Below are 71,743 nucleotides of genomic sequence, written 5' to 3'. Positions count from 1 at the left end.
TCCTGTCTCAGCTTCCCAAATGCAAAGAAACAGGCGTGTGCTCTCATGCCTGGCTGATAACTATTTTTAGTATTATCCCTTTATAGGGTCTGCCATTTTGGCTAAACATATAGGAATGCCTCATGGGCATATAGGTATGCCAGACAGGTAGAAAGAAGAGAGAAAGAGTGAAGTTAAACTGCAATAACAAAAGAAACCAAGAAGGAAGAAGAGGAAATGTGTTCGTAACACGCCTTATCAGCTGCCATGTGCTACAGCTACAGCTCAGACTTAGCACATTGAGAGCAGTCCTTCTGCTATTATTTGAGGGTGAAACAATAAATGACTAGGTGAGTCATATAAAAGTGTCTTATAAATTATACACATTTTTGGCTAGGGATGTAACTTAGTAGGGAACTGCTTGCCTCACTTGTACAAGACAGAAAGAGAGAGACAGACAGAGACAGAAACAGAGAAAGAGTTTCATTCTTTTTCCTCTTTTTCACTTACAGAAGATGGAAAAATCTATAAGAAGAGATTACTGAACAGTGTAGCACAGATCAAAGGTAAGAACTCCAAGGACAGGGACTTTGCATTTGCTTTATTTAGGTCTCACTGGTTAGAATATTGCTGTTCCATGACTGCTGGTTTGTTGATTCTGAATCTGTCCTCGGAACTCACCGTGGCTCTCAGCACAACCTTCGTCTTTCAATTGACTGCATCCAAGGACAGTGGTGCTAATTCTGTGTCACTGTAACAAACTTGAGGTTGTCTTCATTTATGAGGTTATCTCTATTATAGTTTATCTTCATCTGTGATCTCTTCAATTGAAGCTTGTAACTCAGTGAGAAGGGAGCATTTTCTCTTCCCAACTCTAACAGAGACCAATGTGGGTCATAAAACAGCCAACATTTCTCAGTTGTCCTGGGATTGAATCTATAATCTTTAATATCCATAGTCTTTCTTGAGGATTTGTTTTATTTTTTAAATTATTCACCTTGTATGTGAGTATGTGAATGTGTGTGCAGGTGCCCATAGAGTGCAGAAGAGAGTCAGCTCCTCTGGAGCTAGAGTTCCAAGTAGCTGTGAGTTGCAGGATGTGTGTGCTATCTTCTGAAGATCAGGGGGGAGTGCTGCTAAGCAGTGACCCAACCTTCTGGACCCCCTCTCCAGAGTCTTAAAGCTGTCATCTTTCACGGTGGGAATCACTTGTGAAATTGGGAATTTACTCCCATCTCTTTATTTCCTAAGGGAAGAAAGTTCAAGTCTCTAATATACCACTGATTTTGAAGAATGCAGGATTCGAACTTGAGAAGGAGGACTATGATGACCTGATGCAGCTTCTATACTCTGATGGTGAGTGTTTCAGATAGCACTGTCCTAGGAAGAAAGTTTGATACTCCTGTGTAAGGCCTTGTCTCAGCGAGGGTTTCCATTGCTGTGAAGAGACACTATGACAAAAGTAACTCTTATAAAATGAAACATTTAATTGGAGCTGGCTAACAGGTCCAGAAGGTCAGTCCATTCTCATCAAGGAGGGAAATATGGCAGTGTTCAGCCAGGCATGGTGCTGGAGGAGCTGAGTGTTCTATATCTTGTTCCAAATACAACCAGAAGACTGGCTTCCAGGCAGCTAGGAGGAGGGTCTCTTCCACAATGGGTAGAGTCTAAGCATAGAAAGAGACCTTAAAAGCTCACCTCCACAGTGACACACTTCCTCCAACAAGGCCAACAAGGCCATACCTCCTAACATTACCACTCCCTATAGGCCAAGCATATTCAAACCACCAAAGGCCTTATAAGAGTTTGTTTTTAAAGAGGGCATCAGATTTCTTTACAGATGGTTGTGAGCCACCATGTGGGTGCTAGGATTTGAACTCATGACCTTTGGAAGACCAGTCAGTGCTCTTACACACTTAGCCATCTCTCCAGCCCAAGAGTTTTTTAAGTCTCTTAGAAAAGCAACATTTCACTATGTCCGCATATTCTATATAGCCAGTTAACAAAATATGTGTCACTCATATGTCTTCCTTCTCACGTCTACCTTTTTTGTTCATTTTGTCTTATGTTATAGTCCAAGGTCCTCCAAACTCATAACAATCCTCCTGTGTCAACCTCCTGAATGCTGTGATTAAAGGCATAAACTTACATACCCACTTTTAATGAAATAGTTCATTAATGATTTTATAAGATCAATTTAGCTGGACAAAAATGTCAAAAAGGCAAAGCCAGTATAATCTCTTAGGAAAAAAATAAGAGATGAGTCTCAGCTCAGGATCTTCATGAAAGCAATCTGGAATTCAGACCTAGAATGTGGCTAAAGTAGAGGAATGAAATTATACTACCCTTATCTCAGAATGATATTAGACGGAGAGTGATGTCTTTAAATTTCCATCTTCTTTTTTCTTTCTTCATGAGCTAAAATAGTTAAAATAGAAATCATGAAAGATGGATGAATCCCAGCACTTTACAAGTATTTTTTGTGACTTTTCCAAATCTAACTTGGTCTCTATGCCTGGATTGTCTTCTTCTTTCAGAGAACAACATGGTTGAATTAAGTATGTTATTGGATAAAGCAAAAAATTTTACTGGTAAGTAGTATGGTTAAAATGGCATTCATTCTTAACTAAGGCCATAAGATTTTATAGAAAAAATTGTATATTTAAGCATTAGTTTTCTTTCAAGGCTACATCTGTTATACTACATTTACTCTCCTACAAAATTAAGAGTTGGCTATTTGTTCCACAATCTTACTATTAGATTTTAGTTTTGCTTGTATAGGATTATGGTGTGTATGTGTGAGTCTGTGTCTGTGTGTGTGTGTGTGTGAGTCTGTGTGTGTCTATGTGTATGTCTGTGTGTATGTCATTGTGTGTCTGTGTGTATCTGTGTGTGTCTGTGTGTGTCTATATGTGTATGTCAGTGTGTGTATGTCAGTGTGTGTCTGTGTGTATCTGTGTGTGTCTGTGTGTGTCTATATGTGTATGTCAGTGTGTGTATGTCAGTGTGTGTGTATGTGTCTGTGTGTGTGTCTGTGTGTGTGCATGAATTCAGGAAGGAACTAACTGAGGATTAGATCTGCTATCTAAACAGCAAAAGCTTAGTACTGTTTAGTCTCAAGGTGAAGCTTCTGTAGAGCTGTTGCTTTATAACATCCTGAGATTCTGATAATATGCTAGTGTCTGATATGTATCTGGGATGTGCACTTTTTCTCATGAATTAAAGTATAAATTCTCCTTCTGTAACAAATGACACATTCACATGCCCTTTGAATGTATGTAGCTTAACAATTTTCTTTGAAATTTTGTGACACATAAGCAATTTAAATACCTTTCCATGATCTAAAATCATCCATGCTCGGGGCTGGGGAGAGACCTCAGTCAAGAGAACCCTTGAAAGAAGAACTGAGCTTTAACCCCAGTACCCACAGAAAAAGGTAGGCATGGTGGCATAAATTTGCAGTCCAAGTGCTAGGGGTACAGACCCAGGCAAATCTCTAAAATTCATTGACAGTGTTGCCTCCTGAGCAAGCCCCACTTCCTAGTGAGAAACCATGTCTCAAAAAAAAAAAAAAAAAAAAAAAAAAAAGACAGACAGCTGAGGATCAAAGGCACAAGCATTCAGAAATGCTTGCATGGCCATACACACAATGAATAAATAAAATGGTTCATCCATTGCCAAAATTCTTACCTGTTAAAAATCTGCATCTTTCTAAAGGGGAAAGGGTTGATATTGGTGATCTGAAAAACGTGCTGAGGAAAATGGGCCTGGTAATCACTGATGACGTGTACAAGGAGCTGCAGAAAGCTCTGTCAGTTTACAGTAAGTACTAACGCCACTCCTTCAGACTTGGATGTAGGGGCATTGAGGGGAATACTTCTAGAATGATACATTTGAAACCCATTAAGAAAAAGGATTCTCACAGTAAGAGAAATCTTATAGACTGACCTTGTCACTCACACTAATCTTGAAGGTTGACAATACCATTCACTAACCTCTAATGTCAAAGTTAAATGTTCCTGCTGCCTTGGGCATATGCTGCCAGCAACAAATGATGACCAAGAGATGGCTCAGCGATTATAACTTGTTGCTCTCGCAGAGGATGAGAGTTTGGTTTTCAGAACCCATACAACTCAAACTTGTCTGTAATTCCAGTTCCAGTAGGTCTGACATCCTCTTCTACATGCATTGCTTGCACGTAGTGCGCAAACATTAGTGCAGGTAAAGCACTCACACTTCTTTGTATTTGGTTTCATTCTTACATTATGGTAAAAGTAAATTTCCAAACAAATTAGAAGGTTGATTAGGGTATTTTCCTAAAATTACAGATGTTGTTCTGTGTTTATGCTGTCTTATTAACCTTCCCGGTGATTAATTTATATTCCGAATGGTATCTTACCTTACAGCTGGCGGGAAGATATATAAAAGCAGATTGCTAAAATGCGTGAAGGAGCTCAAAGGTGAGTGAGACGCATGTGGAAGAGCAAGTAAAAAAGAATACTCTTGTCTAGGTGTAGTGGCATGTGCCTATAGTCCTACATCTGGGGAAGCTGAGACAGGAGGATTGTGAATTCCAGTCCTGTGTGCAGTATGTAGCAAGGCCCTGTCTCTAGGGGGGAAAGGGTTATGTTTAGTGTTGACTCTTAAAGTGTTCCAGCTTTGCTTTCTGCCAATGTATTGACCTATCAATATGATTTACAACTTGCCTCTCTTGTTTGTATAAACTCTGAGAGACATAGGTTAAGTGTTCTATTTCTGTAGACATTATCCTTTTAATTTGTATATGTGTGGTTACTGTTATTTGCTTGTTCTTTTTGTTTATTGAGAAAGGACCTTATTGTGTAGCCCAGGCTGGCCTCAAATTCATATTGTAGTCCAGACTGACCTCCAATTTGCAGCAATCCTCTTATCTCAGCCAATTAAGTAATGGGACTATAAGTATGGGCCACCATACCAAGTGTGTTCTTTTTTTAGTATTTTTGTTGTTAGAAGATTATGCTTTAGCTTAGGTGGGAGGATCTCAAGTTTGAAGTCATTCTGTACAACTTAGCCATGCTTTTTCCAAGATCACCTTTGACCCAGGGTTAAGCTAAGGTGGGACATAGAGTTGGGAGGTCAAGATCTGGTAGCTCCTGGCAAGTCAGCTCTCTCACACTCACACACACGTGGAATGGATGAATCAGAGGGGGCTCCAACCAACCTTTATTTTTGCTCTCAGGATTTTATACCTTCTCAGACAAAAGTTCTCTATGTAAGAAAAGAAATATCACCTCCCAGTTAAAATGTTACACAAGAGGGAGTTACAGCAGAATAATTAGGATCACATGGCTTTCTAAGCACTTTTAGATTCGATAAGTTCCATAAGTTCAAAGCAGTAGTTTATGTTGTAGGTCAATTAGGTTTAAGGAATTGATTACATGTCTTTCCATTAAGACTCCCATCTAACTAAACAGTCCCTATGTATTTTTTTTAGCTTCACAGTTCAATTTAAGTTTAAAGCAATAGTTTTTATGTTGTAGCTTACCAAGATTTTTACCAAGACACCGGTTATTTATCATATATCTTATTTTTAAAGTTTTGTATAGCTATATTAGCTAATTATCTATTTTCTGTTTGTGTCTTATTTATAATCTGGACCTGACCAAGAGCGAATGTTTTTCATCTATCATAAATCTGTCCCAAGCCTATTTCTCTTCCTAGTGCAATTTACCACCTGCTTGTGACACATGAAGGTTCACAGAACTCTCTTTGCAGCTTTCTTCTGCATGGGAACTTAAAATTACTTGACTCAATTCAGGAATTCTATAAAAATCAGGAATTACAAAAGCATAGTTTGTCTAAAAAGCACTATTATATGAAAGTACATCTTCATATTGATTCTGCAGGAAATCTGCCCAACAGAGTGAGTTAAAACTCAGGAAACAGTAGGCAATGTTAGTTATGTGAGGGATCCACAGTGGCATGGAAAAACATATCTGGAGCAAGGAGCAATCCTGGATTGAAGGCTCCAGGGTCCATGCTGCTTCACCCATCACAGCCATGCAGAACAGTGGCCGCACACATGCTTGCCATAGCCTTTCCTGAATGGCTTCTGACAATACGCTGTCTCAAAAAAAAAAAAGTGTAAGGACTTGATGGAGATGTAACTCAGTGGTAGAGTACTTGCCTAGAATGTGTGAGTCCTGGATTTAACTCCCAAGTTCTGAAAAGAAAAGAAAAACTACCAGAAAATTCTCCAGCTTGGACAGTAACCACTTCTGAAGAAAAATAACTACTTGAAAAGTAAAGTAAGACAAGGACTGGAGGGATGGCTCAAGGTTAACAACACTCATTGCTCTTGAAGAAGAAACATGTTCAGTTCCCAGCATCCACATGGTGGCTTACAACCATCCTTAACTCCAGCTTGAGGGGATCTGGTGCCCTCTTCTAACCTCAGTGGCACAAGGCATGCACATGGTGTAAATAAATACAAACATATAAAATATTCATACACATAATATAAAGGAAATAAATTCAATTGACCTGTCAGTGTGAATGAGGGAAACAAGATGAAAAGCTACAATTAATGACTACTGAGAGAAAGAAACTTAGTCTTCCCTAGGAATGAGCCCCCTAATAGACTCTCTAATACCAAGTGGTCAGCCCTCAAAACACACACATGCATATGCACATACACATGCACTCATACATGCAATAATAAACTCCATAGGTTGTATTTGCATATTTATTCATATGTGTGTATGTGTGTGTGTGTATATGTGTGTGTCTGTGTGTATCAATAATTAAAGAATGTGTGGCATGAGGGGTTATGGGAGGGTCTAAAGGGAGAAGGAGAATGAAGGAATTTATGTAACAGTATTTTAATTTTAAAATATTCTCAGCCGAGCAGTGGTGGTGCACACCTATAATCCCAGCACTCTGGGAGGCAGAGGCAGGCGGATTTCTGAGTTCAAGGCCAGCCTGGTCTACAGAGTGAGTTCCAGGACAGTCAGGGCTATACAGAGAAACCCTGTCTCCAAAAAAACCAAATCAAACCCCCCCCCCAAAAAAATATTCTCAAGGCTTATAAAATGTCAGGCAAAGCAATGCCTATATTTCATTCCCAGCATCCACACTCAAACAAGGTAAAAGTCTCCTTGTCTTCCATAAATGTAATCCTTCCAACGAAGACACAAACTTGTTAAGAAGTGAATGTTTATTTTCCCTCAGGTTTTTTTTTCTGCTGTTGAGAGATATACCTAAATCTTGGGGCATGCATTAACAGTTTCCTGACATACCAGTGGGGATTATGATGTGTGGCCATGATCACCCTTAAGAATCAAGGCTCACATTCTCACCCCATTCCCTTCTTTCCTAAGGGCCACGAGTCAAGGTAAGAAAGGTGGAATCTCTCTTGGAAAACCTGGGAATTAAGGTCAAAGGTGAAGAATTTGAAGAACTAATAGCCCAACTTCCACCTGAGGGTGAGTATCACCAACATCACCCTGATTGTTGGGAAAATACAGCCCTTCTGTGAACACTCACTGACTCTCTGTCTCTCTGACTCCCATTCCTCTTAGCCACTTGGTTGTCTTCATATAGATCAGCGGTTTTAACTTTACAATGCTGTGGACCCAGTTCTACATCTGCCATAATGATCCCCTTCTGAGTAAAATTTAAAATGCACAGGATTACAAAGAAACAAATCATAATTAAATATAGTTTATCAAAACATTCAACATGCTAATAGTTTTAAAGTACTTCAGTTCATCTAGCAGGTCAAATTGTTGTCATTTAAAACAGAGATGAGCATAAGCAACATTTCAAAATATTTGCAACAACAACACTGACATGAACTTTGGGAGATTTTTATTGATAACAAAGTTATAGATTCTGCTTCTATTGCCATGGCTGACTGCCTAAAGTAATAATTTTAAGATGCTGTCTTAATTTTAAGATTACTAAAATTAAGAATATACTCTTCCCACTCAAGCTCAAGAAATCCCTGCATTCTATCAGTACATGAACACCAGGTCAAGAATCCCTGATAGTCACCCTGACTTTTTTGTAAGAAGTGCTCTAACAAAGCAATAATGGAGGTTTGGTTGTGTAAAGTATATGAGGCAAGTCGAACAACTCAGTGAAATAACTTCATGGCTAGAGTGATGGTTCAGCAGTTAAGAACACACACTATTCTTGTGGAGGAACCAAGTTTGAATCCTATCACCCATGCAGGGCAGCTTACAACTGTCTGTAATTCCAACTCCAGGTCAATTCAACACCTCTCACGTCCATGGGCACCAGCTCATGTACACACACCCACACAGACAGAGAACACATAAGATCAACAAAATGTAGACACATGCAGACCCATATGCAATGAGATGAAAATCTGCCATGTCTCTCTGAAATTATGTAGATGAAAGCAGAGCTCAGAGCTGGTAATTGATACTGTTAACTAGGGAAAATTATGTGTAGACTAGCACACCCTATTGTGCCATCATCCTGTATAAAAGCTGACTATGATTTCCTAATGCCACTGAAACATATACTGTGGCAGAACAGAGCCTAGAAGGCCAACTCCAGTTCTCGGCAGCCATGAAGACCTTCATGCCTCTCTCCCTCCAACTCTTCATTCATTCACCAACACACTCATCAATTCCCTCATTAGATCCCATGCTTAACATCATGTGACAAAACATTACAAACTCTCCTTGCTTAATACCACCTAACATTACAAACTCTCAGAACTCCTATCAAACATATTCGCCAAACACCACACCTTCTCCTTACTCTGTGATCACCCCTGAATACTGCAAGAGGCTGGAGAATCCTAAAACCATGCTAACAAAACTCACTGCAGATATGTCACAGATTTCCACATTGGTCTATAATACAACCAACAGAGTCTCAGCCACATTTTCCGAGGGCTGTTATCTTACTCTCAGAGACAATTTCACACATTATTCAAATTTCTAGTACCTTCTCTCCTCAGCTCTTAGATGATGACCTCACCTCAAGGTGAAGAAGATAGACACTATTAGGCAAGAAGATCCTTGGTTTTATAGCTTCCTGTTTATGAGCTATCTGCACCCAGGGCCTTTTGCACTCCCTTTTTACCTTGCTATAAAGGGAAAAGAATCACTTGCACCGTATGTGGGTTCTATTCCTCTTGCTGCCTTGGAGACCTGGATCCTGCAGTGCTCCTAGTTTATCTTCCATATCATGAAGGTCTTCCTTTCTGTTCTTTCTCTCTGAACACTGTCATTGATACTGATGTGTCATTACATCACACTTGTGTCCTGTCACCACTCTGCTCTTAGTTCCTCTTGACAACAGAGATGCCTCAGAGATCTACCACAGAGTGATCCACTCCTACAGTAGCCGCACTTGAAAGGTAGAAGTAGGAAGAGCAGGAGACCAAGGTCATCCTTAGTCGCATTCTGATTCTGAAGCCAGCCTGTCTCTGCCTCCTCAGCACCTTAACACTCTCTCACCAGGTTTTCATCCCTAGCATCACATTCACCGGCTCTCAGCCCAGTTATCAATGACCTACCTTTGTCACATTTACCCAGCTCTCTCTCAGCCCGGTCATCAATGACCTACCTTTGTCACATTTACCCAGCTCGCTATCATCCCGGTTATCAATGATCTACCTTTGTCACATTTACCCAGCTCTCTCTCTCAGCCTGGTCATCAATGACCTACCTTTGTCAAGGCTCATGGTCAAGACTGTCCTTACTTCACTTGCTGGCTTCCTAGCACTCGACAAGTGACTACAACTTTTTGGAAACCATTTTCTCCAGACTTCTGAGGCCCATTCTCACATGGCGTGTTCTGTCAAGAGCTAGCTAAAGTTGGGAGGTCCAGATAAACTGAGGAAGGTATAGAGGTGTGGCATCAACAGGGGGCCAAAAGTTGAGATGACTTTTAGTGATTTGACTCTCTAGCTTTTCTGGAGCCAAAAGCTGAGGGCAATTAACTCCTGCTGGGCTCTTTACCCTGACTCAGCTGGCTGGGGGGCGGGGGGGGGGGGGGGGGGGGGGGAGGAGGAGGCTGAGAGTTAGTTAACTCTGTGAGCCAGAGAGGGAGGGGAGAAAGGAAGAGAGAAAGAGAAAAAGAAAGGAAGGAAGGAAGGAAGGAAGGAAGGAAGGAAGGAAGGAAGGAAGGAAGGAAGGAAGGAAGAAGGAAGGGAAGCAGGGAGGGAGGGAGGAAGGAAAGAAGGAAAAATGGAAAAAAGAGAGGGAAGGAGAGAGAGAGGGAGGAAAAGAGCGAGGGAGGGAGGGAGGAAAAGAGGGAGGGAGGGAAGAAAAGAGGGAGGGAAGGAGGAAAAGAGGGAGGGAAGGAGGAAAAGAGGGAGGGAGGGAGGAAAAGAGGGAGGGAAGGAGGAAAAGAGGGAGGGAAGGAGGAAAAGAGGGAGGGAGGGAAAGAGGGAGGGAAGGAGGAAAAGAGGGAGGGAAGGAAGGGGGAAAAGAGGGAGGGAGGGAGGGAGAGAGGGAGGAAGGAAGGAAAAGAAAGTCAGTCACTCACACAGACATAGGCACACTTGAAGCAGAAAAGGGTTACATCACCATTTTGTTGTTGTTAGTTTTTATACCTTGTCGAACATTACCTCATACAATTATCAGGTAGAATCACTCCAGCAGGATAATTTATTACATGTTTTCCTAAGCACTTTTATGTTCCATAAGTTCATAGTAAGTTTAAAGCAATAGTCCATGTCATAGGCAGATAAGGTTTAAGGAGTTACAGCAGAATTGCTTGCATATCTTTCCATTAAGATTAATACCTGACTAAACATTCATTATCTTCTTTTCTAGCTCCACAAATTCATTATAAGTTTAAAGCAATAGTTTTTATGTCACAAGTTAGCATGGTTTTGTCAAGAGACAAATCATCTGCCTTGTATATTATTATCTTGAAGTCTTGTATAGATAAATTAGTCAATCATTTATTTTCTGTCCTTGCACCCCCAATAAATTGTCCATTCCCAGTGTATGGCCTTTAGTTACCACATGGTGGCTTCATTTCTAACCTAGAAGGAATGTTTTCCTTGATTGTAAATTTGTTCCAAGCCTGTTTTCTTTCTCTAGTGAAATTTGCCTGTGACACATAAAGGTTTACAGAGCTCTAGTTGCAGCTTTTAGTCTATAGGAAGTTGAGATGACTTGTATCAAGTTAGGAGTTCTATAAAATCATTACCAGGAATTATGAAATCACCAATTCATCTATACTGCACTACTACATGAAAGTACAACTTCATATTGATTCTGCAGGAAATCTTCCCAACATAAGAGGTAAATACCCAGGAAATCATTAAGCTATATTATAGTGGCAGGAAAGGTATATCAGCAGAGAGACGCAATCCTGGGATGAAGTCTCTGGGGTCCATGCCTCTCAGAGCTCACCCATTGCAGACATGCAAAATGGTGGGCCATCTCCAGAAAACTCACATGCTTATCATAGTCTTTCCTAAAATGGCTTCCGTCAAACTCCATTTCCCTTTCTGACTCTTCCTCTCATACAATCTCTCCAAATAATGCAGTGCCAGGACTGGATCCACGAGTGCTTTTTCACCTACACCCTCTTCTTAGGCAATCACATTCAGGGCCATTGGGTCATATGCTATCTGCAAGCTGATAAGGTAAATGTATTTCTCTCTGCTTGGTGTTTCCATTTAGATTTCTGCATGATATTACCAATTCAATAAAAGTATTAGTTAATTCTTCCAGCTTTCAGCCTCCCCACTTACCCTGATGATTAGAGAGCAGAGAAGATGAGGTTCCATTCTTGTGTCCTCTCTTTCCTCACCCAGAAGCAGACTTGGCTAGGGCCTGGAGGCAGGACTGCAAAGCAGTTAAGGTTACTGGGAACTGGACATTCCCAACTTAAAGGGATGTGTTCATCAGTCCCAAAGCTGTTGTGTGCTTGGTCTGTGGTGCACTTGAGATGTAGTGTGTTCCCTTTGTATAACAGTTGGTGTGCTTTGTGCTGAGTTCATTCCAGTTATCTCCTTCAAACGGTATATAAGATGCCGTTCCTCTTGATTAACTTGGTGGGATGAATTATCAGTTCATGTATACCTCCTGTCCCAGCTTTGTCTAATTTTCTCATCTCTGGTTCTTTCCCTCAGTGCCTCACGGTTTGGGACCCTTATTCCTGTGGGTTTGAGTCAGAGGCCTATCATACTGTCCTTCCTTCTCATGTCACACTTATTGCCATCATGGTTCAACTGTATGTCATAATCTTCTATTGGGATATCTTCCCGCCAATCTTCTATTGGGATATCACCCCCCAGTTCTTCACATGACTAACCCTTTTTATTGTTCAGGCCAAAACCCAGCAGACTTTCCTCAGAGAGGCCTTTCCTGCCTTCCTTGTCTAGGGCATTCCCATGTTCTACTACCTTTATTACAGGGTCCTGAGTTGTTTATTGATAGTCATGCCAAGTCTCAAGTTGTCCCTTTTGTTTGAATGCTCATTGCTTGTCTTCCTCACAAGATCATATACTTGGAATTCATCCTCTTTCTTGAGGATGCTTCCTTTAGCACCCTCAAGTCCTCACAAGGACCCGGCACAAGGAAGGTACTCGGTAGTTGCTAATTAACTGACAAAATAAAAGCCTATAAGGTCAGATTCTCCCTATACATAATTATGCTAAATCATTTCTTAACTCATATGATTCTAGTGGTCCCTAAAGCAATGAAAAATAGAAGATACAATAATTGCTCATTTCACAGTATAAGATTTATTTATTTCCAAGATAGCACTGTTAACTCTATGGATAAATCCATAAAATTCTAAGGGAAATTTTTAAAAAAGCATTGAATTCTTAGGGTCTTCATAATTTCAAAAGGTAATGGAGCATAACTTTTACGAGTCTTAGAAACATGAAATCATCTGCCCTTAACTTACAGGTAACAAAACAGTGGATCTGAATGAACTGTTAGATGTCGTCAGTTACATCAAGGGTGAGTTTCAAATTATGATAGGAAATACTTATAAATAGTGTCTTAAACACATAGCTATTAATACTGGACAGTATCTTTCCCATTCATAAATGTTGCTCTATGTATGTATGTATGTATGTATGTATGTATGTGGTTGGTTGGTTGGTTCATTGGTTGAATTGTTGGTTGGTTGGTTCATGGGTTGGTTGGTTGGATGGATAGTTGGTTGGATGATTGGTTGGCTGTTTAATTAGCTGGTTATATGGGTGGATGGGTGGTTGATTGGTTAACAAGTGAATGGTTAGTTGGCTGATTGGTTGGTTAGATGTTTGGTTAGATTGTTGGTTGGTTGGTTGGTTGGTTGGTTGGTGGATAGTTGGTTGGATGGTTGGGGTGGATGGTTGGGGAATTCTTTAGTTTGATATGGTTTGCTTTTTTGAAACAGGGTCTCATGAATACCAGGCTACTGAAACCCACTATGTAGTTAAAAATGACCTTGAAATCCCAATCTTCCTTCCTCTATCTCCCAAGACTATAGTCATGTCTCACTATGGGTAAAGTTTACATTCTTTTATATGGCATATTTCCATTTCTGTGGATGCCCTGAATGTAGATAACCCATGCTGTGTGTTTACACTGATAGTACAGCCTAAATTTTTCCTCAGAAATTTTTAATACAGATCAGAAATCAAAACCCATAGAACTAGTCACACCCTTTATCCCAAACTACCCCCATCTAGAAATGAATCCTACAGGATTAACTATACTGAGTAAAACTTTAAAGCAGGCTTCAAGATTTATTCTCATAGTAAGTACTAAGAAAACTATAGTAGGATGGAAATATGTAAGTGTATTATCTTAGTGAGGGTTTCTATTCCTGCACAAACATCATGACCAGGAAACAAGTTGGGGAGGAAAGGGTTTATTCAGCTTATAATTCTGCATTGCTGTTCATCACAAAAGGAAGTCAGGACTGGAACTCAAGCAGGTTAGGAAGCAGGAGCTGAGTCAGAGGCCATGGAGAGATGTTCCTTACTGGCTTGCTTCCCCTGGCTTGCTCAGCCTGCTCTCTTATAGAACCCAAGACTACCAGCCCAGGGGTGGCACCACCCACAAGGGGCCCTCCTCCCTTGATCACTAATTGAGAAAATGCCCCACAGCTGGATCTCATGGAGGCACTTCCCCAAGTGAAATTCCTTTCTCTGTGATAACTTCAGCCTGTGTCAAGTTGACACACAAAACCAGCCAGTACATGTATATATTAGAATCACTATACAAATTATTATATAGAAGACAGTCACCAAACTTGAGATTGGCCTCAGCTACATATCAAGACTTTTGTCTAAAAATATAAATGCAATGTTAGTCAAGTGGGATAGCATTGATTAAAATACTAACTGTGAAGATTATACAGAGTATTCACTTGACTGCACTTATACTAAAATTGGAAGACTACACAGAAGGGTAGCATGGCCCCTGCACAATGACAACACATAAATCCATGAAGTAACCCACATTTTTCAAGATATATAAAGAACCGCAAAAAGAAACAGATGAACCAGGTGTGATGGTACACATCTTTAATTCCAGCACTGGAGAGGCAGAGGCAGGAGGATCTCTGAGTTCAAACCCAGCGCCAGCCTGGTCTACAGAAAAAGTTCCAGGAAAGCAGGGTCTATACAGAAAAACACCACCTCAAAATAACAATAAATAAATAAATAAGTAAATAAATAAATAAATAAATACCTAAAGCATAAACTTATGTAGGTAATAAATAATCTTTCACAAGGTGAAACCATAAAATTTTCAGAAAAGTAGAAACTACAGATCATTATGCTAAATGAATTAAGCCAGACTCAGAAAGACATTGTCTTTCATTTGTGAAACCTGAATTTAATACTGTGTGTGTGTGTGTGTGTGTCTGTGTGTCATCTCTGTGTGTGTGTTTGCAGCTCACAAAACTAGAAAGGAGATCATCAGAAGAGAGGAAGAGATCTTAAGGGAGGTGGAACAGCGTGGATAATAGAATGCACGTGATAGGAAAACGGAGGATACTAACTATGGGGAAAGGAGACCAGCTGGAAATAGGGAGGAAAGACAGACCAAAGTAAACAGCACGTGCATGAAGACACCATAATGAAATCCATTATGTTGCACACTAACCTAAAAATCTAATTTTAAAAAGTGTTAATATTTTTAAAGATTACACAGTAGTTTTTAAAATACGTATAAAGAAATTACTTTGGGTGAAAAAAGCAAAACACAAGCCAAGCACACACCTGTAATTCCAGGAAGCTGAGGCAGGAGAATCACAAATTTGAGATCAGCCTAGTCTTCAAAGCAGAACAAAATACAAAATTATATTTATATAAGATTTTCACATTATATAAATACAGTCGTTATCAAAGACTAGGAAAAAAAAACTGAGAACTGTTTTGTTTTGCTTTTTCTCGAGACAGGGTTTCTCTGTGTAGCTCTGGCTGTCCTGGAACTCGCTCTGTAAACCAGGCTGGCCTCGAACTCAGAAATCTGCCTGCCTCTGCCTCCCAAGTGCTGGGATTAAAGGCGTGCGCCACCACCGCCCAGCTGAGAACTGTTTTTATGATAGATGAGGTATTTCTTCCCCCTACCACCCCTTTATAGTAACAGTGACCTTTAGTGTGATTAAATCTCTTACAATGAATAAGAAAAACTTTAGCCGGGTGGTGGTGGCGCACACCTGTAATCCCAGCACTCTGGGAGGCAGAGGCAGGTGGATTTCTGAGTTCAAGGCCAGCCTGGTCTACAGAGTGAGTTCCAGAACAGCCAGAGCTATACAAAGAAACCCTGTCTCGACAAAACCAAATCCAAGAAACAACAACAACAACAAAAAAAAAAAAAAAAAACCAGGAAAACTTTATTCTTTGTGTTGAGATGCATTGCTGATCACATAGTGACCAAAGAAATCAATTGAAGGCAACTATAATTTTTAAAAAATTAAAGTTTTCACTGGTGTTTATTTCCAGGTTCAGTGATATATACCTGTAGTCCCAGACTACTTAAGAGACTGAGGCAGAAAAATTCCGTGTTTGATGACAGCCTGGGCAACAGAGCCAACTAGAGCAATGCAGGGAGACCTTGTCAAAAGGAAGGGAGGGCGGTCTGTAGAAAACAATGAGTATTCAGTGGGCCAGAAAAAGAGGGATAGGAAAAGCAAAGGCTTGCTTGCAGCTTCTTCTGACGCAGGTTCAGCACAGCCCACAGGGCTTCAAATCCTGGAGCACTGTCTTTGTGGCGTCCTGCTAATCCACAAAGCAGAACTGTAGACGCGGGTCTTGCCAGCGCTCCTTTTAATTAGAGATGCACAGGGCAGTGGTCTGCATAAGGACAGACAGCACTCGTCATTCTGTACGCATTGCTTCTGTGATAAATCCACACCTGTTTCTCACCCTTTCTAAGGAGAGGCGATTGAGCTGCAGCACTTGTACAAGTTTCTGGCAAACGACGGGATCGAGCTCACGGAGGAAGAGCTACAAGAACTGATTCCTTACCTGGCGCTGAACGGTGAGGGTTTCTGCTTGGAAGGTGGGACCTTCCTAAAAGTGAAGTTTGCTACCTACCAGCAAAGAAGATCCTCAGAAATGATTTCTGTGTCGCTTAAAGCATGTGAATTACCTCCATCTTAATCAGGGTTACTTAATCATGGTATGTGGTAAATACCACGACCAAAAAGCAATTTGGGAAGGAAAGGGTTTATTTGGCTTATGCTGTTTATTGTCAGGGCAGAAACTTGGAGCTGGAAGCTGAGGCAGAGGCCATGAAGGACTGCTACTTGCTCCTCGTGGCTTGCTCAGCCTGCTTTCTTATAGAACCCTGGGCCAGCAGCCCAGAGCGGCCCCACCCACAATGGGCCCAGCCCTCCCACATTAATCACTAAGAAAATGCCTTATCTTGTGGAGGCATTTTCTCAATTGAGGGTCCCTCCTTTCAGATGACTCTAGCTTGGGTCAAGTTGACATAAGATCCGCCAACACACTTTCACATCTGGTTACAGAACAAGCTGGCATCCAGGTCCAGGGTGGAGCCTTGCATTTATAACAAGCTCCAATGTGGCACCAATGATCCTGGTCCAGGGGCCACATTTTGACTACTAAGAATCTCAAAAATGAAGAGAAGAGTTGGCATGTTACAATTATGCCTGTAAATTCCTTTTTAAAATCCCAAGAACAACCAATAAGCTAACGTGTGTGAGTGCATGACTCTAATGAGAAAAATAAAGTAAAAAAAAAAAAAAAAGAGTGCTCGAAATCAGGAAGTAAAGTGAGCGGTAGGGAGAGACTCAGGAGAAGTCGTGGTCTGGAGCTGACGGATCATGCTCCACATTTACCGGGATGTATCATGCTGTGCAGTGATGAGTCCGTTATCCCCTGGTCCTTGTGTTCTATAATTAAGTTTTTAAATTTTTCTACTACTGTTTCTGTTGTTTATACATACAAAAAAATGTAAGCACATGGCAGGATAGCGTCTCTACCCATCGTGCCTCAGTGACGTTGCCGGATAGTCTGTGTGTACCTCTGTCCTTGAACACAGGAACCCTGGATGGCGCACTGGCCTGGCATCACCGTGGGCAAGCACCATAAAAATAGACACACTGAAAACCTGCAGCGCAGCCCACATGCACTCCTCAGCCTTCTCCACCGCTTCCAGCCTGTTACGCTGCGAACCACTGAGCCATCATGCCCTAAGACTGCCTCCATCCCATTTTGTCCTTTAGTTACTATCACTTCATCTAGAACGTCCCCCTCTACTCCATCCCCATCCCACAGCAACATCCTGTTTGACTGCCCAACACTCCTGTCACATTCCAGGAATCCTAGTCCACCATTCACCCCGTCAACCAAAACACACTGGTGGTTCTTTGAATTCTGAAAGGATTTTGTTGGAGACAGTATACACACCTCATGCTTTTATACACACACACACACACACACACACACACACACACACACACACGGATCTCCCAACAGACTTTAAAGTTCTTTAAAAAAAAAAAAATCCCATGTCAGATGCTAAGGGCTCAGAAAGGGATGAATGGCAGGCCTTGTCCTCCAAGGAAGAAGCTTACAAGACAGTGGGAGCTGATGTGATACAAACAGGCAGGGGAGCACACGGGAGAGGCTGAAGCCCTCTGGGAAAGCCTGGTAGACAGGGGCGGGGCATCTTTCCAGCCAGAGACAGACTGTGTCCTCACTGCAGCATAGCACATCTCTGGTGGCTTTCACAAAAGGTTTCTGGGTCATTCACCTACAAATGAATAAAGACTTGGGAGAGGAAGTGCTAGCTGAGAAGAGCAGGAGGGAGAGGGAGAAAAGGCTGTAAGAGGTGAAGATCCAAACACATTACACACGTGTGTATGAAGAAGATCTAATGAAACCCACTGTTGTGTATACTAATATACGCTAATGAAGAACTTTTAAAAAAGACCTGTCAGAACAAGAGCCAGCCCTGCCCTCCCTCTTCTAATAGCTGAGAACATGCCAACATTATTACTTTTACATATTTATAGGTAATATATCATATGCATATTATATATTATATATAACATAATGGATACGTAGATACATGCATGCATGCATGCACTTGCTGTCAAGCTTGACAACCTGAGTTTGATCCCCAGCGCCCACATGGTAGAAGGAGAGAACCAAGTCCTACCTTGTAGGAGGTTGTCCCCTGACCTCCACATGCATGTGTGCATGCACACACACAAATAAATGAATATAATAAGAATTAAATATATATTGTCATCTGTTGGGAAAAGATCCTTCTAGACTTGAGGCCAGATTCTGTTGGCAATACCACTTTCCTGCTTGTAACCTGTGACTGTCGACCACATTCTTTGGACTATATAAAAGAGAGAGAACCCTGTAGGTGTAGAGATATTTGTCTCCCTGCAGAAGCCATCCTTTGTCCTGTCACACACAGCTGAGAGGAAAGCTCATCTGAACTCCAAAGCAAGCGCATACAAGTTTCATCCCTGTGCTTTCTGTGGGGGGGTCAGGGGAGGATTGAGGCAGAAGTCATCAAATATGTTTTTAATAATTTCACAACTTTTATTAACCTCACTAAGCTTTCGTGTGGCTGCTGCCTCTGTCTCTGAATCAAATATTTTACAGGAAGCGGGAAGGTTATCGTACAGACAATAATAGAAGGCCTGAAGAAGATTAAACGTGAGTGAAAACTTAGAGTAGAATTTAAAGTTGACGATTTGATGCCATATGTTTATTTTCGTTCTTTGTTTCTTGGTTGTAAAGGTAATGTGTGGAGGACTACGGAGACAGTTGAGCTGTTAAAAGCTCTAACTGCTCTTGCAGAGGACCCAACTCCGGTTCCCAGCACCCGACATGGTGGCTCACAATCACCTTCAACTCCAGTCCCATGGGATTCAATGCCCTCTTCCAGCCCCCAACGTCACTGCACACACGATTCCCACATATGCAGGAAAACCACTTATACACATAAAAATAAAAAAAAAGGAAAACAATTTTAGCTTTTGAAATATACTACCATCGTTTTTTAAAATAGTGCATGGGCCTGGGAGTGTAGTCAGCGGTAAAGCACTTGATCGGCAGGCACAAGAGCCTAGATTTGAACACCAGCATTGAAAAGTCAAGGCAATGTATGGTCATTACAGAAAATGTATATATTCAGGAAATACAATAACTCAAAAGGAAAGCATAATTGGTTCTGGCCTCTGGTAATAATCCATAATTTTATCAGCACATTCTCTCTTATGCATACATAATTGTATTCATCTATGTTCTATATTCATATAGAAAAGAATGGATAGGTTTGAATATTATGATGAGAAACTGTCTCCTAGCCTCATCTCCCAACCACAGAACTCAAGCTTGTACTTCGTGAGGAACTCAGATTTTGTGTCTGTACCTGTGTCCCCACTTTTGATGTGTCTCTACAAGTCTGGTTGAAAGGATTTAAGAAAAACTTAGGACTTTATACAAATATGCACAAGATCTACTTTAATTTTTTTTAAAAGTACATTTAAATTCTTGGTATTTATGCTCCATGTTTCCAAGTTGAAAAAAATAAAGATATAGAAAAATAGTTGGAGCCAGAAAGATGGCTTGGTGGGTAAAAGGTACTTGCCACCAAACCTGCCAACCTGAGTTGGTCCCCAACATCAGAATGTGGGTATCAGAGGATTAACACCCCTCAGAAGGAAGATCTTTCTACCTACGTTGGCTTCTGAGTAACAGGGCACCTTGTGCGTGGCACCTCTACATTGACAAAGAGCCACCATCAGTTTGCAGGCTTCTATAACTTGCCACGGATCTTTCTTGGCATTAGAAGAGTACACAATTGGCTTATCCAGCCATGGCAAACTCAGTTAAATACAGGAAACTAAGCCATTAGCTCCACTTTCTCTTGAGAGTTTGTCTCTCCCCTTGCTTAAGAAATAAAACCAACCCACATTTTTATGAGAAAAAAATAAATGATATGTAGCCAACCTTGATGTCAGTTCTGACCCAAGTCTTAGACTTGGGGGTTTAATCCATACAAGACATCAAAAGCAGTGTGTTAGTCAATGTCCTTTTGCTGCGAAGAGGCACTATGAACACAGCAACTCTTATAAAAGAAAACGTTAGGCTGGGGCTGGCTGACAGCTCAGAGGCTTAGCCCATTATGGTCATGACAGGAAGCACAGTGTCTTGCAGGCAGACATGGTGCTGGAGAGGAAGCTGAGAGTTCTGCATCTAGACTGACAGGCAGCAGAAAGAGACAGTGGAACTGGCTTGGGCAATGGAAACCTCTAAGCCCACACTCCCAGTGACATACTTCCCCCAAGAAGGCCCCGCCTCCAAATCCCTGTCAAAGCAGTGGCACTGACTAATGACCAAGCATTCAAAATCTATGAGCCTATGGGGCAGGGGGGGGGGGGGGGCATTCTTAGTCAAACCATCACAAGAAGCCACATGAATTCAGACAGAAATCCCATAAAACTTGGATGTTCTCTCCAGTTTTCTGCCCCTAGGCAGCGTCAGAAATGGAGATGGCCTTGACTCTTAGTCTTGTTTTTCAGCCAAAGAAATGGCGAGACTGTACAAGCAGATTACAAGTGCCCGCTTCAGAAAAGGTGGGTGACAGCTTTTAACCCCGCAGACATTTGTCACAGCCATCTCGTCTGTTTCTGCTCCAGGTCTGCTGATCAATAGGATGAGCATCCATTGTCCCGCTGACGACTTCTCTAAATTCATTTTGCCTTTCTAGTCTATAGGAGACTTTATAATGTATGTCACATTGTTTATCAGATGTTTCATATTGTTTTCTAATGTCTTCACTAATATTTTTAATTATAAAAATAATTATAATTTGGCATAATTCCCTTTGGCATCACTATGTAGTTTATAAAGTAGCTGTTCCTGCCTCTAGTCTTAAAGAAAGCAATTCAGTTCGTTGGGCTTTTATGTTCATATCAATAAAGAAAAAGGGGTGAATATAGGCGATGATTTGTTAGTTCTCTTTCAGCATCAAAGTTTTAATTTTAACATATAAGGTTGAAAGGACACTGTTAAGGTGAAAAGATCCAGAATAAGAGAAAATATCTGTAAATGATATACTAAAGGATATCCAAAATATATAAAGAGACTTTATAATTTCCTAATGAAGTGTGTCAGTATGGGACTTGGTGATAGAGCACTTCTCTGGCATGTGTGAGAGCCCACATTCAATTCCCAGCATCACTCACACATAAAGGCAAACACGGTCATTTTCTCTGATAGACACTTTATTCCTTGTGGACAGGACCTTAGAAACATTTGGGCGTGGGTTGGGATCTAGAAGCAGATGCTCTCTATTGGCTCTGTCTGAGATGTCAGGGATGCCTCATCTGCCTGTGGAAGGACTTCAGGAGTTATCCCTATGTGACTGATTGTCACAGTCCTCTCCTTGGGGTGTCATGGTCACACATTCCAGAACAGGTACCTGGTTAGGAGTAGATTTAAATGCCTACAGTTCCCAATTATGAGAATTGTCAAGGTTCTTTATTCTGTTCAACCTTAGTGTTGATCCCCAGAATACACATAGTGGCTCAAAACCATCTGTATCTCCAGTTCCAGAGAGGTGAATACCCCCTTTTAGCTTTTATGAGTACCAAATACACATCTGATATGCAGACACACATGTAGGCAAAACACCTATACATCACAAATGATTTTTTTATTATTTAAAAATAATAAAATAGGGGATGAACAGTTGGCTCGACAGTTAAGAGTGCTCATCTGTTGTAAAGGACCCAGGTTCAATTCCCAGCACCCACATTGAGGCTCACCAAGTCCTCAAGCACTAGGCACACATGTGGAACACAGACATATCTGCAGGCAGAACACACACACACACACACACACACACACACACAAATATGAAAATAAATCTTTAGAAAGAAACCAAAGTTTTACTTCTCGACAGCCCCACTCAATAGGAACTGAGATTATGTCCCATCTTAACATAGGAAGCCCTTAATGCGTATTTATTGAATTCATTTAGAAATTAAACCTTCCTCCACTTTTACTTTGTGTTCCTGACCTGAAAGGGAGAGCAGTGTGAGAAACTTGAAGTTACTGCAATCATCTAGGTCTGAATGTTTCAGACCTAGAATAGGAACCATTTAGAGCCACTGCCACTGAGGAGCCTTTTTAGAAGGCAGTCTGTGTATCCACAGCAGATTACAGACCCTCCCAACCCCGTGCTAGAGCAGTTTTTCTTGCTGTTTGTTTATTGGAAGGGTTTTGTTCTTTGGAAATGAAGTTTTACTTTGTAGCCCTTACTGGCCTACAACTTCCTAGGTTAACCAGGCTGACTTTGAACTAACAGAGATCTGCCTACCTCTGCCTCCCAAGTGCTGAAACCAAAGGTGTGCACCACGGGTAGCTTTGAATGTTTAAATGCTACAAGAAAAGTCAAAACATGAATATTATGGTTCCTGCCTAATTGTCAATGTTTGTCCTTTTGTTGTTGTTTTGAGACAGAATCTTAAATTCACAATCCTCCTGCCTCAGCCTTCCAAGTACTAAGATTATAGGCATATAGCACCACACATGACAATTTAATTACTCTTTTTAACTCACTTTTCCCACTGTTGAAGAATGTGTGCTGTGTGCTGGAGAGATGGCTCAGCAGGTAAGAGCACTCAGTGCTCTTCCAGAGAACCTGAGTTCAATTCCCAGCACCCACAGCAACTGATTCTCAAGCGCCTGTGACTCCAGTTCCCTGAGGATCCCATGCCTCTGGCCACTGTCAGCAACAGCACACACATGCAGAGACACACACAAACACACATAGGTTTAAATATATTTTTTGATTTTAAAAATAATATAAACGAATGAGATTTGGGGTGTTTTTTTCTCTCTCCATTTCTAGACTTAAAGCCCTAATGAAATGTTTTTTAAGTACTCTTCAACCAAGGGACCTAGGTAAAATTCTCTACTTCAAGTTTCAACACACTAAAGAAAACATACCGACATATAATTTGAAGCAAAAAAAAAAAAAAAAAAAAAAAAAAAAACCAAAGACTTCCTCTCTAAAGTTTTACCAGGCTCGAGTTGATGTGATTCTATATTTATTTCCTCGTGTGCTGCTAGGGTGCCAAGTGAACCCCAATGAGTTCACATTTACTGTAACCCTGGGAGGAGCCGACAGTCATCTTCTCCCTGAGCCCAGGGCTGAGCAGGGAATGAGGTCACAGCTGTATGATGAAACAAACCACTGGATTCTTGATCTGAAGCCCCAGATGGTTGGTTACTAATGGTTGGTTAGAAGTGCAGCTCAAAAGGAGGTAAATCTCAGAATTTTGTATAAATCTATGCTGAGTTTTTACAATTAAAAAATTGTTAACTGTATAAGAGATTGAAGGTATTTATAAGTAATGGTTATTTTGAGCCATGGGGACAATTTCACAGTACCTTTCAAGTGCCTAAATTGTTGAGCATCTCTGGGGTTCCCAGCTTTATGGTAGGTTCTAGATTCTGAACACTGTGGAATGGAGTTGTTTAGAAACAGCTACTTTCTAGGTTCTGAAGCAATGACCTGGAAGGAAGGAATTCTAACCAAGCATTCTAAACACTGTCTTCCTGGTTTAACATTATCCATTATTCCCAAGCTAGCAGCCCAATCTGCTTGTCAGTGAACCTCCAGATAAACTCTATAGTTTGGAAAGCTAACAGCCCCTGGTCTGCAGACTGTGTTTCTTAGACTATGCAGAAGGAGAAAGGGGGGACTAGAGAAACTGTATCTGCAAAAAAAGTCTGTTCAAGAGGCTACCCACTCTGCTTTTATGGGAAAACAGTGAACTCATAATTGTCAGAGCAGGGACGTGTGTTCCTGAAGGAAATCCTCAGAAAACATACTTACTACATGGTAGGTGTCTAAGACTGAAACAAGTTAAGCAAATATTTCAGGAATTCTGTAACACTTTCTTCTTTGCCGATTGTGACATGAAATGTCTCAGAATAAATATCGTCTTTAATTTTTCCTATCTATTTCTACATGCTTTGTCTGTATTGTGATGCTATTTTTTAATCCGTTAAGGTGTACAGTTTGATGGTTTGCTATATGTATACACTGTAAAATAATCACTGCAATCCAACTAACATACCAATCTCCTGACATAGCTACTATGGGTCAGGGGCATCTAGGAGAATTTTGAGTACACTGTGGAGTGGTCCTACCTAGCCATGCTGTTAGGTGCTAGAACTTTACAAGTTGCTCATCTTGCATAACTGAAGGTTTGTGCTCCTTACCCAACCTCTTCTTACCCCACTCCCATTCTCTGCTTCTGTGGGCTCCACACGCAAGTGAGGAAATATTCCTCTTTGTGTGCCTGACGTATTTTACTTAGCATTTATTTAGTTTTGTTTTAAGAGATAGAATTTTGTACTCATGTGTGTATATTCGTGCGGTGTCTGTGGAGGCCCAGAGAAGGGAGCTGGATCCTCTGGGACTGAACTGTCCAGATAGTTGTGAGCAGCCATGTGGGTGCTGGGAAACAGAGTCGTCCGCAAGAGCAGTAGGATCTCTTAGCCATCTCTCCAGCCACAGCATTTATTTTTATCTAAGATCAAAGTGACATTATTGGAAAGATGTAGCTGTGACAAGAAATTGGGTTTCACTGTGATCTTCACAGTGAAAGACCCTTTCCAGGAAGCCTCCAATTTAGCATATAATCCTAGCTTGGATTTGCATGCAATGCCATTCTTTGAAATCCTAGGCTTTTTAGTTCCCAGGCCTTGAGCTGGGAAGAGCTAGGAAAGAATGCAAAGAAATGAAAGTATAAATGGATGTGCAGTTCTAGTACTGGGAAGGTTCAGGTGGGAAGGACTGAGTTCTAGGCCAGCTGAACTACAACTAGATAGTGACACCGTATCTAAAGAAAAAAAAAAAGGAATAAATTAACGGAGGTATGAATGAATGAATTTGTGAACTGGTCCTTTATTTATCTTCTGAATTCCAGACAGAGTTTCTGACCCCATGGCAGTTTCAGGAATTAAAGCCACGATGAAGCTGAAGCCCTTAAAAACACCTGTCTTTCACCAGAGGTAGGTGATAAAGTATGGACAGTTATACAAAGAAGTGTTCAGATAATGAATATTATAGATTACACTACCGAAGCTATGATGAGACAAGTTAGCATAATCCGTTCTGTGGCTAAACTTACTTAAACCATCTGAATTAAAGGGTTCGTTACATTTTATTTTGTACATCTGCTCACATTCATGCACCACAGCACACATGCGGGCCATTAGAGGGCAGCTCATAGGAGTCCATTCTAGTAGTCCGTTCTCCTGTTCCACTCTGGGGGTCCCCAGGAATCCAACCCACATCCTCAGGCTTGGCAGCCAGGCCCTTCCCATTGAGCCATTCCATCATCTTTGTGGGAAGTTTTTAAAATAAATAAATAAATAAATAAATAAATAAATAAATAAATAAATAAATAAATAAAAAGGGAAAAAATGAACATTCTTGGTTGGCTGGAAAAACAGAATTCTCCTTCCCATTCTCCCAAAAGAAATCCAGAAAGTTAGCCATGCGTACCCCACTGTGAGACACACAGGAGATTTGCCTGTTAGGAGCAATGCTTTCTCTCAGTTGCTGCCAACAAATGCTAACAAGCACTAATGGCAGGAGGGGGAAGGGGGTGAGAACCCACAATCTATTTATCACATAGTAAAAGGGAAACATGCACCCCTCTCCTGGCTACACACTCTCTTCACCGCTTGGAGTATGGAAACCGCTCTCAGCTTTACCACTGCCAAAGCAATATATTTCTGACATTTTGAAAGAAAGAAGGAAAAAAATAACCTCATAGCAACCAAACCACAGGGAGCTCTACAGGAGATGAGAGGCTGGACTGGGTTTAAATAGGCAGTCCCATGATCCCCTGAAACATTATAAAATGGGCATTCTCCAGGGTTTAGTCCAAGGTGAGGTTTAAAAATGGTTCCACGGATGCTTTGTGTTGTTGTAATTAACAAAAATCTTTCTCCACCTGGCCTTCTGCCTTCTTTTGGTTTTGAGAACACCATATGTGTGTGTCTGCTTACATATTTTTTCTGCTTACACCTTTTATTTCATGCAAAAATAAACTATTTTTTATTCAGAAATGCGATGGATACATAGTAGCCTGTCTCTGAAGTCTGAAGAAGGTCAAGTTGGGTGACAAGGAAAAGAAGAAATTACTAACACAAAAAGAAGAATTTGTATTAGTAAAAGCTGAGAAAAAGAAACGTTAGGTGCAATTTCATGCCAAAAAGTTGAGGCCAGTACATCTTAAGACCCCATCACATCCTCTCCCAGGCTACTCTGAAGATTTGAATCTAATACTCCAGAGAGTAATGAAGTAGACCCTGGTGATTATATTGCTCAACCACAACATTTAGTATTCCTTCTAGTTTTGCTTTATTAGGGACTTCCTGTAAAACCACAGAACCTGGGGCTGGAAAGCTGCCTCAGCAGTTGTGAACACTTGCTGCTCTTCCAAAGGCCCCTTCCAAAGACTCCCAGCACCACATGCAGGCTCACAACCCTCTGTACCCCTCAGATACAGGAAGTCTGATGTCCCTCTGACCTCCTTGAGTACCAAGCATGCACATGGTACATTCATGCAGACTAGACACTCATATACATAGAGTTATAAAATAGATCATCTTAAATGTTTTAATAAAAAAAAGAGTCCATATTTTTTAAACTTTTGTTATTAGTATCAAAACTAAAGACACAAAATAAATGTATTAAGAGCTAGGTATGGTGATACATGCCTATAATCCCAGCATTCAAGGAAGATGGAGATTAGGAGTTTAAAGTCATCCTTGGCTACATAGAGACTCTGAGATCATCCTCGGCTTCATAGGACCCTGTTTCAAAAACATTTTTGATTATTTAAGTTAATTTGCTATTAAATTATACTTAATTAGAAGTAATTACATTCCACTTGTCACATGATAAGCAAAGCTAGGTGTGTGTGTGTGTGTGTGTTCTTAATTTATTGCAAATTTATACAAAGCATCCTGGAAGTATTAATATTTTTCCTCCTTTTCCACATTTTACTTAAGTGAATATGTGTAAGTTTTCCAGAGTTCCAAACTTTCCAGAACTATAGAGCAGGCTGTGGTTTCCCTCATCATCTTCTCTGGCCATCAGGCAGATGTTAGCAGGTGACAGGCTCTGCTTAAGAGCACTGTGACTCTGGGCACATATCCTGCGATGCTTGTCCCCACTGTAGTCAGCAGAGCTCAAAGGTCTCATGCCTGTGTTAATCTGTCTCTTTCTTGTCTCTTCTTAGAGATAAAGATCTTCGAGGATCTTTCTCAGGCCATTTACAACACAAAGAATCAAAACTGAGTCCTGCACAACTTGAAGGTAATGACAATCACCCTACCTGTTGAAACCTGAAACAGCCCTCCTTACATCTGTGGGCTTCTGTTTTGTTTATTTTTGAGACAGGATCTCATTATTAGAACAAAGGCTAGCCTGGAACTCACGGCCTAGCCCTGGCTGGTCTAGAGCACAAAGCAGTCCTGTCTTAGCCTCCCAAGAGCTAGAACTGAAGGCAGGTGGTATTGCTTCCAGCTGGCTCCCATACTGATCTTTCTCCGGTGTACACCCTACCATTTAAGGACGGAGAAATAAACTTTTTAAAAATAATTTATTTAGTTTTATGTGCATTGATGTGAAGGTGTCAGATCCCCTGTAACTAAGTGTAAGCTGCCATGTGGGTGCTGGGAATTGAACCTGGGTCCTCTGGAAGAGTAGCCAATGCTCTTAACTGCTGGGCCATCTCTGCAACCCAGAAATAAGCTTATAACCAGGCATGATGATACTTATCTATAACTAGGGAAGCTGATGCTTAGTTCAAAGCCAGCCTAGCCTATATATCAAGAACCTATCTATAAATTAAAAAATAAACTATTTGCTAGATTAAAGAGGGATTACTTTCAAATTGACATCTCAAAAATTTAAGTCAGCCAAGCAGTGGTGGCACACACTTTTAATTCCAGCACTCAGGAGGCAGAGGCAGGATGATCTCTGAGTTCAAGGCCAGCCTGCTCTACAGAGTGAGTTTCAGGACAGCCAAAGCTACAGAAACAACAACAACAAAGTTAAACAGTGTTGGCTAAATACTCTTATCCAGATAACTGTGAGAATGGTAAACAGCAAATCCAAGGTCACATATTAATCAACTAATTAAGATGTATAAATGCAAAGTGCCAGATTCACCAGGGTGAGAACAGGTGTCTGTAATCTCAACATTAGGGAGGCAGGGGTAAGAGGATCACAAGTTTGAAGACAGCCTGGTCTACAAAATGTTTGACAAGCCAAGTCAGTTTCGTTCTCAAAAGACAAAAATAAAATAAAAGAGGAATAAAATAAAAGAGAAATAAAATTCCAGGATTGCTTGGTGACAGGAAAGAATAATGATGAAATTTGGTACATTCTCTCTAGGTCACTGGTCCAGATAGCAAACATCTACTTAAGCCAACAATGTTCCAGGCATAAGAACATTAGACATGCTCCTGTCCTGGAAGGAAATATACAAGGAAAATACATAGTTACGCTACAGAATTATTTAGTCATTCAAATTAAATTATAAATGACACAAGATATGAGAGAAGTATAGAAGTTACAGGACCATAACATAATATCCCGATCTGGGTGCTATAGGACTGTAACAGAGTATCCTGGTTTGGTCTTGTGAGGCAAAGAAGGGAGTCAAGAGAAAGCTGAATGATCAGCAAATTAGGGGAAAACGCAGGAGAGTGTTTCAGGGGGAAAAACAGAATCCTATCCAAAAGAAAGGAAAAGTATTATTCACCAGAAAACCTAGAAGGCTGGGTCAGGAGGTAGGAGCATTTACTATGCATGAGAATTCAGATCTTGGCATGTGCATGCCTGCCACACCAGTGCAGGGGTGAGGGAAATGAGGTGGCACTTACTAGACGCCGGGCTAGCTCCAAATCCAATGAAAGAACTGTCTCAAAGGATAATGTGGAAAGTACTAGAACAGGATGCCTGGCCTCCATGCTTGAAAGTGAGCATTCCCACAAATACACATGTGCATTACCCACACTCACATACGAAAAGAGAGAAGGAGGAAGAAGAGGAAGAAGAGGAGAAGAGCCAACAAATATGTCTTTGCCTGCTGACCTGAACTCTGTCCCCAAATCCTACATAGTTGAAGGAGAAAACTGACTCCTGAAAGTTCATCTCTTAACTCTATATTCATGCCACGTCAATTACACACACACACACATACATACACGTACATACACACACACATAGACAACATGTACATACATACACATACACATATATATACACACATACACACATATATATACACACACATACCCACACATACACACATATACATACATGCACATTCATATAACACACATATACAGATATACATGCATGTTCATATTCTCTCTCTCTGTCTCCCATCATAGGAGTAACCCTGTTACTTACAATTACTGGGAGCTAACCAGTCCCATGAGGAATAGTCCCTGTAGGATGCAGATATCAAAGTATCATATATAAACACTAGAAAATTTGGTAATTTCAGTATTTTTACAACTTTCCTATGAGGAGTTAATTTGTTCATGCTGCTTGATTTAAAAATACCTCAGAATCTCCAGCATCTTTGCTCCCAGGTGACTTTGCTTCCTACTTCCATGCACAAAATTGAATGGAATTTCCAAAGTCGTCCCCCTCTGTGTCTCTCACAGTCAAAGTCACACACTTACTCTATAGCCCAGGCTGACCTAGACATTGCTTTTCTCTTGCCTAAGTGGGCCCCAAATTCCAAGATAATCTTCCCAGCAGCTTCCAAGTACTGGTATTATAAACAGAAGTTACGGATCTGACTGTGTTTCTTCTTAAGTAACTGTCCTAACTAGTATAATTCCATTTCCTCAGCTTTCCGTAATGCTTACAACTTCTTCACCAAGGATAGAACTGGCTGTATTGATTCACACGGGTTGATGAGCACCATAGCAAAACTGGGAATGAATCTGAACACGTACGATATCTACAACGAATTAAAATGTGCTGATCTTGACAGTGAGTATTTTCACTTATTATCATCTTCTCATAAAACGCTTTTATGAATATCTAGTTTATCATATATCCTATAAGTACAAGAAATAACTCTCCTTCATTTTCCAAAATACAGCTCTAAACAAAAATAAGGATCTCTCCCCTAATTTTACCTTCCATGGTTTCAATTAACTGGGTCAACTGTGGTCCAAAATTATTAGTATTTGTCTAAACTCTTTCAAGTGAAAAAAAAAATTCTCAAGTTCTATTGTTGAAGCTAGATATGGTGGTACACACCTTTAATCCCAGCACTCAAGAGGCAGAGGCAGGCAGATCTCTGTGAGTTCCAGGCCAGCCTGGGCTGCACAGAGAGACCATTCTCAAACACACACACACACACAGTATATTGTTATAATTGTTTTGTTGTTGCAGCTGCTGCTAGTCTCTCATTATACTTAATTTATCAGATAAAGTTTATCACAGATATGTAAATATGAAAAGACACAGTAGATGCAGGATCAGTACTGTCTAGGGTGTATAGGAGGGTTTGGTTTGCTTTTGGCTGTTTGGGGGTTGTTCTAACTTGTTTGTTTACCAGCACAGGTTCTCATTCTGAGGCTCAGGCTGTCCAGGAATTCATCATTTAACTCACAGCCTATCCTCCTGCCAAAATCTAGCACTGTAGGCATGAGCCAGCACACTCAGATCTGGCCAAGGGTTTAAGGCTTGGAGGTCTTGGGGTGTAACTTCTATATCCCCCATGGATGAGGAAACTACTGTATTTGTGTGTGTTTCTCTTTAAGGATATCAGTGGGGTATATGCATGAGTAAAAAAAAATAACTTCTTGAGACATTTTCTGGGTGGAAACCAAGAGTGACCATCTCTTCTCAATACCAAATTCAAGCTATTTGTTATGATGCTCCTTATAGAGGATGCCTTGAAGTAACTGAGAGATAAAAAGGCATCAATAGCTTCACAGAGAGCAGAACACCAAGAAAACTCTAGCCCACTGCTTCTCTGGGATGGTAGCAATACGAATCTCCCTTCTATCCCAAGCCCAGACACCAGAGAAATTTTGTTAGTATTTTAAAGCATACAGGTCATGGAATTTGTCTTCATGTTTTGGGAGCTTTTTATTAGTAGTATTTGATTTGTTTCTCTAAAGCAGGCTCTTAATTCATCTGAGGCTAGCCTCTAACTTTCTGTGTAGCCTAGGCTGCCCTCTAACTTGCTGTGTAGCTGAGGTTAGCCTTGAATGGTTGATACTTGCCCTACATCTCAAGTGCCATGACATATGCCTGGAGTCCAAACTAATATGTTGTATGGGAAATATTTTCAGCATATTATTTTCTCTTGCCCTTCATCACCCAACTACCAGTGAATCAAGATCACCAGATAATTAAAGTTATCACTTGTTTGATTAAAGTTATCACATGTTTCCATTAACTCTGTCCAATTGTTTTATTCTTTCATAGCACATACGCACATAACTCAAGCAGTGCTTACTGTCTTTTTGGGGAAGGGGAGTTGGTTTCTCTGAGTAGCTCTGGCTGCCCTGGTGCTCACATTGTAAGCCAGGCTGGGCTCGAAACCAAGAGTTGACTCTGCTTCTGCAGACCATCATGGCTACGTAGGGAGACACTACCAATATAATCTCTAAGGAGAACAGAAAGGAAACTAAAGTTTACCTAAGCATCTTTCCATCCCAAAATATGCTATTTTTTAAGTGTTCGATGGCTCTGGGTACTTCAGCTTTTATACTTAACATATGTTAAATAATTAAAATACATCCTAGCTCAGGATGGTAGCAGACACCTGGAATCTCAACAAACTAGAAGCTGAGGCAGAAGGATTATATGTTTGCAGTACATCTAAGCTAAATATAACAAGCTCTTGCCCTTTCTCCCTCCTTTAGATCTAAGTTATGTATTTAATATAACATATAAAGTTTAGAGATATTCTTGTTCTGAGCTCATATTCCTGTTGCAGGGGACGGTAAGATCAACTTCTCAGATTTTATAAATGTGCTGACAGATAAGAAACTCTTCCTCAAGGCTGTGGGTGAGTAGATGTCACTTGGAGGACAGATGTCACTTAGAAGATAGATGATGTCAGAGAGGTTGGGCAGCCAGCCCTTCCCACTGCACAGAAAATGCTATCCCTTAGCCCTGCAGTCAGACAAATCAAGAAGGTAGAGCCCAGAATATGTTTTTTACTTGCATAGCTCCTAAAAAAAAAAAAATCAAACAAACTGAGAGTATTAAGATTGCAGCTTATTAAATATGTCAAGCAGCCTCCACCCTCCAGCAGAGACATTGCTCTGTCTTCAGTGAGAACAAACAAACAAAAGCAACAGATACAGAAAATTTAGCTTTCTTTACTATTTTAAATTTATTTTTATTTTCTTTGTATGGGTAGCTTGCCTTGTATGTCTGAGTCAGATCACCCTGAACTATTATTGCAGATGGTTGTTAGTATATATGAGTGCTGGGAATCGAACCCAGGTCCTCTGGAACAATAACCAGACTCTTAACCACTGAGCCATCGCTATAGCCCCTTGTCTTCTTTTCATGGTGTTTTAGTTCTTAGCCAAGCACATGTGCTACTTCCAAAAGCATTCTTTTTACAAGGAAAGAAAGAAAGAAAGAAAGAAAGAAAGAAAGAAAGAAAGAAAGAAAGAAAGAAAGAAAGAAAGAAAGAAAGAAAGAAAGAAAGAAAGAAAGAAAGAAAGAAAAGAAAGAGGAAAAAGAAAAGGAAGGAAAAAAGGAAGAATAAATTTTCTAGTGCTTAGAAAATGTACTGTTTCCACATACTGCTGAAGCCTCTGCCCTCGATGAGAGGCTGGGGGGTTAGAGAGCACATCCTTACCTTTGTGCTCAATGCAATTGAGCATCCTGAAACTGTCAACAGTCTCTCATACTGTTTCTGTACGTAACAGGCTGCCTTAGAAAAATCTAACCACCACTCTTCATGTCATATTCTCTGGAATTCCAGATCCCAAACCCCATATGTAGCTTTGAAAACATACCTATGCTTACGCTACAGACTGTACCTAAGACAGAAAAGTGGTGCTACCAAACACTGTGACAGGAATTGCTGGGAGCCTCCCAGCCTGGAGCAAGTTAAAATGAGACACAGAGTAAGGTTCTGGTGCGGCTTTAAAGACTGATGGTCTCCGGAAGTTCTAACTCTTCTAACTATACTGAATGCTGATGCTAACTTCAAAAAGTCCTAAAAACTTTCTTGCTAATTCTGAGGGTTAAAAGCTGCTGCTGGCTTAGGTGATAAACACCTGTAGCCTAATGAGAAGGGGTGTGGGGATTAAGAAATGCAGCCTTTGTTCTATCTGCAAAGGAATTTCGAGGCTCTAACTTTCAGCCTGCTAATTGAAGTCTCAGAAAGAACAAGGGACACTTTGAAAAGTGAATTTAGGGTTTATTTCTAAGTAGAAAGTTTCCTATGGGAGCTGGAGAGATGGCTCAGTGGTTAAGAACACTGGCCGCTCTTCCAGAGATCCTGAGTCCAATTCCCAGCAACCACATAGTACCTCATAACCATCTGCAATGGGATTCAATGCTCTCTTCTGGTGTGTCTGAAGACAGCTACGGTGTATTCATATAAATAAAATAAATAAATCTTTAAAAGGGAGAGAGACAGACAGACAGACAGACAGACAGACACAGAGAGAGTTTTTTAAAAAAAGTTTCTTATGAAAGCTCTCTAAGATAAAGGAGAAAAGTGGAATGACCCTAAGCAGGACAAGAAATGCTAAAAAGAGGGGGATAGGGAGAGTAATGCTAAGAAATATGGGGACAGGAGAATGAGAGAGAGAGAGAGAGAGAGAGAGAGAGAGTCTTCTTTGTCCTCAGCACTTACACATCTTTCAAAATACATGATCACATGGTAAGAAGTTCATTACAAGTTTACACATAAATTCAAATCATAAATTCATTAAGAAGTTTACAACAGGGAATGTTTGCATGCCTATCCATTAGGAGTAATTATCTAACTAAACATTTCATCACCTGTCACAGCTCCACAGGTTCATGAAGAGTTAAAAACTATAACTAAGCTATTAGTGAAGTTTTGTACAGATAAACTCAGTGCACATTTTATCTTCCATCCTAGCACCTATAATAAATCATAGTTCACTTTTTATGGCCTTTAGTTAATGGTTTTACAACCTTTTGGAATGTGCTCTGAGGAGGAAGAAGCAATTACCTGGTGACAGAGACAGGCAGGGTTAGGGTTCTCCTTGCAGTTCTGACTACTAGAAAGGACCCAATAGCAGTCCCTCTATAAAGGAGCTTAGCAAATACTGATATAATTTTAGGAATTCGTATAGGATCGTCATAAAGAATTAAAAAGCCGTCTATTTTTCTATATAGCATCACTACAAGACAGTATTATCTTTGTAGTGCTTCAGAGATCTGCTCAAAAGGGTGGGCTTAATACCTAGTGATTGCTATATATTTAATAATAACAGGAAAGGCATATTAATAGCAAGAATCTTTCCTAAAATGATTTTTTATGGGCCTTGTCTCAGAGCAAATCTGTCTTTTTTTTTTTAATCCAAGGGAGACTCATCTCAGGAAGATCACCTGCTTGTTATTAGCTTGTCCTATGATAGCTTCTGGCAAGTAATGAGAGTTTCTCTGCAAAGTAGACATATTTATTAAGCCCCCTTCATAGGACAATTGTCTTTAACATACTGTAATATGCAATTGTTAAAAGTACTGCTGTATTTACTTAGTCTTGAACTATGATTATTTTGTCTAGTTCATAATCAAAATGAACTTTCTACCAAAGTAGAACAGATTTTTAATGTTTTGTCATATTTCTAGTCCCTGATTTAATATATATAAGATTATATAACTATAAATTATAAATGTTATAATTTTATGATGTTAAATGTTAATAGATGGCTTGCTCAGAAGACATTTTGAAATCTCTCTCTTCTGTTTCCTTTATAGTTCCAGAAAAGAAAGTATGCTTAGATTTAGCTAACAACCCAGGAATCTTATTGTTTGAAATCCTATCAAAATTTGTAGAAACCTCAGCCCTGCACAGAAAGGATATAATAGAGCTAGTAAGGTAAGTGCACCTGAGCAGTGAGAGGCATACACTTACTGCACTTACTGAGGCCTTCCCAGAGGCATGCACTCACTTACTGAGGCCTTCCCAGAGGCATGCACTCACTTACTGAGGCCTTCCCAGAGGCATGCACTCACTTACTGAGGCCTTCCCAGAGGCATGCACTCACTTACTGAGGCCAACATCCTAGGCACAGAGCTCGACCCAAAACAGAAGGCTGCATGCCACAACTCTCTCGCCTGGTTCTGAAACCATAAGACCAGTGTCACAGTCTCCTGAGGCTCCATTGTGGGCATAGGACACCCAGAAAAACTTTAGCTGGACCCAACCCAAGACAGAGCTGCTTGCACAGGCTACCCCTTCCTTTACTTCTCAGTTTCCTCACCCACAAAGTGGAAGTGATAAGAAGACCTGCCTAAAGGGGCAATTGTGGGAACAAAGCAGAAGAACACGGATAATGAGTGTTACTCTCATACTGTGGAGACAAATAAAATAGAACACATGCATGTTATCTAATATAGTCCTCACTGACAGACTGCACGCTGAAACCTGCATTGTACAAACAAAACATCTGGAAAGCAAATCAAACACTTGCCCAAGAATTGAGTGGCCCTGTTAGCACAGCAGCCACACTCTCATCCTCCTGCACTGCCTCTCACTCCTCCGAAGTGGACAAAACACCTTAGCTAATGTTGCTGGGTTTGTTGAAATTGGATTGTGGTTATTTACTTGCTTAACTGTGGTTATTTATTTGTTGTTCTTTACCTGCTGAATAATTTCCAAACCCTGGGAAATAAAGACCCAAGATCCAGGGAGCTGTTAAGATCCTTACTAGATTTAGTGGGGAGGGAGGATTTCTTCCCCAAAGCATACTAGGGCCAAATCATCAAAATACAAGATATCAGACATAATGGTGAATGCTTTTAACCCAGGACTCAGAAGACAAAGGCAGGTGGATCTCTGTAAGGACAGCCTGGTCTACATAGCAAGTTTCAGGACAGCCAGAACTACACAGTGAGATCCTGTCTCAAAAATAAAATAGATAGATGGAGAGAGAGAGAGAGAGAGAGAGAGAGAGAGAGAGAGAGAGAGAGAGACAGAGAGAGAGAAGGAGAAGGAGAGGGAGAGGGAGAGGGAGAGAGCAGAGAGAGGAGAGAAGTAGAAAAAACTTTTAAAAATCAAGTTTTAAAACATCAAGTTATATATTAAGAAATCTCTATTATAGTAGCAGCAAATTTCTCTCCAGAAATTTTACAAGCCAAGAGAGAATGGAATGATTTGTTGAAAGAGAATGCTCACCGACCAGAAATCCTATCCCTTCAGAAGCTAAACAGAAAGAAAGGCTTTCTGAGAGAACCATTGAAGGAATGCACGCCACCAATGTACTAGTGCACATGCACACACATTCATGCATGCACACACATACATTAAATTAAAATAAAGTAATAAATAACAATGTCAAAAATTATAAAAAGAGACCAAGACAATCATTATGTAAATTATAAAGAAATTAGTTAAACAAGAGGCAATAACATCTGGGGCTGGGGCTGGGGCTGGGGCTGGGGCCGGGGCCGAGGCTGGGGCCGAGCATCTAGAGTGCTTCCCCAACATGCACAAAAGCCAGCATTTGAGCCCAGAACATACAAAACCTTCAAAGGATACAGGTGAACATAACTTTCTAGGTAGGCATAGTATCTCATGCTGTGATCCCAACACTCTGGGGTTTGAGGCAGAAGGGACACCATGAGTTCAAGTACAGCCTAGGCTACAAAGTGAGTCCCTGTCTCAAAAGAGAAAAGAAAATTGCATTTTCAAACCCAACCTAGTGTAGGGCACTTTCTTCAGTGGTATAGCCACTGGTCAAGAGCCAATGCTCTTGGAAATAATCTTTACTAGGACCCAGGTAATCAACCCTATCAATGTACAAAGAGTTCTCAAGCCTGAAAGAGAGAGGGGAGGAAGGTAAGGATGAGGGGAGGGAGGAGGGGGGAGAGAGAAAAGACCAAAGAAGATGGGGAAGGAAGGAGGGAGGGAAGGAGGGAGGGAGAGAATGAAAATACAGAAAGAAGACATGATAGAAGATGGATAAAGAGGGAGGAGAAAGGGGTTCTGGGGAGCCAGAGAGAACAGAAGAGGGTCATGGAGTGAGAATGATAAAAATACATCTAATGTATGAAGTTGTCATAATGAAAACGATTATTATTATACATGATCAACATATGCTAATACAACTTTTTAAATGGGTTTAGGATAAACTTAATTAACATTCATGAACTTGCAGTTTAATCTTCTTATTCTTGTCCTAATAGTTCTATCCATTTCTGAGTTCCTTCTATTCTCCTTTTAAGCTATTTCCGAAAAAAGTTCCAAGAGAGCAACTCGGAAATACTGTGGAACTCGTACGGGAGGCGGGGTTTGAAGGCAGAGATCTGCTCCCCTCCTCGGTCAAGCACCGCTGCCTTTGCCAACTCTGCCAGGATCTCCATCATGAAAGAAAAGGATTTGTATAAGTTTCTTGAAGCGCTCAAACGTAAGAACCATTTTCCCTCTCCACCATTGCAGACTGACTGCAGAAGTAGACACCAGGGGCCAAGAGCAGGGCTAAGAAACCGCTCTCTGTCACACAAACACCATTTGGAAGCAGAGCCCAGGCCTTCAGTCGCGCGGGTGAAGCCTGTGGACGAGGAACACAAGCCAGGGCAGAGGAGCTGGGCCATAAGGACAACAGATGAGGGAACATTAGGCTCTGCGTGCTCGGCGCTGTAATTTTTACGTCATTTGTAATGTCGTTTTTGTTTTTAATTTTTTTAGGGTGTAATCTCCGTACAGATAGCCCATATTCAAAAATACCTGTGTTTCCATTGTTTCCTGATGTGGATGGGGTGGTGATGGGAAAACCATTTAAAGACACACAAAAAATAGAAATGCTAAGGAAAAAGGAGCCTCTGTCTTTCTTTGAGGACTATTTTTTCAATAAAAGAGATTGGAAAACACAGGTAAGATTTAATCCTGTCATGATAGCTAATTTAAATACTTCTACTTGTAAAAACCTGACTCAAGTTTAAAAGCATGTTTTCATTACAAACATTGGGCGGTGTCTTGGGGGATTGTAGCTATTGTTTTGAGGTGTTTGCTTGGGTTTGGATGGGGAGTTTAAGAAACAAGGTCTAATGTAGCCCAGACTGGCCGCAAACTTGCTCTGTAGCCAACAAGAACTTTGAACTTAGGTATAATGATTTCAACAAAATAGTTGGATTTACTGAAAATAACAAACCCGAGGAGAGGGGATCCTAGAAAGGGGAAATCATTTGAAATGTAAATAAAGAATATATCGAATTTAAAAAAAGAAAGAAAGAACAAACCTAGGTTTGGGGTTGGGACAAGGACTCTAAGAACAAGAGGTAACCAAGCATGGGGGTTCCTTCCTGCAATTCTAACAGTGAGGAGGCTGAGGCAGAAAGAGTTCAGTTAGTCTGGGCTACTTGGTGAGTCTCAGGCCTGTTTGAGCTACAGAGTGACATCTGTCTTTAAAAAGCAAAAACAACAACAACAAAAAAAAACAAAAACAAAACACTAAAAGTTTTCAGATCCACTTTGTGTTGCGTTGCGTTGTTTTCGCTGTCAGCCAGTTCCAGACTGGCCAGACACTGTGGGATGGAAGCCCACATCAGTGGGGAATGGGCTGATGGAGGGACCATCCCGTCTCCCACGAGAGCCTTACCTGTGACCTCAGCTCCATCTTCTCTCCCTGCATCACGCTCTGTTGCCCCTAGCCTACTGTCCTGTGCACATTGCATTACTATCATGAATTACAAAGTCTCAGTCCGTCCAGGTATGATCACACTTCCAGACGTTCTGAGACGTTCTGGCCTTACCCTTGAGTTCGCTGTAAGCCTCCCAGTGTGAGCAGCAGGACTGAAGTCTACCTAGAACAGAGCCTGGTGTTCAGGCATGGCACTTCATGCCTGTAACTGCAGTAATAAGAGGGTAAGGCAGGCGAACTGGCATGAGTTCAAGGCCAACCTAAGCTATACAATAAGTTCCAGACCAACCAAGCTATACAATAAGACCCTGTATCAAAAAAACAATCAAGCAAGTTCAAAGACAGCTTTCCAGGTAGTGACGGAACATGCCTTTAATCCATCCCAGGGTAATCTAGGGAGGAAAATATTTCTTTAAGTTCGAGGCCAGTCTGGTCTACAGAGTGAGTTCCAGGACAGCCAGGGCTATACAGAGAAACCCTGTCTTGAAAAAACAAAACAAAACAAAAAAGGCAGACTTCATTATTATTATTATTTCAGAGAGTTTACTAAATGCCTATTTGCACATATACCAGGCTAGCTGCTCCAGCACAACTGACGAATAGTCTGCTGACAACCTTATAAATCATATACAAATCCTCTCACAAACAAATTCAGTGTCACCCTGTATCCCTGAGCCGGCCTGGAACTCACATCCCTTTCCTTGCTGCAGAGTCCCAAGATCTGGCATAACAAGCAAGCACCATTGTGGCCAACTTCACACTAACATCACTCCCTTAGTATGTCCTTTTATAACTAATGTCTAAAGTTACCATACAAAGTCATGGGTTTCATCGTGACATTTTACACACATGCATGATAATGCTTTTGTTATATAAATCAAACTAAAATATGAATAATTTCTTTATGTGCATAAAGGCCATGAATGTGAAACCTCTCAAGTCTGCCTCAGGCTATTCGGATGACATCTTAGCCATTGACCACCTATTCAAGAAAAAGCAACATTGGACAGTGACCGATGCAGCTGCCATCAAACAGCATGTGAGTGACCGCGGTCCAGCGCCTTGTCCAGGCTGCACTGTCAAAAGCGTTTCCTAACAGGAAGACTCTGCCTCCAAAACCAAACAAAACTATCCACTCTGTAGTGAGACAGGATGAGCTGTATCCTGCCCAGAACTCATGGGAGATAGCATTGCCTGAGAGATTGAAGGAGGAGGGGGAGAGACCTGGAGCTGCAGGGACTGAAGGTGTCTTTGTAAAACAGAAGGAAGTAAGGAAGTAATGGCCGGAGAGCATGGTGATCAGCATCACGTGCTGAAGGGAGGTGGTGCGGAGTAAGCAAGTCCTGATCCTTACACACAGGGTTGTTAAGGAGTTGTGGTTCCAAAAGTAGCCAGGGAGTGCAGAGTCGGGGTTAAAGCTGTGCATCGTGGAGCCTCTCCGGTGTCTGTGTGTACAGCCTGTGAGTACGTGTGCCGGACCTGGGACACTCCTAAGCTTCCTTTTCTTTTCTGGTGCAGCAATCACTGGGCTTCCGGTGCTTCTACCCCACCCCCAGCTTTCTACCCACCCTGCTTGGTCTCATAGCACAAGCACACACACTCACTTATAAGTGTGTATCCATGAGCGATGAGATTAGGAGACATCATAGAGAAAAGCACAGCTCTTACTCTGTGAAAGCTTGGGGTGAGGACAGAGTCACGGAGGGCACCTGGACCGTAGCAGTGCGCTGGGTTACGCGGGAGTAAAGAATGAAAAGCAGCAGGCAGGCTGTTGACGCATAAGCAAGTCAGTGGAGGCTGCGGTGGCCAGAGACCTCCAGTGCCAGCACAGGGTTGAAAACATCATTCGTTTAGTCTCCCTAGAACTCAGTCATAGAAGAACAGCAGGGATCTCTGTCGGGTGAAGCGAGCTAGGGCTATTTCATGGGCGATTACAGCCTTAGTTTAGCAGTAGCCACCTACATGCAAATAGCTGCTCCAGCCTGTACCTCATCCCTGTACACTGCTCTCTCTCTCTCTCTCTCTCTCTCTCTCTCTCTCTCTCTCTCTCTCTCTCTCTCTCTCCCCCCCCCCCCGCACCTGGTAAACATTTCCCCCTAGATGCTAACTCTCATAACACATGGAGCTCAATCCGCCCTAGACTCACCCTCATCCCCATCCATCTGGTCTACCCTGAGGATGCTGTATTGTTGTGGGTTACCACCATTTACTCAGTCACCAAATCTAACCCAACTCCTTCCAGGATGCTTTCCAGGTCCGTTCCCCACACTCTCTCCACATTCTCTCAGCCTGAGTTGAGCCCTTTCCTAAGACTTACCAGGACACCAGCCTCTAGTCTGGGGGCCCTCAGTTCTGCAGCTGTTCCCCTCCAGCCATTTGCCTGCCGCTCAGCTAATGATCTAACATGGAGATGTAAACATGCCACCGTCCTGCTTAAAGATAAATGCTTGAGCTGAAGATATGGCTCAGTGGTAGCACTTTTGCCTAGCATGGACAAGGCCCCTTGGTTTAATCCCCAGTTCTGGGGGCTAGGAAAGATGGATGCAGTAAACACTTGCAAGCAGCACCCCAAAGACAGGAGCAGGAAGATTGCACATTGGAGCCTGGATTACTAAGACTTCCAGTTCTCAGTCACTGGCAGTTTAGGATTTAATCTCTCACCTCCTAGAACCCAGCTCCCACAGCATGTTTTTTGTGATGGGCTCTCCTCCACCACACCGAATCTGCTAACTCAGAGTTACTCCAACATCACTTCTCTTTCCCTCACTTTAACACTGACATTCCGGCAACAAGATGCTCCGATCACATCCAGAATGTTTATTTTCTTTAAGTGCGTGCCTTTCTGGCCTCTTCTTCCTGGGACTACTTCCCACCACCCCTCTCGAGCCTCAGCTTTAAAATCCTTAAGGATTTGCTCAGCTCAGCATTGCCTCCCAGGGGACTCTCCCTGTGTTCGGCTGCATCCGGTACCTACATATCCTGACTTAGCCCCACACTGCTTCCTATCTTACGTTTTAGTAGGTTTTTGAGTTCATTAGGTTTATAAGTTTTATGAGTATTTTATCTCAACACACAGGAGGCAGAAGCAGGAGAGGATGTCCACAAGATCTAGACCAGCCAGAGCTATAGAGGGAGATCTTGTCTAAATATTACATTTATTTATTTATTTGTTTAGTTTGAGGTCTCACTCTGTAGCTCTGGCTGTGCTGGAACTCACTATGTAAACTAGGCTGACCTCAAACTCAGAGACTCACCTGCCTCTGCCTCCCAAGTTCTAGGATTAAAGATGTCCACCACCGGGCTGGAGAAATGGCTCAGTGATTAAGAGCACTGGCTGCTCTTCCAGAGGTCCTGAGTTCAATTCCCAGCAACCACATGGTGGCTCACAACCATCTGCAATGTGATCTGTTGCCCTCTTCTGGTATGTCTGAAGACAGTGTACTCATATACATAAAATAAATAAATAAATCTTAAAAAAAAAATAGGTGTGACCACTATACCCAGCTTTCAAGTGATACATTTTGATTTCCACCAACTCCTAGCTCCCATGCAACCCCATCTGTAGTCTTAATGATTTTCACACGTGTAACTCTAGAGCCACCAATAATTATGGCTCGTAAATCAAAGATAGTTAAGGTAGCCGCGGTAGGTTAATATCTGCCATCTCGCTGCAGGTAAAGAGAGCCACGGATAGTTATAACTTAGGAATTGCCCTTGACCACCGGAAGGAAATGCTGAACCTCTGGAAGAAGATCCGAGGGGACTTGGTTGGGATCGAAAGCAACAATGAGTCCTTTTACAACACCTTTTCGACCTACACCTGGTCCTGGAATGTGTGCCAGGAGCTGCTCTCCGCTAAGGACTTACGGTTGCACGATGCCAGCGCCAACAAGAATTCCCCCTCCAACTCGGGATTTTCTTCCCCATCAGACTTCAGTGAGTCTGACCTGGAGACAGGAAGGAAAAGGAAACGGAAAAGTCTCAAGGGGTTTCGGCAATGAAAAGCCTACACTTCCTAAACAGCTCCTCGAGAACTGCTTTCCATAGTAATCAAAATTATGGTTTCTTGCTTTTATCTACTACATTCTTAGCAGGTGGAAATTTCGACATCTTTTGCATTCCGACCAGTAAAAAACCTTTAAATCACAGGATGTTTTCTCTTTCTATGGTTTCTTTGATTACCTTATTACTAAAGCCAGGCATTCTCCAATATTCTCACTTGGCTTAAAACAACCAAGATACCAGGAGAAAGCAGGGAAAGTTGGCCTGGGTTCCTAAGAGCCCTCCAAGCAATAAGCATCTGAGTTGGGGGTAACTCTAAATGAGTGGGTTTTCCTGACACCAGATTCAGAGGATAGCAGTTGCAGGGAATACTAGCAGCACACCCTCTCCCCACGCCACAAAGAACCTCTGAGAAATGTAGGAATTCCTTAGGCACACCTGTCATTTAGATTGCTCCTGCAAATAACAGCTCATCCATTACATTAAAGACACATAAGTGTATTGAAAACATAGGTGCCATAGTGATTTGTGCATGTATGTGTACTGCATGTGCAAGTGTGCATATGTGTGGGTGCACTCGAGTGTTCTCACCCATGCTGGTGTGCGGAGCATACAGGATGATATTAGGGCATCTTCCTCGATTGCTTCTCTGTTCTGCTTTTTGAGGCAGGGTCTATCACTGAACCTGGGGCTCACCATTTCTGCTAGACTCTGGCCAGTGGGCCTCCAGAATCTGCCTGTCTCCCTTGCCACCTCAATGCTAGATTTATAGAGACAAGCCTCCACACTCAACTTTCTCCAAGGGCACTGGAGATTAGAGCTCAGGTGGTCAGCTCACACAGCAAGCGTTTTGCCCATTGAGCTATCTTTTCACACTGGGATGTTGTGGTTGTTATGGATGAAACAACTGTTCAGAATTTACTGTCTTAACCATGTTTGAGTATGTATCATTCTATGACAGGATTTTCCCTGTCCAATTACATTAAAATATTAGAGCAGCAGGAGGCCTGTTTTAGACAAGGAAAAAGGGAGGAAGAGCAAAGGGTTGCAGAGACAGAGAGCCTCTCTAGAGAGGGGAAGCCAAGATGGAGGCAGATCAGGCTCCAGAACATGAAGGCCCCTCCCGTCCTAGAAGAGAGAAGTCATAGAGCACATAGTCACCTCTCCTCTCCAGGAGGGAGAGCCTGATTACATTCCTCAGAAAAACTGACAGTTGTCCACCTGCAGATATGGGAAGCCCCAACTACCTCATTCCCTAAAGACCAATAAGTTTAAAGGGCACACTGTTCCACCAATCATATTGTGCCTAGTCGCTGATGCTCCCTGGAAACTGTATAAAAATTCTCTGGATGGGCCTCCTGGGCTTGTTGCCTCTCCTTCTGGTGCAGGACAGCCCAGTGAGCCGGAACAATAAATTCTTCTTGCTTTTGCATCAATTCCCAGCTCTGCATTTTTTCACTCAGGGACCCCAGTGTTTGAGGCTCATCAGAATCTTAAATTTGGTGCATTGGCCAGGAATCAACCTCCCCCCTCCCCCCCCCAGCTGTGGGAACACACTGGAGAGCAGCAAATCAGAGGTTCGACTAGAACAGGTACCACGGTCTTCATCTGTCTCCGTCTGGCTGGCTGGCTCTATCTATTCACTTTTGGTTTGCTTTCAGTTTGCTTGCAAGCTCTTAGAGGGCTCAGAGAGTTCACGGTGTCTGGTGCGGTTGATTGTGGTGGATAAATGTGCCTTAACATCACGACCACAGGGAGTCTGGAGGACTCTCTAGTTTCCTGGAGGCAGTTGGGAGGACTCTGCTCCTTTTGGAATCTGGTAGACCAGGTCCCAGAGTAAGCCGCCCAAGTCTTCTGATTACTGGATTGTTCCTCCTGTCGCAGGGGCAACTTGTCTGTGTTTTCAATTGTTCTAGTGTGCATTCTTGGACTTGGGCTACCTGCGTCCTTGGCTGGGGCTAACTGCCTGTGTTTTGATTGTCTTTCTCTGTTGGTGTTAGAAATCTCATTCTGTGTTCTTGGACTTGAACTGATGACATTTTTAAACACTGGACAGATTAAATCTACCCTGCTAAACAAAACTTGTCAGTAATAGTAAAGAAGGAAAAGTTAGTTAATCTCTGCTCCTCATGGCCCACCTTTGGAGTAGGGTGGCCACCCATAGGGACCTTTGACCTGCAGGTGATCAAAGCAGTAGAGGAAAGAATCCTTAGGCCACAATCCGTCGAGCACTCAGACCAAGTGCCCTATATAGCTACCTGGAAGAGATATAGTGGAGGACCCCACCCCCACCCCTTTCATGGATAAAAGCCTTTCTTTCCCAAGGTCCACCTTACAGGTTCTGGCTGCCGGGATGAAAGAAGTGCAGAAGGAATGAACTGGACCTGAGAACTGGACTGGGTCGATCCTCCAAGACCCTTCAACAGTGGACCTGTTGTTCCAAGACTCTCTACCTCCATATCCCCCTGTCTTGCCCCCATGGCCCTGCCAGCACCAGCACCAGCTCTGGGATCCTCAGTCCTTATGGGACTGGGGCCATTGTACCCTTTACCAGAGGAAAGAGTAGGAGGAGGCCCCCAACTTCCTGGTCCCACCATGGGGACCCAAAGTCTGAGAGCCACCTCCCCTTATACCTTGGTGACCTTCCCATTGAGGACATATGGGCTCTAGAAAAGGGCAATCAAGCTATGTAATATTGGCCCTTCTCTCTTTGGCCAACTTGTACCAGTTTGAAAGGCCCGACACCACACCCCTTTTACAGACAACCCCAAGGGGCCGGTTAATCTCTTTGAGACTTATTTACTCATCAGCCCACCTAGGATGATATCCAACAACTCATGAGAGTGTTCTTCATGACTGAAGAGCAAGAGAGGATAATGCAGGAAACCAGAAAGAATGTCCCCTCAGACATGGGGGCACCATCGATTGACCAGGCTGTCATCAACAGTGGGTTTTCCCTGACTAAACCTGACTGGGACTTTAATTCAGCCAAAGGTAAGGAGCACCTGAAGGTCTACCACCAGACTCCATGGGCAGGTCTCAAGGGGGGCACATGACTACCCACAAACTTGACCAAGGTCTGTGAGGTTAAGCACAGACCCGGTGAGCCGCCCACAGCATTTCTAGAGTGGCTCCGGGAGGCATTCTGCCAACATACACCCTATGACCCTAGCAGCGAGGAGCACAAAACTACTGTGACTATGGCCTTTATAGACCAGGCTAGTAAAGATATCAGGAAAAAGCTTCCAAGGCTAGAGGGGCAATAGGATAAGCTGTTGGAGGATTTAGTGCAGGTTGCTGAGAAAGTCTACCATAGCAGGGAGACACAGGAGGAGAAAGAGAAGAGAAAGAGAAAGAAAAATATGAGAGATAGGAAAAGTGACAGGGAAGAAATTTACAGAGAATCTTGGCTATAATAGGAAAAGTAGAAAAGAGAGACTCCAACCAAAGAGAAACAAAACAAAACAAAAAAAAAAAAAAAAAAAAAAACCCTTGAAAAGGACCAATGCACACATTGCAAGGAGAGGGGCCACTGGGTCTGGGACTGCCCTAACAAATGGAAGCCAGGGGTGGGAAATCCCAGGCCTTGGGAAAATTGTCCCCAAATGGTGAAGGTGTTAGCCCTGGTGGAAGACAATGCCTAGGGAAGATAGGGTTCAGACCCCCTCCCTAAACCCAAGGTAACTCTGAGAATGGAGGGGAAACCCGTTCAATTCTTGGTGGACACAGGAGCTCAACACTCGGTCCTCCAAGCTGATGGCCCCATTTCCAAGAAAAAAATCTTGAGTCCAAAAAGCCACTGGCACCAAAATGTATTCATGGTCTACACAAAGAACAGTAGACGTAGGTATGGGCCAGTTATCCCATTCATTTATGGTCATTTCAGACTGTCCCTACCCTCAGTTGGGACAAGACTTACTCTCCAAGATGGGGTCCCAGATACATTTCCTGCCTCACAGGCCACAACTAATTGACCCAAAAGGCGAGCCCATGGGTGGAGGAAAGACCTCTCTGACTGACCCCTGCCAAGAGCCAAGGCTACTTAGTTTACAGAGGGGAGCAGTTTTCTCCATGAAGATCAGAGACAGTGGGTGCTGCTGTGGTGTATGGCACAAATGTCATCTTGGTAGAACATCTACACACACACACACACACACACACAGGATGTCAACAGAAATTGGAGTTAATTGCCCTCACCAAGGCCTTGGAACTTGGGGCCAGCAAGAAAATTAACATCTACCCGGAGAGAAGGTATGCCTTTGCCACAGCCCACATTCATGGGGATATATACCAAGAGAGAGGACTGCTCACATCAGAGGGGAAAGAAATAAACAAGCAGGAGATCTTGGATCTCATGGATGCCCTGATGAAGCCGGCAACTGGGAGTATTATTCATTGCCCAGGACATCAGAAGGGAAGAGACTCAGTGGCCCGGGGCAATAACCAGGCAGATCAAGTGACTTGAAAAGTGGCTATGCAGGAGCCTATTCTGGTTATGGGCCTGCAAGAGACACCTGCTGGGAAATGGGACGGACTAAGAGATGGACTCACTTAAAATATACAGAAGAAAAAAGTACTCAGATTGCTAGCCGCCCTACCAACTACTACCTAGAGAAGGAAGACTCATAGAAGACTGAAAAACTACACTCCCCAGAAAACAAGCTGAGGACTTGACCAAATGCATAGATGGAGAGCCCACCATTTAGGGGATAAGATGTCAAGCAGTCAAGGGATCTAAGGTAGATGTAATAGACCTTGTAGAACAGTGTATGGTATGTCAGCGAGTGAATGCTTATGCAGCCAAGAGCAAACAGGACAAGAGAGCTAGGGGAGAGTGGCCTAGGGTTTATCGGGAGGTCAATTTTATAGATGTTAAGCCAGGGAAATATGGTTAAATACTTTCTAATGTTGTAGATACTTTCTCTGGATGAGGCTTTCCCCACCAAGCGAGAAGCAGCTACCATGGTAGCCAAGAAGATATTCAAGGAAAATGTTCAGAGTGACCAAGGTTATTTGATCGGACAATGGTCCTGCTTTTGTCTTTAAGGTAAGTCAAGGATTGGCAGAGATATTAGGGACTGATTAGAAACTCCATTGGGCATACTGTGTCCCCAAAGATCAGGGCAGGCAGAGAGAATGAACAGAACCCTAAAAGAGACCTTAACTTGTCCTTAAATTGTCCTTGCAGACTGGTGTTGACTGGGTGGTACTCCTTCCCATGGCCCTGTTCCGAGCCCGGAACACCCCCTGCCATTTTAACCTGACCCCTTTTGAGATGCTGTATGGGACCCCAGCTCTCTTGATCCCCCCAGAGTGACTTTTCAGGCTGACAGGGACCTTATGGCTCGATTGTCAGCTTTCCAGAACAGCCACCACGAATTGTGGCCTACAGTTAGTACCCTGTATAACTCAGGTACCCCAAAGGTTCCACACGAGTACCAAGTTGAGGATTGGGTATATGTTAAGAGGCATCGTGCTGATAACTTGGAAGCAAAGTAGAGAGGGCCATTCCTGGTGGTGTTGACCACCCCGACCTCCACTAAAGTGGATGAGTAACTGCCTGGGTTCACGTCAGACCAGCACCTGTGCCTGACTCTAACTGGATAGCAGCCAGACCCCCAAGCAACCCCCTTCTGCAAGGCCAGAGAATCCACGAGATGGCTATGGTGTATCTTCTGGCTCTGAGCCTCAGCAGCCCCACAACTGTACCAGGGTGACTTGGTAGGTGTCAATAATATTGTGCCTAGTTGCTGATGCTCTAGTACACCCCTGGAAACTGTATAAAAACTCGACGAATGAGTCGCCTGGAGTTGTTGCCTCTCCTTCTGGGGCAGAATGGCCCCAGCACACTGGAACAATAAATTCCACTTGCTTTTGCATAGATCCCCTGCTCCATGGGGTTCACTCATGAGGTCCCCGGTAGCTAAGACTCATCAGAGTCTTACACATGACAGGTGGTTATGAATATGGTATAGGGATAGAATAAGTGGGATAACTTGTCTGATCTAGGTGGGCAGCTTGTATCATTATCAATTGGCTCTGAAATGTTTGTGTGGGCATCTTGTGAATTGAGAATTTATTGTATATAAATCTTTCCTAAAAACAAATAATCCCAATTTTATAAATTCACAGTTCAATCCATTTTGTTTTTTATTAGAACAGAAAAGGCGAAGTGTTGTGGATGGGCCTGGTTCTATTTGTATTTTGATGCTAATTCCACTCTCTTGGGAGGGGCTGCAGACAAGTGACTTCTTGTGAACCAATCATCTAATGAATAAAGGAGCCAATCACTGGGCAAGTAGGCGGGCTTTCCTGGTTGGATGAAGGAAGAGAAGGAGGAGGAGAGTTAGAGGCTTTTGGACCAGGGATAGCAGAAGGGCAAGGTGTAATTGTTAAAGTTTTCTGGTATCATGGTGGATCCATGAGGATTTGCCACCAAAGGAATCAAATTTAATAAGGCTTACAAGATTGGGTTTTAGTTGTTGCACACAGAGATTGAGTTACCATTGTTTCTGAGCTAAGTTTATGTGGTGTTTTCTCATGATGATTCGACTGGGTTCCAGAGAGAAAGGTATGGTGGCAAAGTGTGGGTTTTCCTGATGTGCACCACAAAGGCCGTAGGGGCTTTGAAGCATGGGACTGGTGTGATAGTGACCGACCACTGGGAACCTAGCGAGCTGGGTGGAGAGATTGTGGAGATCAGAATCAGAGTCTCCACGAGATTAAAAACAGGTTGGCCATTGTCCACCAGTGTGTGGCCAGCCAGGTCTCCAGGGCAGAGGCACAATGTAACAGGTAATTATGTTACCTTGAGTATTCAAAAGACCAGCTGGTGACCTGACTCAGTGGGAGGCACTGAGCGTGTGCAGAGCCTTAGAGGCAATGCTTAGGGCAAAAGTCTAAATCGAATCTAAAAGTTCAAAATCTAGAGACATTAGCACATGCCAATAGGCCTAACGATTTAAGAACTGAGGCAGGAGGGAGGATCAATTAAGCCCAGGAATTCTCTCTCTCTCTCTCTCTCTCTCTCTCTCTCTCTCTCTCTCTGTCTGTCTCTCTCTCTGTGTGTGTGTGTGTGTGTGTGTGTGTGTCTTCTCTATCTTCTTTTCCATCGTTTATTGGAAATAGATTATTTTTCATTCAATACATCCTAATTATAATTTCCCCTCCCTCCACTCTTCTGGGTTCCTCCCACCTCCCATCCTATCCAGATCCACTTCCTGCCTCTCATTAGAAAAGATTTCTAAGCGATAACAACAAAATAAACTATAAAACCAAAACTATCACTGAATAAGACAAAACACAAAAAGGAAAAGAGCCCCAAGAGAAGGCACAAGAAGAATCAGACCCACCCATTCACACACTCAGGAGTTCCACAAAAATGCTCAACTGAAGCTGTAACACACATACAGGACCAAGCACACACCCTGTGCTTGCTGCTTCAGCTCTGTGAGTTCATATGCGCTTTGCTCCATTTATTTAGAGGGCCTTATCCTCCTGGTGTCCTCCATCCCCTCTGGCTCTTCCTCCTCTTCCCCAGGGCTTCTCTGAGCTCTGAGTAGAGGGAGTTGATGAAGACATCCCATTTAGAGCTATATAGGTGTGTGTGTGTGGGGGTGTGTGTGTGTGTGTGATGTCTGAGCCCAGTAATTTTAACATTGCCCTGGACAACAATCTCAATCTCAAAATATAAGTACAGGGGCCTGCAGTGGGTAAAGGTGCTTGCCACTAAGCCTGAAGACCTGAGTTCAATCCCTAAACTCTGTATGATAGGCTAAACCCAACTCCTGCAAGTGGTGTTCTCACTGCTTGCATATCCAATAACTAAATAGGTGCATAAATACTATTTTAAAATTAAAAATAAATATTAGATATTTTATAGCTATACTTTGGGGGAAAAGTTGGGGAAAATTGATAAGTAACCATATTTTCTAGCCAAAAGGTAAGATTACTAGTTTTAAGAAAATATTTCTATATAGCTGTGTGTGTTACAAACAGAATGTCTGGGAATATAGAATTAGGAGCTAGGCATAGTGGCATCTGCCTATAATAATTGGAAGCAGAGACCAAACAGCAAGACCAAAGAAGTTCAAGATCAAACTGCACCTTGTACTAAGCTCAACTCCAAATGGATCAAGGACCTCCACATAAAGCCAGACACTCTGAAGCTAATAGAAAAGAAACTGGGGAAGACCCTTGAGGACATGGGCACAGGGGGAAAGTTCCTGAACAGAACACCAATAGTGTATGCTCTAAGATCAAGAATTGACAAATGGGACCTCATAAAATTACAAAGTTTCTGTAAAGCAAAGGACACTATCAAAAGGACAAATCAGCAACCAACAAATTGGGAAAAGATCTTCACCAACCCTATATCAGATAGAGGGCTAATATCCAATATATACAAAGAACTCAAGAAGTTAGACCCCAGAAAACCAAATAACCCTATTAAAAAATGGGGTGCAGAGTTAAACAAAGAATTCTCACCTGAAGAACTTCGGATGACAGAGAAACATCTTTAAAATGCTCAACTTCATTAGTCATCAGGGAAATGCAAATCAAAACAACCCTGAGATTTCACCTTACACCAGTCAGAATGGCTAAGATTAAAAACTCAGGAGACTGCAGGTGTTGGCAAGGATGTGGAGAAAGAGGAGCACTCCTCCACTGCTGGTGGGGTTACAAATTGGTACAACCACTCTGGAAATCAGTCTGGCGGTTCCTCAGAAAACTGGGCACATCACTTCCTAAAGATCCTGCTATACCACTCCTGGGCATATACCCAAAGGATTCCCCAGCATGTAATAAGGATATATGCTCCACTATGTTCATAGCAGTCCTATCTATAATAGCCAAAAGCTGGAAAGAACCCAGGTATCCCTCAACAGAAGAATGGATGCAAAAAAAATGTATACACACACACACACACAATGGAGTACTATTCAGCCATTAGAAACAATGAATTCATGAAATTCTTAGGCAAATGGATGGAGCTGGAGAACATCATACTAAGTGAGGAACCCAGTCTCAAAAGATCAATTATGGTATGCACTCACTAATAAGTGGATATTAGCCTGGAAAACTGGAATACCCAAAACATAATCCACACATAAAATGAAGTACAAGAAGAACGGAGGAGTGGCCCCTGGTTCTGGAAAGACTCACTGTAGCAGTATAAGGCAAAACCAGAACAGGGATGTGGAAAGGGGTGGGTGGGAGAACAGGGGGAGGGAAGGGGGCTTATGTGACTTTCGGGGAGTGGGGGACCAGAAAAGGAGAAATCATTTGAAATGTAAATAAAAAATATATCAAATTTAAAAAAAGATCAAACTGCAGTGTGACCAATTCAGAGCCAGCCTGACTTACTCAAGGTCCTGTCTGAAAAGAACACATAATATAAAATATCAGAATTACTGCAGTTTCTTTGAATCAGTGAGATACAGGATACAGTATTTTTAAAGAGATCTGATAGAAAAAATGTAACCTGCAGGGTGCACCCATCTCCCCATTACACTGTTGCAGACTACATAAACTGACACCTCTCTTCTGGGATACATACAGGGACAGGATCCAATCATTCACTCACAGTGTACTGAACTGCATGCCGTCTGCCAGACCCTGTTCTAGGATCTAGATCTGGAGCAGGTAGAATTCCTGACTTGCCCAGGTCTTAGTAACAGATCTAATTATAATCAATCCTGCTGGTGACTTTTGTCAGGGCAGATGAGAACAAAATTCTATTCAGCCCAGATAGGGAAATGACCAAAGACACTTTTCCACCCAAGACCAGCCTGATGAATCAGTGAGCTGCTAACAGGGGTGTGAGTGAGGGATTACAGAATCCCGTGCACACAGCACGGGTGACCCTTAGCAGTTGCATCACTGGAAAGCCCACACCAGCATGCATAACAATTCTGAAAGGCTACACCCTAGAGCTGCCTGCCCAGTTTTCAGAAATGACTCCTCTCTCCCAGGAGTAGTTTGGAGCTTATATTACCCAGGGGAAGTGGCTTGAAATTTTTCTGTTTCCCTAAGCTTCCTAGGGTCTTAGGAGCTTCCCTCCTCCCTCTTGGAAGGAATGTGTCAATTCGGAGGAAACAGTCATAGCAGTGCCACAAATATACAAAATAGGTTACAAAAATGAACGTTGAATAGATAGGGTCGTATTCTGTTGCCCAGGCTAGCCCTTCGGTCCCGGCTCAAGCCTTCTGAGCAGATGCACTAAGGGTGGACCACCCACCATGCTCAGACTGAATTTTTAATAGCAAGAAACTTAAAACAATCTAAATGTCAACGAATCGTGCTACTGCTATTCAAAATAAGACCAGAATGTCATTATAATGATATTTCAAACAAACAAATTCCCCAAGCTGTTACTAAGTTAAACTATTATTAAGTTAAAAATGCTTAAGATGTGGCTTCCCGTACAGATGTGGCAGCATGGCTGTGACCCCAGCGCTAGGGAGACTGAGGCAGGAAGACCTCAAATTCCAGGTCAGCCTGGGCTACATAGGCCATCTCAAGCCAGTATATAACTCAATTATGTAAGCAAATTAATGAAAAGACTATGAAAGTATAAAACAAAGTATTGATGAATCAAATGGTGGAATATAGCATTTTCTAGTCTTATCTGTATCTTCTAAATACTCCACATACTTATTTTTTAATAAGGGAAATGCAGCTAAGACTGGTAATCCATGCCATTTAAAAGGCAGATGCAGGAATCCCAAGTCTTAGGCCACACAGGGCTATTTGAAGGCCTTACTTCAAAAAAACACAAATAAGAGGTGTGGTATTTTGAGTAAGAATGGTGAGGGGGGGCGAGAGAGAGATGCCTCTGACCACATGCAGACACACACACACAACTGTATGGGGCGAGAAGGAAGGAGAGGAGAAAAGAAACAGCGACAGGTTTCAAATGGCTTACTTATTAAAATTAATGTTGGAACTTCAAGTAAACTTCAATGAGCTTTCTGCATACGTAAAATATTATATAATGGGATTGTTGGATGTGAACACTAGCAGCTCTTAAAGAGCTTGATATAAAAAATAAATATACTGGATGTGATGGGGGATGCCTTTATCCCAGTACTTTCTTTTTTTTTTTTTTAATCCTGGTACTTGAGAGGCAGGGAGAGACACATCTCTGAGTTTGAGGTCAGTCTAATCTGCATAGAGAATTCGAGGCTAGCCAGAATTACATAGTTCCTCAAAATGTATCAAAATAACAACAACAACAACAACAATCATAATAAGTCTGGCTGGTAAAATGGCTCAGCAGCTAAAGCAGCTAAGCTTGGCTTGCCACCAAGCCTAAATGAGATCACCAGAACACACTCGGTAGGAGAGAACCCACTCCAGCAAGCTGTCCTCTGATCCCCACAGGTGCACTGTGACATACATGTGCACACACGCACACACACTAAACAAATATAACAAAAATAATATTTAGAAATATGAAGTCCTCTTGTCTACAAAGTGAGTTCCAAGACAGCCAGGGCTACACAGAGTCTTGGGGCTGGGGAGATGGCTCAGTGGGCAAAGGTGCCACCAAGCCGGACAACCAAGTTCAATGCCCAGTATTCACACAGTGGAAGGAGAAAATCAACCTCTAGAAAGTCGTTCTCTGACCTCCATGTGCTGGCTAACTAACCCTCCCTCCTCCTTTCTACACACACCACACACACACACACACACACACTAAACAAATGTAATGTAAAAGTACATGTTCTTAACTGTCCTTATTAACACATGTCTTTTTTATCTTGTTTTGTTTGTTTTTAAAGATTTATTTATTTATTTTATGTATGAGTACAATTACAGCTGTCTTCAGACACACCAGAAGAGGGCGTCAAATCCCATTCCAGATGGTTGTGAGCCACCATGTATTAACACATGTCTTTATCTTCATGATTAGGGAGGGCTTAGAACCTGTTCCCATTTCTTTGATGGAAAGACTGCAGTCTTTTTTACTGTAGAATCAGCCGTGGATTATCAGTGTGCTATGCCTTGCACTTCACTGACTAAAACCTCTTTCCTTCACTCCAAGCAGTGAAGGAAAGTCCTTCTCTACCAACCTTATATTAACTGTGTACGTTCTACTAGATTCTTTTAAGAATCAATTTGTTTCTGTACATATAGACAACATAAAAGTAGAAGCAAAACTAGGAAGACCAAGGAAACTAACAGGCCTGGGGAGGACCAAGAAAAGGGAGGCTAGAACACTATGGGGGAAATATGCCCAACCTAAGATATAATTGTACAAAACTTTTAGAATAAACAAATTATTTAAAAGAACCAATGTCCCTGCTTATAACGGCTTACTCCTGTAATTCCAACACTTGAGACGCTGAGATAGGAAGATCATCATGATTTAAAGGCTAGCCAAGGCTACAAAGTAAATTCTAGACCATCCTGGAGTGAGACCTTGCCTCAAAACAGGCAAACGAGAAAAAAAAAATCAAATTGTAGCTAGGCATAGTGGCACATACCCTTAATCCCAACACTAAGGAGGCACCTATGCCTAGAGAGCCCTATATGTATGGGCATTGGCTACGTACTCTTCTAGAGAACCCAGGTTTTGATTCCTGGCACCCACACATTGGTTCACAAGCATCTGCAGTTCCAGTTCCAGGGGATCTGGTGCCCTCTTCTGGCCTCCATGGGCATTGCATGCATGTGGTGCACTACACATAAAGGGGAAATTTTTTTTAATAGAAAATATGAGGCTAAAAAGTGCAATCATAAATTATATGCCAGTGACTAATGGTAGCATTAGTTTAAAACTATATCATATATGATATATGTATGATATAAAATGTATACTGTATACATTTAAATAAACTGGATATACATACATATTACAAACTATGAATGAATTACAATTTTTATTGTGCCAATTGAACCTGGCTTTTCAAGGAAGTGTGGGTCAGTCATGTCATTTAACACGGAAGCTTCCTGCTCTCAAAACCCACGCGTTGCCTCCCCGCAGGCTGTGGCCTGGTGACCATGTCTCTTCACAGTCTGCTAGTCAAAGCTTTTCCTGGAGGGAGTCTGGGGACCTGCTGGAGTTCCAGCACGGAAGCGTACTCGAGGAACAGTCTCCTGCTTCCTCCGGGTGCTGCACGCCTAACAGCATCTCCTCGGAGAAATGACTCTTGTTCAACGAGCCTCCTCGCCAGCTTCCCAGTCACGTGGAACTTGCCCCGCCCCGCCCCGCCCCGCCCCCCACTTTCCCGTCCCGCCCCCCACTTTCCCGCCCAGAGGACACCACTTCCTGAAGGGGCGTGGCCTACAGGAAGTCCTCCCGTTATGAAAAAGAAGGCGTTTCCGTGTCCGGTGTCATGGCGGCCTCCTTCCCGGAAGGCGTGCCGGAGACAGAGGACGGGAAGAGACCGCAGTTCGGGAACCGGTTCCTGAGCGACCCGGCGCGCGTCTTCCATCACAATGCCTGGTAACTGCCCTGCACCTCGCCCGGCTCTCCACCCGAGCACTTCGAGAAAAGCCCTGCCCGCTGGCCGCCCTCCCGCGGCGGTACCGAAGCGTTCGCCTGCCGAGGACGGACGGTCCCGGCGCCGCGACTCCCCCTGCCCGCAGCCGGGACGTGTGGGCCCTAAGCTGCCCGTTTGGTTTTCACAGGGACAACGTGAAGTGGTCAGAGGAGCAGGCCGCGGCGGCGGAGAGGAAAGTGCAGGAGAACAGTTCCCAGCTGGTGTGCCGGGAGAAGCAAGGTGCGCTCTGCGTGTCCGCAGCCGGCAGCGGGCACTAGGATCATAGTGCGGGTCGGGGAGGGGGCTGCCGTCTAACAAAATCTTGAAGGAATTTGGGGTTGAATTTTTTATTCTCTAGTTCTACGAGTGTCGTGTTGATGTGGCTGGCAACCGTAAAGTCGTTCAATCACCTTAGGTGACTACAGTTTACGTTCTGGCTGGAGTTTCCATTAGAGCTAGATTGATGTGGTCAGATCCTAATTGTTGGAGGAGAAGATGAGTGGATCCCTCATCTTTTCTCGAGGTGATGGGTTTGGAGATTTGGGACTTATCGGATGTGGAGACGAGTCTGCTCAACGAAGAAGTTCTTTCTGAAGACAAGATTTTCTTTATAAAGTACTCATAAGATTAAAACTGGAACTAGGTGGCCCTGTTTCTAAGAGGGGTTTGAAAATAAACCTAGAACTTTAAGATAATAGGCACCAGGGGTTGGAGAGATGGCTCATCGGTTAAGATAATAAGCACTGATAAAGTTTCTGTGTAGTACTGAGGTCACAGTACTGGCCAGGCATGTACCTAAGATGCAGAGGTGTAATCTCTTGGGAGGCAGAGGCAAGAGGTTGAGTGGGATCAAGATCATCCTTGCTACATAGAGCTCCAACACAGCCTGGGCTGCATGCGATCTTGTCTCAAAAATAAATATACGTATGTATGTATTCTAGTTGCAAAATAGGCATCCTGCCTGCATTATTTGATAAGACTAGGTAAAGCAACATAGAGTTGAAAGGGATTTTGAAAATCATGTAGCCCAATATCCTCTTTTTACAGTTAAAGAACCAGTTAGCCAAGTGCAGTGGTGTATTCCTGTAAACTCAGCTACGTGGGAGGCTGAGACAGAAGGATCACTGAATTGGAGGCCATCCTGGGCAGCATAGGGTGATCTAGCCTCCAAAAAAATTAAACTTGGATCACAGGGCCTTAAGTGCTTTGCCTAGAGGTAAGCAGTCAGTGGTGGATTCCCATTTCTTAGGTTTTTATTTTTTCTTCAATTCTAGCCCGGGTCTCTATGTTGGCAAAAAGCAGGGAAAAAAAAAAAAAAAAAAAGAGCCCCTATCATTCCCCTGATTAATCGAAACTCTTCTTGCTCCTGGAAGGCAGTTTCCCACTGTCTAGTTTTGTTTGACTTCTGATTATTTATTTATTTTGGTATTCATTAATAATCTTGACTCTGTGCCTGGCCCCACATTCTAAAGAAGCAGGAACGTGCCTTCTGAAGATCTTCATGGACAACAGTCACTGAATTTACACAAACATTCCAAGGAACCTGAGACATTTTGCTTGTAAATTAAACAAAACTTACAAGGGAAAATAATTATCACATTCACCAAAGAACCTGTCTGTCCCTGACAAATAGAACCTGGAAAATAAGAGTAATTAGGTCTTTACTTGTGCGCAGTGCTAGGGGTTTGCTTAATCTCATACTTTTCCTCTAGTCGAAGGCCATCCAAAGCTGTGTGAGGAAAATGACAGGTAGCTAACTCTGTGTGACGATTCCGGCGGAAGCTGGCTTCCCTGGGGATGAAAAGTGGCTGTTGGTAATAATAGATAACAGGGTGTTTGCCCTCAAAGGTGTCCAGTTCTAAGACTATGACTCAAGCATGCTACTGGAATAAAATGGCATTTGGTGATGTGGGACAGTTGACATTAGATATAAGTAAAACATTTGAGGCTGACTCTTAAAATTCTCTCTTAAATGTTTACAGTTGATTATGAAGTCAATGCCCATAAATACTGGGATGACTTCTACAAAATCCATGAAAACGGATTTTTCAAGGACAGACACTGGCTTTTTACTGAGTTCCCTGAACTGGCACCTAGCCAGTTCAATCACCTGACAAATGTACCCTTGGAGAAGCAGAGGACTGAAGTCTGTGAGGACGGACCTGACTTGACAGAACAGCACAAATGTACTTGTACCAGCCGTGGATGTGAGACTCGGGTGCCTCCTGTGGAAGAACAGGTGACTCAGAAGCTCGGTCACTTAGAAATTTGTGCTGATGAGTTTCCTGGCTCCTCTGCCTCCTACCGAATACTTGAGGTAACTTTATTTTCCTAATAATGGAGTTAGCGAAGATGTCACATTTTACACACAGATAGACTAGAAAGGCTGACCCAGAGTGTCTTCTGTCTGATCAACTTGGCCAGATTTGAGCATCTTGTCAGCATGGAATCATCACCCTTTTTTTTTTTTTTGTTTGAACTGGAAAAATACCTAGGTAGTTCCTGTGGGAAGTTCCACCTTCACTGGAAGCTAAGTCTAGAGCTGGTAAACCATGGAGTTCAGTCCAGTGCCATGAGGGGAGCAGTGCTGGAAATTGAACCTAAGGCCTCAAACAGATTAGCTCTCTGCCACTTAGTTCATCCTTGATACCTCCTGTGAGGTGCTACATACGCTCTTGTCACTCCTAGAGTCAGGGAGTGCTTGGTCTAACTGTAAGGAACTCTGAAGTGATCTGTGCAAAATAGCTAAGAAGTATGTCTGCCGAGTAGCCCTCCTAAATGTTTATAGTTTTTGTTGCTGCAGTTTTTATTTAGCATAGTGTTACAATGTAAATGTTTCAACTGAGCCTGTTGTAGGAGACAGAGAAGTCCTTGTTCTCATCCATAGGGGACCTGGAAGGTTGGCACTCAGTTGTTCCTTCCAGGGAAGGAACGCAGGACTTTGGGAGCAGAAGTGGTTTAATGGCATGGTGACCAAACCAGACCCTCTGACCCTTATCCTAAGCCTCTTTTTCTCAGTCAGTTGATAGGACCTGTCTTCATAGAAGACGTCACACGTACTGTCTACAGAATTTCAGTGTCTTCACATCTGATCCTTACTCAGCTTCTTTATTACTGAAGAGATTTATGGGGGCTTTATTGCACACTTGGGAATGACTTAATCACCACTCAGGGGCAGACTCCCAAAATTTGAACCAACATCGGCTGTTTAGTCATGTTGAACCTGCCTTCTTGCCTCCCAGATCGTCTGTGCTGGCCACAAAGGTCGCAGAGACCCTGCAGTATGTCTAGTAATAGTGTAGTGAAACTCATTAGGAAAATAATGTATCTATGGGGCTTTTTGCTAGAACTCAGAAAGTAAAAGTAACTTGTGCTCTTTTTTTTTTAGACTAGCTTTCTTCAGCCACTGAAAGTTAATGTTCTTATACTTTACTAAGTCTCTTTAACTAGAGTCCATGAGAGATCAGGAGATGCCATGGGTCCTATTTAGCTCAGGTCATCATAACTTTCCTAAAACAATTCTTAAAGGCTGAGCGTCTTAGCACTGAGGAAACTGAGGCTTAAAAACCATAAGTTATAGACCGTCCTGGGCCCTGTTATGGAAAAAAAGAAGAAACAGTGGTGGGAAAAGGGTTAATAACATCTGAGATTAATGGTTCTTTTCTGTTGCAGGTTGGTTGTGGTGTAGGAAACACAGTCTTTCCAATTTTACAAACTAACAAGTAAGTATGTCAGGTCTACAAGACAGCACAGGGAAAGGGCAGGGTTTGCCCCTGGAAGCATGGGGTATTCGGGATTTAGATACCCATTTAGGAGTAGCTTTCGCTTAGTGTTAGAAAATTAGAGTTAGCACCAGCCACAGTGCTAATGTGTAATGTCTTCTCTGAAGAACCTAAAAGACCCTCTGTGCTGTGTTTCTCTTGTAAGCCCTGTGATGATATTGTTAGGTTGTTAATTCTTATACCACCACCCTGTGGTCAAGGTGGGAAAGCTGGCCTGCGTGGCATTGTCTCCAATTCTCCTGAAAACCTGCTTCTGTACACACTCAGAGCAGGTGTGTGAGGTTCTCCCCACTGTGACCAGGTGACCAGCACCTGAAGTCCAGGTGTCCTTCAGTTCTGCAAACACAGGCCCCCACACTTCTGGGGTACTGTAAGCTGGGAGAGTCTTCAGTCCCCCCTGGCTTGGCTGGTTCATTATGAGAGGTATTGTAAGGATATAGAGGGCAAACATCCAGATGAGGAGATACACAGGGTGAGGTCTAAAACCGCTGTGCTAAGGTTCATCCCATGGAGGTGAGAGGGTCAGGAGACCCTCCCACAGAAACAGAAGATCAAAGGTTATTGCAAGAAGACTTGAAAAATCTAACAAGTCTTAGAGTATGTCATATCCTTCGTAAGTCACTTCAGATGAGAGTGTGTCTGAGTCTCAAGAATTATGTGGGTTCTTGTGAAGGATTGATATGCTTGCTTAGAAGTGTGGAGTTTCTTACTGATGTTTTGATAAACTTAATATTGGCCATATTCACCAGAGTGCTGAATATTGTGACTAATAGGTACAGTAGTGGTCCTTGTGGTCACTTAGCTATGCGACTCTACAAAGAGAACAGATATGATCCCAGTTCATCTCCTAATTGTTGCTTTTTCTGCATGTTTCAGTAACCCAAACCTCTTCGTTTACTGTTGTGACTTTTCTGCCACAGCTATTGAACTGCTCAAGGTAGGTATAGTGGCTCCTGTAATCTCTTCTAACTGAAGGAAATGAAGCTCTTCTAAAACCCAAGTTCACTGACTCTGTTACTGGGTCCTGAAAGTTTGGAAAATGATGGAGGGGGGGGCGCTTCTTCAAACTTACTTAAACTGTGTGCTTACTTACAAGTCAGAGGTTCTGGATTCTCTGGGGCAGTTATAAACTACCTGATATGAGTGTTCGCAATCAAACTCTTGTCCACAGTAGTGACAAGATGTTAGGAGGAGCTCTTAGCTACTGAGATATCTCCAGCCTTATCTGTAAGCATTTTTGTTTATTTTTGAGATGTGGTCTTAAGTACTTCATGGTGACCTTGAACTTGCTATGTAGCCTTCCTGATCCTCCTGCCTTTGTTTCCCAAAAAGTGCTAGAATTTCTGGTGACCAGAAGCAGATCCTTCTGGTGGGAGTAACAGCACTGGCATTTAGCCGGGCAGTGGTGGCACACGCCTTTAATCCCAGTACTTGGGAAGCAGAGGCAGGAGGATTTCTGAGTTCAAGTCCAGCCTGTGGTCTATAGAGTGAGTTCCAGGACAGCCAGGGCTACACAGAGAAACCCTGTCTTGGGGGAAAATACTGGCATTTAAAACAGGGTAAGCCTTTTTAATCCTGTGTTCACATCTTCTGACCCATTGCCACTCCAACTCTCCACAGACAAATTCAGAATATGATCCTTCTCGCTGTTTTGCCTTTGTTCATGATCTCTGTGATGAAGATCAGAGTTACCCAATGCCTGAAGACAGTCTTGATGTCATCGTTCTTATATTTGTTCTTTCAGCAATTGTTCCAGACAAGTAAGTTTAAGGCCCCTTAACCAACAGCCTAACTAAGATAAAGCTGTAATTGAAGACCTTAAACTCCAATATGCCCTAAAGGGTTGTATTGTCTGGTACACATGAAAAGCCACGAGCCTGTTGTATTGATGTCCACCTCTGTTCCTGCTTTCTTTGTTGGGAGCTAAGTCTGAAAACTCTGGGCAGATTTCCACTTAGTTCACTCTCAGCACATGCTGCTTCAGACTTAAGGTGGCTGTCTCATTATTGGCCTTTTAAATGCTTGAAATAAGCCAAGCTTCTTGACACCCCGAAATCTATACTGTCTGGACTGTGTTGTCTGGTCCATACATTTTTAGGAAAACTGAAATACAGCATTCCATAAAATCAGGTTGACATAAAGGGAATCTAACAACTGGGTGGTAGTAGTGCAAGCCTTTAATCCCAGTACTAGGGAGGCGGGGGCAGGGGCAGGCAATCTCTGAGATAGAGGACAGCCTGGTCTACAAAGTGAATGAATTCCAGGGTTACACAGAGAAACCCTATCTCAAAAACAGCAAAAAACAGTTCAAGTGCTCTAAGGAGAGATGGCTCGGTGGTAAAGAGCACTGGCTACTCTTCGAGAGGACTGAAGTCAGCTCCCAACACCCACATGGTGATTCATAGCAATCGAGAATTCCAGGTTCAAGAGATTCAACATCTACTCTTGGTTTCCATGGGCACTGTATGCACATGGTATGCATGCATACAAACAGCTGTATACATAAAAACATTTTCTAAGATACTATTTTAAAATTTCACATAGGGTCAACAAGATGGCTCAGCAGGTAAAGCAGCTTCCACCAACATGAGATCAGGCCCAGGGTTGTGTGGTGGAAAGAGGGAGCTGACTCCCCGAAATTCTTCTCTGACTTCTACATGTGATGTGTGCATGCACCCCACACACATCACAGTAAATAAATTACTACATTTTTGTAAGCTCATGTTCAGGTAGCTGGAGATGTAGTTTAGCAGCAGAGTGTGTGTTTAGCTTGAGTTCCTGAGGGTGTGGCTCAGTGGTGAATGTGCTTCACGTGTACAGAGCCCCGGGCTCCATCCCTAAACCAAGAACACAACACGAGAAGGAAGCACAGGAGCGCAGCACACCTGCCCTGTGGTCTCAGTGATGCAGGAGTTAGCCCTGGAGTTCAAGGGCAACCTGGGCAACAGAGCCAAAGCCCAGCTCCAGAAGCAAACCTGTGTGAGTCAGGCTGCTGTAATCCTGTGAAACTGCTCTCGTGGAAGTAGAGTCAGTTGTGAAGATGACACCTGAGATTCCGTACCATTAACTGGGACCAGAGAAGCCTTTGACATAGCCCAACTGAGCTAGCCATCGTCCCTAGATTAGCAGTAAAGCTCTCTGGCCTCCCAGTAGTACATAAGGCTTTGAAATGTACAGAGTATGTACTTCCGGTGCTGTAAACACCTAATCCTGTCTGGGCTTTTGGAGAGTCTTACATGAGCATTTACTTATAAAGAGAAAAGGTTATTTTGGATTGCTGTATTTTGTTTTGGAACAGTTGGCTTTTAGGCCTTCAGCAAGGGGACACATCACCACCAGAGCAAAACCTCTCATTCCACAGTCAGGGTAAAAAGAGGAAGGGTAAGGGAACGGAATCTCACTGTCCCCTTCCAGGACACCCACGCATGCTTCCCATGACCTAAAGGTCCCGACCTTTGAGGTCCCGACCTTTGAGTTTATACCACTTTCTAGTGGTTCAAAGAGAAGGCCCTGCTTTTGACATGTGGGCTCTGAGGAAAAGCCCAGGACAGGTGAGACCTCCCCAGGGTGCTCGCCCGCCTGCTGCTCACAGCACCTAGTAAGCTGGCGGCTTTTTATGTGTACGGTGTTTTAGGATTCGTTTTCTTTTTGATTTTTTGACCTGAGCTGGCCTCTGACTCAAAGTCCTCCTGCCTCACCTTCCTGTAATCGAGCTTTCCCTCCCACACATAAATTCCCCAGAATAACGACCCTAGACTTGTACATATGAATAAACGCTCAGGCCACAGCTCTGTTCCTGACTAGCTCATAGCTTAATTACCCATCTATTTTATTCTGCATTCTGTTGCTTGGCTGGTTACTTGGTCCTCGGTTTCTCTTGACTGTCTTTTTCTCTGTCACAGGGCAAATCTTCCCTGAGCCTGTCTATCCTAGAAGTCCAGTCTCTTTCTACCAGATGTCCCAAATTCTAATCCTTCCTCAGCGCATTGGCTTTGTAACTAACAGATGGGACTTTCATACATTGCACAGAAGATTCCCTCTACACCTTCCAAGTGCTGAGATTGCAGGCGTGGTCCATCACACCAGCAGCCTAACGCCACCTTCTCTCCAAAACACACGCCAAAATAACACAAGTCACAAGTATACATACACTGTATGTTCAGAGCTCTTAGATACAGGAACTTGTAGCAAGGGTGGCCATCATAGGCCCAGCGGGAAGTGAGCCGGATTTAATATTTGGAATGTCTAGCATCATGTGCAACAGGGACTGGCATTTAGTGTCGGGGTTAGGAAGTCTGTTGTCCTGGGGTTTGTGCTACAGGAGGGAGCCGCCATCCCTAAGGAGACTTACGCTTCACTCCCTGCTGCCCTGCAGGATGCAGAAAGTTATCAGCAAGCTAAGCAGACTCCTGAGGCCTGGAGGGGTGATGCTTCTCCGAGACTATGGCCGCTATGACATGGCTCAGCTTCGGTTTAAAAAAGGTATGTGAGAGCCTGGAGACAAGAATCAGTGCTTTAGAGGACTGGCTGTCCTTGTAGAGATCCCAGATTCAGTTTCCAGCATACACATAACAGGTCTCAACTGTCTATAACTCCACTTCCAGGGGATCTGATGCCCTCTTTTCTGGCCTAAACAGGCACTGGACGTGCATGAGGTACAGATATATACCTGTAAGCAAAATATAAATATATATGAATATGAACATATGAATGAAAATATGGCCAGGCATGGTAGCATATGACTTTAGTATCAGCACTCAGGAATTCAAATCAAGCCTGGTAGTTTACATAGTAAATTCCAGGTCAACCAGGACTATACAGTACCATATTGTCTACAGAAAATGTGTGTATGTATAAAGATAATTTGGGGCTGAGCTGCAGCAGCTCATTTGGCTGAGTGCTATCTTAGGGTTACAGTTGCTGTGATAAAGCACCATGATCACACTTCCACATCACAGCCCATCACTGAAGTCAGGACAGGAGCTCAGGCAGGAGCTGATGCAGAAGCCATGGAGGGGAGCTGCTGACTGGCTTGCTCAACCCAGCCCAGGTGGCATCACCCACAGTGAGCTGCCACTCCCTAAACCCCCACCCGCCATTTATTAATTAAGAAACTGCCCTAGCCGGTCGGTAGTGGCACACACCTGTAATCCCAGCACTCTGGGGGGCAGAGGCAGGCAGATTCCTGGTCTACAGAGTGAGTTCCAGGACAGCCAGGGCTATACAGAGAAACCTTGTCTCGAAAAAAAACAAATCCAAAAAAAACAAAAAACAAACAAACAAAAAATAGACACTGCCCTAAAAGCCTGTCTGCAGCCTGAACTTTTGGTTTTTCGGCATGTGCAGACAAAACACCCACAGGCATAAAAATTAAAAGTAAATTTTGTGGGGGGATATAGAGTGAATACATAGTTAAAAGAAAATAAATATATTAAAGGAAAAATATAAGAATATGCACAGTGGTTTTCGAACACTGGCTGCTCACTCAGGTTCTGAGTTCAGTTCCTAGCCATCAGCCCATCACGGGCTCGTGGCCATCTGTAAAGGGGTCTGATGTGTTCTGGCAGAGGCAGCACGCATGCAGAGATGAATAAATAAATCTTTAAAGGAAATTTTAAAAATTAAAAATAAAATGGAGAGGTGAGGTACATAGCTCAGTGGCAGAGCCCTTGCCTGACATATGGAAGCCTCTGGTTGTTGTCTGGGCTGCAGCAATGTTTTAAGTTAGCCAAGGCCTGGGAGTGTGGCTCACTTCTCGCATGTGTAGTGCTCTCAGCACTAAAGTCAAGTCAGGTGGCAGGACGGGAAGACACAGCAGATGAAGCCTAGACATTGGTCTTTATCACGGGCTGTTGGCAACTTGATAAGGAAAAGATCTAGGACCCACCCAAAAAACGGCCATTCAATTTAAATGACCAACAAACATGTTCAAGGAAATAAAAGTGGAAAGATAATTCTTCTCAACCCCATTGCTGCCTTTTTAAGCAAAGAGCTAGATGCTTCCAATTGAGATAAAAATACAAATTTCGGGCAGGGGAGATGGCTCGGGTTTAGAGCACTGACTGCTCTTCCAGAGGTCCTAAGTTCAATTCCCAGCAACCACATGGTGGCTCACAACCATCTGTAATGGGATCTGACACCCTCTTCTGGGGTGTCTGAGGACAGCTACAATGTACATGTTATAATAAATAAATCTTTTAAGAAAATGCCAATTTCTGTGGCCTTTTTAGGCACTCTAATAATTTTTCAGTTTATCAGTTTTGGAGGAAACTCTGCCAGCATAACATAGGCATGAGCATACACAAACTCACATTTGCTTTAGTTTTTAAAGATGTAGATTTTCTGGAACTCTCTGTAGACCCAGACTAGTCTGGAATTCACAGAGATCGCTTGCCCCTAAGTGCTGGGATTAAAGGCGTGCACCCACTGCCTGCCATCCTTTTTGATTTTCAAGTGTATTGATTTATCTGTTCTGTTGTGTAACTGCAGGTCAGTGTCTATGCGGAAACTTCTACGTGAGAGGTGATGGCACCAGAGTCTACTTCTTCACACAAGGTATGAAAATGAGGGTGTGTTAGTGCTAAAGGCGTCTGCAGGTCAAGTAGACAGGTTCCTGCTGGCTCTCCTGCCTTTCTCCTCTCAAACACTGCCCTTGAGCCATACTGAGCTGTCACTTTCCCAGACAGCTCTGGCTCATGCTGTGGTAAATGGTATTTGATAACTGTAAGTTCTTAATATGAGCCACCATCCCCAGCCCCACCACCCATTAATCGAGACATAGTTCTGTTGATTTATTTAATCAGATTAGACAGTTCACAATTACTGGGCAGTTGCCCCTAATCTAATTCCCAGCTACCCCCCCCCCAGCCTGGGCTGCCTTTGTTCCGTCACTCTGTCCTCAGGAGGCTCTTCTGTCTGCGTGCTCATGGTCCTGTCATGGAGGGCTCTTCCTCGCTCTGTCTTGCCTCTCTCTCTCTCCTTTCTCTTTCTCTGTCCCCCCCACCCCACCCCATTATTGTCTTTGTCCCTGTGTCTGCCCCACTACCTGCAACCGCCTACCTCCCCCTGTTCTCCCCGATAATTGATTATAGCCACTTTTATTTACCCAATAGCTTTAAATTGGAGAGCGAGGTTATACAACATTTGGTGTATGTGAAAATGTGCTCCTGGGTCTTGAAACCAGATCTGGGTGCTCAGAGTTTAGCATTTCTATACACAGCAGCAGACCATCCCCAACATGTGCTGACAGAATCAGCTGCTTTTCCTCACTTCTGTCACTTTGTCCAGAGTGGGCACTTGCCCTTCCCACACGTCTCAGCCTAGTCTGATTCGCCCTCTGCAGCAGCCTGTGTCCAGGTGAGGCTCGACCTGGACCAGAACCAGAACCATCTCTGCTGTCGGCCCTATCCATGGGCTCCCTCCACCAGCACTTCAGGAGTGTTGTTGGGCCCTTTTATGAGTCATATGCTTTGGGGCGTAGCATTGAAAGTTGTCCTGGAAGACATTGTGTTGGCATACACATCTGTTGGCTTGTGCATAGTTTTTGGTTTGGGAGTTGTTGCTTTGTTTGAAGCCAAGTCTCTGTGTAGCCCAAGCTAACTGTGAACAAACAGTCGTGCGTCCCCTTGCCAGCTGCTGGTGTTATATATAGGCTTCCATTTACCCCACAGTTTTATCTATCTACGAGTTGGTTGGTTGGTTGGTTGGTTGGTTGGTTGGTTGGTTGGTTGGTTGGTAGGCTTTGTTTTGATATTTTGGCATATAAATTTCTATCTCTGGGTTTTGTTTTTTTGTTTTGTTTTTTGTTTTTGTTTTTGCTTTTGGTGGTTTTTTTTTGGGGGGGGGGGTTGGTTTTTGTTTTGGTTTTTGTTTTTCAAGACAGGGTTTCTCTGTGTAACCCTGGCTGTCCTGGAACTCAACTCTGTAGATCAGGCTGGCCTCGAACTCAGAAATCTGCCTGCCTCTGCTTCCCAAGTTCTGGGATTACCAGCGTGTGCCACCACTGCCCGGCTTTAATTTATTTTCTATTTTATGTGTTTGAATGTTTGCCTGCATATGTGTCTATTGTACCATGTGCATGCTTGGTACCCTTAGAGACCAGAGGAGGATGTTGGAGGCTCTGAAACTGGAGTTGTGGGTGCTGGGAATTGAATCGGCCTCTGGAAGAGCAGCCAGTGCTCCTAACCACTGAACCATCTCTCCAGCCCACATGTAGCTTTATAAACCTTAGGGCTTTTAGAACCTGAACTGGGGGCATGAGAGCATGTGCTTATAACCCCCGTACTGGGAAAGCAGGGACAAGAGGATCCCTGGGGCTTCCTGACAAGCCGTTCTGACCTGCTCAGCTCCAGGCCAGTGAGAGGCCCAAAGAAAGGTATATCACCTTCTTAAAACTCCTCCCTGTTGTAGGCCTTCCTCGGGGACTCTGGTGCCCAAACCTGGGCCTGTCATTGCCAAACTGTCTGCTACATCAGTAACCAACACTAATAAGGCCTCTTTTATTTATTTATTTTATTTTATTTTATTTTATTTATATGAGTACACTGTCACTGTCTTCAGACACACCAGAAGAGGAAGAGGACATCAGATCCCATTACAGATTGTTGTGAGCTGCCATGTGGTTGCTGGGAATTGAACTCAGGACCTAAGTCAGTGCTCTTAACCGCTGAGCCATCTCTCCAGCCCAATAAGGCCTCTTAAACAGCACAGTGACCGCGATGTCTCAAGGCTCCTTTTAGCATGGAAAGTCACTAGCCAACTGTCCTTTCTCCAGAGGGGCATCCGTAAACATCTGCTCTTTCCAAACCAGATGAGCTGGACGTACTCTTCACGGCTGCGGGGCTGGAAAAAGTGCAGAACCTGGTGGATCGCCGCTTGCAGGTGAATCGAGGGAAGCAGCTGACCATGTACCGCGTCTGGATCCAGTGCAAATACCGCAGACCTCTAGTGCCCAGCTGCAGCCAACGTGCGCCCATTCCCCACACCACGTAAATGTAAGAAGACATCTGTAAACGGTGGCTTGTTGATGGTGGACAGTCTGGGATTCAAGTAGCTCAAACTTTGAGCCTAAGGACAATTACTTTCTGTTAACAATTATGGTTTTTAGCCAGGTGTGATGGCACATGCCTTTAATTCCGCACTCAGGAGGCAGAAGCAGGCAAATCTCTGAGTTTGATGACATCCAGTGCTAGGCAGAAAAACCCTGTCTCCAAAAACAAACCAAAACAAAGTGTGATTTTTATTTGTGAAACCCATTAATGCACATTTTTTGGAGTTCATTTTATTAATATTATTGTCTGGTTGGGGCAATGCTATGGTGAATGTGGGGAGTTCAAAGGAGAACTCGAGGAGTCAGTTCTCTTCTACAAGTTAGTTCTGGAATTCACACCCAGGCCTGGCAGCAAATACCTTGGGCTTTTTGACAGTCCTAAAAGCTTTTAATGACTAGAGTTTTATATATAGGAAAATTCATCCTGTGACCAAAATGACCTTGCTGTTTAGATCATCTTGGCATCCTATTGCAAGATGGTGGTCCACACCTTTAATCCTGGCACTCAGAAGCCAGAGACAGGCGATCTCTGAGTTCAGGGCCAGCCAGGGCTACACAGAGAAAAAAATGAAAAATAAGAAAGGAAAAAGTATGCTAACACATTTGTTTGGGAGTTAAGAATTTAAAACCAAGCCTGGCCAAGTATGATGGCTCTCAGCAGAAATCCCAGCAGGTAGAGAGCTGAGGCAGAGGGATGCCCATAAGATCCAGGCCAGCTAGGGCCACAGTGTAAAACCGTCTCACAGGTTGTGAACTTGGCTCAGTGACAGAGCATAAGCCCTGGAGCCAGATGCGAGGTTTAGATTTACGCAATCTTAGCACCGGGGAGACTGAGATAGGAAACTGCCTTAAACTCAAGGCCAGCCCCGGCTACATTGTAAAAGCTTACCTCCACTCACATTCCCTGGAGAGCTGCTTCAGCTTAATCCTGTGGGCAGCAGTACAAGTGACGTTGTGTTCCATTGCATGGTGCTGGATCGTGGGTACCTTTTAATATCTCCATTATTAGGACTAGAAAAGAGGCTCAGCAGGTTTAGGCACTTGCTGCCGACCGTGACAACCTGAGTTCACGTCCCCAAAACCCACATGGTAGAAGGAGAGAACCGCATGTGCTATAGCACGTGTGTGCCCTCAGACATACGCACCAAAATAAAATAAGTTTTTATATCATCCAGGTGGTGTTGCTTAATTGAAATGGTGGTTGATAGGTTCCCTGCTGTCGTCTCTAGGCCATGAGAGCACTCTGGCTGTGCCATCTGTCACCCTAGTGCCCACAGGGTTCATTGGTGGCTCTGGTCAGCTAAGCCAGCGTCCCCCTTCTCCTTCACCATCGAAGAGAACAGCCTTCCCTGAAGAGAGCGCTGGAGTCTGCACACAAGCTCCAGTTATCAAGCACTGTGTAGGAGAGTGCTTGTCACATCGCTGGATCACATTCCCCATGGTCTCTATTGAAAGGTTTTTAGCTGAACCATCCTAATAGCTGCAAGCAGCTCTACAGTTAAACCTGACCCTGAAAACACTTGGGTTGGGAAGGCAGCTCCAGCTGTGAAGCTGCCCGGAAAGCAGATAGCGTTGCCTATGTGTGTCTAACAGAGAAATGCTTCAGGAAAAGACATCTTCCTACTCCAAGCGCCAGCCATTCAGCTGGAGAGAGTCGGTGTTCTTTGAAAACTGAAAGACAGTGTGATGTGAGGCAGGTGCAGAGGGCTGTTGGCGTGAAGCTGGCATTCCCGCCAAGCATGCCTGGTCAGGGTGTGATTCCGCTCTTCCCCAGAGCGTGGATTCTGTGGTGCAAAGGTGATTCATCCTGAGCCTGACCTCTCTCCGTCCCTGGGGGGGGAGGGGGGTCTCCTGTCTTCCTTCATGCTCTCTTGGACTCTTGACTGGAAGAGCAAGGCCCTGGAGATTTAACAAGAAGAAAGCTTAGTTCACAAGACGTTTGATGTTCCTATAATAGATTCCTGTCCTTGGAGACATTGGCAACAGTAGGGCTTGTCTGTGGAGGAAAAGATGAGCACGGGACAAACGGTCTCTTTCACAGGGTTGACTGAGGCCTGTTTTTCCCTTTGTG

The 71,743-nt window shown here is 43.0% G+C and overlaps 2 protein-coding genes and 1 non-coding gene across 3 annotated transcripts; all 3 read left to right on the top strand.

Annotated features, from left to right (window-relative positions):
- The first annotated feature begins 14,325 nt into the window (after positions 1 to 14,325).
- On the top strand, positions 14,326 to 14,429 carry LOC127695634 (U6 spliceosomal RNA). Its single transcript, XR_007980017.1, has one exon. It is a non-coding gene; the product is annotated as a U6 spliceosomal RNA (small nuclear RNA).
- Positions 14,430 to 25,418: 10,989 nt separating this feature from the next.
- Efcab3 (EF-hand calcium binding domain 3) lies at positions 25,419 to 43,353 on the top strand. Its single transcript, XM_052196954.1, has 9 exons — positions 25,419 to 25,495; positions 27,739 to 27,815; positions 30,372 to 30,515; positions 32,482 to 32,553; positions 35,466 to 35,586; positions 37,935 to 38,116; positions 38,398 to 38,582; positions 40,266 to 40,388; positions 43,024 to 43,353. Exons 1-9 carry the CDS (start codon positions 25,428 to 25,430, stop codon positions 43,348 to 43,350), a joined length of 1,299 nt encoding a protein of 432 aa, XP_052052914.1. The 5' UTR covers positions 25,419 to 25,427; the 3' UTR covers positions 43,351 to 43,353.
- A 13,317-nt stretch (positions 43,354 to 56,670) lies between these two features.
- On the top strand, positions 56,671 to 70,842 carry Mettl2a (methyltransferase 2A, methylcytidine). The gene is made up of 9 exons (XM_052196188.1): positions 56,671 to 56,804; positions 56,990 to 57,081; positions 58,824 to 59,158; positions 60,514 to 60,563; positions 61,500 to 61,560; positions 62,244 to 62,383; positions 64,999 to 65,105; positions 67,113 to 67,178; positions 69,433 to 70,842. The coding sequence occupies exons 1-9, from the start codon at positions 56,695 to 56,697 to the stop codon at positions 69,612 to 69,614; spliced, it is 1,143 nt and encodes a 380-aa protein (XP_052052148.1). The 5' UTR covers positions 56,671 to 56,694; the 3' UTR covers positions 69,615 to 70,842.
- The last annotated feature ends 901 nt before the right edge of the window (positions 70,843 to 71,743 follow it).

The sequence above is a fragment of the Apodemus sylvaticus genome, chromosome 10 (genome assembly GCF_947179515.1).
Source record: "Apodemus sylvaticus chromosome 10, mApoSyl1.1, whole genome shotgun sequence".
Lineage (NCBI taxonomy): Eukaryota > Metazoa > Chordata > Mammalia > Rodentia > Muridae > Apodemus > Apodemus sylvaticus.
This window is presented reverse-complemented; position numbering and strand designations above follow the sequence as displayed.

Excerpts from the sequence above, each read along its gene's own strand:
- Mettl2a (XM_052196188.1), top strand. The coding sequence starts at position 56,695 with ATGGCGGCCTCCTTCCCGGAAGGCGTGCCGGAGACAGAGGACGGGAAG. Across the intron at positions 59,159-60,513 it reads CCTCCTACCGAATACTTGAG|GTTGGTTGTGGTGTAGGAAA; the intron begins GTAACTTTATTT and ends TTTCTGTTGCAG. Across the intron at positions 61,561-62,243 it reads CAGCTATTGAACTGCTCAAG|ACAAATTCAGAATATGATCC; the intron begins GTAGGTATAGTG and ends AACTCTCCACAG.
- Efcab3 (XM_052196954.1), top strand. The coding sequence starts at position 25,428 with ATGGCAGTTTCAGGAATTAAAGCCACGATGAAGCTGAAGCCCTTAAAA. Across the intron at positions 30,516-32,481 it reads AAAATGTGCTGATCTTGACA|GGGACGGTAAGATCAACTTC; the intron begins GTGAGTATTTTC and ends TTCCTGTTGCAG. Across the intron at positions 35,587-37,934 it reads GATATAATAGAGCTAGTAAG|CTATTTCCGAAAAAAGTTCC; the intron begins GTAAGTGCACCT and ends TCTCCTTTTAAG.